The 72,089-nt window shown below is 43.1% G+C and overlaps 4 protein-coding genes across 6 annotated transcripts in view; 1 reads left to right on the top strand and 3 right to left on the bottom strand.

Annotated features, from left to right (window-relative positions):
- The window catches only part of LOC139543044 (zinc finger protein PLAGL2-like), a 48,794-nt gene extending 46,540 nt beyond the window's left edge, over positions 1-2,254 (top strand). Inside the window, exon 3 of the mRNA XM_071349156.1 lies at positions 1-2,254. This exon is cut by the window's left edge and continues 414 nt beyond it. Coding sequence (XP_071205257.1) covers positions 1-1,069 — 1,069 coding nt within the window. The 3' untranslated portion in view covers positions 1,070-2,254.
- Positions 2,255-17,821: 15,567 nt separating this feature from the next.
- LOC139543042 (transmembrane 9 superfamily member 4-like) lies at positions 17,822-35,108 on the bottom strand. The gene is made up of 17 exons (XM_071349154.1): positions 35,033-35,108; positions 32,830-32,943; positions 32,418-32,517; positions 31,981-32,137; positions 31,748-31,880; positions 28,676-28,799; positions 27,286-27,401; positions 26,753-26,935; positions 26,380-26,512; positions 26,044-26,125; positions 25,671-25,746; positions 25,472-25,555; positions 24,039-24,214; positions 23,809-23,872; positions 18,876-18,995; positions 18,473-18,562; positions 17,822-18,375 (listed from the first exon to the last, which is right to left on the bottom strand). The coding sequence occupies exons 1-17, from the start codon at positions 35,066-35,068 to the stop codon at positions 18,226-18,228; spliced, it is 1,938 nt and encodes a 645-aa protein (XP_071205255.1). The 5' UTR covers positions 35,069-35,108; the 3' UTR covers positions 17,822-18,225.
- Positions 35,109-36,394: 1,286 nt separating this feature from the next.
- On the bottom strand, positions 36,395-58,316 carry LOC139543041 (tyrosine-protein kinase HCK-like). Its single transcript, XM_071349153.1, has 13 exons — positions 58,059-58,316; positions 54,369-54,499; positions 53,048-53,087; positions 52,544-52,640; positions 52,275-52,370; positions 48,306-48,409; positions 48,066-48,215; positions 47,256-47,408; positions 39,872-40,054; positions 39,639-39,715; positions 38,019-38,172; positions 37,544-37,675; positions 36,395-37,399 (listed from the first exon to the last, which is right to left on the bottom strand). Exons 2-13 carry the CDS (start codon positions 54,486-54,488, stop codon positions 37,197-37,199), a joined length of 1,509 nt encoding a protein of 502 aa, XP_071205254.1. The 5' UTR covers positions 54,489-54,499; positions 58,059-58,316; the 3' UTR covers positions 36,395-37,196.
- A 6,941-nt stretch (positions 58,317-65,257) lies between these two features.
- The window catches only part of LOC139543040 (RBBP8 N-terminal-like protein), a 19,389-nt gene continuing 12,557 nt past the window's right edge, over positions 65,258-72,089 (bottom strand). For 2 of the 3 annotated variants that reach the window (XM_071349150.1, XM_071349151.1), the window contains exons 6-13: positions 70,917-70,992; positions 70,648-70,838; positions 70,471-70,523; positions 70,275-70,366; positions 69,342-70,158; positions 68,159-68,267; positions 67,997-68,055; positions 65,258-67,117 (exon numbers count right to left, since the gene is read on the bottom strand). In XM_071349150.1, coding sequence (XP_071205251.1) covers positions 66,938-67,117; positions 67,997-68,055; positions 68,159-68,267; positions 69,342-70,158; positions 70,275-70,366; positions 70,471-70,523; positions 70,648-70,838; positions 70,917-70,992 — 1,577 coding nt within the window. In that variant the 3' untranslated portion in view covers positions 65,258-66,937. Of the gene's footprint in view, positions 67,118-67,798; positions 67,899-67,996; positions 68,056-68,158; positions 68,268-69,341; positions 70,159-70,274; positions 70,367-70,470; positions 70,524-70,647; positions 70,839-70,916; positions 70,993-72,089 lie in introns of all 3 variants that reach the window. The other variant, XM_071349152.1, reaches the window with a different exon arrangement.

Below are 72,089 nucleotides of genomic sequence, written 5' to 3'. Positions count from 1 at the left end.
CCAGCGCTTCGGCAGGAAGGACCACCTGACGCGGCATGTGAAGAAGAGCCACTCTCAGGAGCTGCTGAAGATAAAGACGGAGCCTCCGGACATGCTAGGCATGCTGGGCTCTGGCTCCTCCCCCTGCACTGTCAAAGAGGAGCTCAGCCCCATGATGTGCAGCATGGGTTCCAACAAAGACCCCATGCTGGCCAAGCCGTTCCCCAGCGGCACCTCCTTCCCCATGGGCATGTACAACCCCCACCACCTCCAGGCCATGTCCAACCCTGGGGTGGGCCACCACCACTCTCTGATGCCTGGCTCCTTGTCCACTGCCATGGGGATGGGCTGCCACATGGAGCCCCCCCTCCACCACCCCCATCACCCGCACCACCACCACCACCACCACTACCATCACCACCACATCCAACACTCCCCCCCGCTGCCTCACCTGCAGCAGCCCCAACAGCACCAGCAGCAACAGCACGCCCAGCCGCCGCCCAAGTACCAGCTGGGATCTACCTCATACCTGCTGGACAAGCCTCTCAAAGTGGAGATGGAGAGCTTTCTCATGGATCTGCAGAGTGGGCTGCCGGGCCACCACTCAGGCGATCATCATCATGCTGCTTCCTCGCCCCCCAAGGAGGGACTAGAGCACCCCTCAGGCCTTACAGACGAGCTGTGTGGGGACCCCCTCCTGTCCAAGAGCCCTGCTGTCATCGCTGAGGCTCTGTGCGCTGCTAACATGGACTTCTCTCACCTGCTGGGCTTCCTGCCCCTCAACCTGCCCCCCAACCTGCCCCCATACAACGCCCCCATGAGCACAGCAGGGCTTGTCATGAGCTACACCTCGTCTACCCCTGCCTCCTCCTCTTCCTCCTCTTCGTCATCCTCATCCTTGCATGCTGCCGAGCCCCACACCGTTGCCACAGCTGCAGCCGCACCTCTTACCTCTTTGCAACCTCAACCTCAGGAGCAGCAGGGCTCCAGCGGGGGCCTGGGTCTAGGGCCCCTGCACACTCTCCCGCCAGTGTTTAGCTCCAGCCTCAGCACGACCACCCTGCCTCGCTTTCACCAGGCCTTCCAATGAGGGGCCACCAGGCCTGGCCCGGTCCCAGCTCCTCAGCTCACTGCCTGGGCGCCCAAGGTCCATGGGCCTGCTGGCCGCAAGGACGGTGATAAAAACACATGAACACTTAGAAGCCTTAATTGAATCACACAAAAGCTTTTGATTAGAGGAAACTGAACCCTTTATTGAAACAAAAGGGAAAAGATGAGACATTTTAAAACAAAACTTTCTTTCTATCCTTTAGTTATAACCTCTCCCACCAACCTATCTCCCTGATCCATGATCCCCTCTCCCACCAACCTATCTCCCTGATCCATGATCCCCTCTCCCTTTATTATGTAGGTAGTAGGCAGCATCAGTAGGCCTGAAGGCATGGTACTGCTACTTTATAAAGTAATAATATTAGGGGAAAAAATCAAAGATTAATTTTAGAGAAGATGTTTTGAAGTGGATGAAATATAATTTTCTTGCTTTTCCAAATGTGACTGAACATGCTAGATTATCTCACCTATGAGTGTAAAGGTCTGAACCACCTGCCCAGAAACACACCCTGTCTGTCATCATCACCGTCAGGGGGAAAATACACCCTGTCTGTCATCATCACCGTCAGGGGGAAAATACACCCTGTCTGTCATCATCACCGTCAGGGGGAAAATACACCCTGTCTGTCATCATCATCGTCAGGGGGAAAACACACCCTGTCTGTCATCATCACCGTCAGGGGGAAAACACACCCTGTCTGTCATCATCACCGTCAGGGGGAAAACACACCCTGTCTGTCATCATCACCGTCAGGGGGAAAACACACCCTGTCTGTCATCATCACCGTCAGGGGGAAAACACACCCTGTCTGTCATCATCACCGTCAGGGGGAAAACACACCCTGTCTGTCATCATCACCGTCAGGGGGAAAACACACCCTGTCTGTCATCATCACCATCAGGGGGAAAACACACCCTGTCTGTCATCATCACCGTCAGGGGGAAAACACACCCTGTCTGTCATCATCACCATCAGGGGGAAAACACACCCTGTCTGTCATCATCGCCGTCAGGGGGAAAACACACCCTGTCTGTCATCATCACCGTCGGGGAAAACACACCCTGTCTGTCATCATCACCGTCAGGGGGAAAACACACCCTGTCTGTCATCATCGCCGTCAGGGGGAAAACACACCCTGTCTGTCATCATCACCGTCAGGGGAAAGATTAATGAAGGAATGAAGTGATAATGCCCCGCCAGCATTGCCCTCCTCCAATAGGCCAACATTGCCCTCCTCCAATAGGCCAGCATTGCCCTCCTCCAATAGGCCAGCATTGCCCTCCTCCAATAGGCCAGCATTGCCCTCCTCCAATAGGCCAGCATTGCCCTCCTCCAATAGGCCAGCATTGCCCTCCTCCAATAGGCCAGCATTGCCCTCCTCCAATAGGCCAACATTGCCCTCCTCCAATAGGCCAGCATTGCCCTCCTCCAATAGGCCAACATTGCCCTCCTCCAATAGGCCAGCATTGCCCTCCTCCAATAGGCCAGCATTGCCCTCCTCCAATAGGCCAACATTGCCCTCCTCCAATAGGCCAACATTGCCCTCCTCCAATAGGCCAGCATTGCCCTCCTCCAATAGGCCAACATTGCCCTCCTCCAATAGGCCAACATTGCCCTCCTCCAATAGGCCAGCATTGCCCTCCTCCAATAGGCCAACATTGCCCTCCTCCAATAGGCCAACATTGCCCTCCTCCAATAGGCCAGTATTGCCCTCCTCCAATAGGCCAGTATTGCCCTCCTCCAATAGGCCAACATTGCCCTCCTCCAATAGGCCAACATTGCCCTCCTCCAATAGGCCAACATTGCCCTCCTCCAATAGGCCAACATTGCCCTCCTCCAATAGGCCAACATTGCCCTCCTCCAATAGGCCAGCATTGCCCTCCTCCAATAGGCCAACATTGCCCTCCTCCAATAGGCCAGTATTGCCCTCCTCCAATAGGCCAGCATTGCCCTCCTCCAATAGGCCAGTATTGCCCTCCTCCAATAGGCCAGCATTGCCCTCCTCCAATAGGCCAACATTGCCCTCCTCCAATAGGCCAGCATTGCCCTCCTCCAATAGGCCAACATTGCCCTCCTCCAATAGGCCAGCATTGCCCTCCTCCAATAGGCCAACATTGCCCTCCTCCAATAGGCCAACATTGCCCTCCTCCAATAGGCCAGCATTGCCCTCCTCCAATAGGCCAACATTGCCCTCCTCCAATAGGCCAGCATTGCCCTCCTCCAATAGGCCAATATTGCCCTCCTCCAATAGGCCAACATTGCCCTCCTCCAATAGGCCAACATTGCCCTCCTCCAATAGGCCAACATTGCCCTCCTCCAATAGGCTACAACCACACTAAAAATATCTCAGAGAAAGACTCGAACAACTGATTAATGTTATGACTCATAGAGGCAGATCAGTTGTCCAGAAAGTATAAAATAGAGTTGATTAACATTGATAACCAACGCTGCCAAACACAGCGACCAGTGGCGCCCACATATTTAATGACAAAGATATGTGAAAACATCTGAGTCGTTAGAAAACATGCCAAGTCATGCTGGTTTTATCTTGTTTTTCTAGAGAAGCATTTTTTTTTTGTTGCAGAAGGCTCTTCACCTTTCAGAATCTCTTTGGCTAACCCTCAGTGATGATGACCCTGTTTGGTTAAAAAACAAACTGTAAAAGCTGCTCTTGAAAACAGGTCATTACCAGTATTTGACTCATGATGATTTTCCTTCCTTAAACTGTCTTCCTTCCAGTATTTGTTTTAAGAAGTCTCCATGGTAACAATATGCCACACATTACTGATATGTATTTTTTGGGGGGAAGAAAACAAATATATTTTCTCTCTGTTAGAGATGCATGGTAATAACCACCCTGACATATGTGAATAGCAAACAAAGATGACAACGATGACATTGAGGAAAACGTGTGAAAGAATGTTATTGCAGTGTACAACATATCTCATCAAAAATGAATATTATAATTGCTTTTATCTCAGTAAGGTGTATTTAGGAAGACATGTTAAAACAAAGTGATGATGTTTTTTTAATGTCTGGCAGGTTTATTGTATCTGACATTTTATTGCTCAAAAAAGGATGAAGTATTAGCTTTGCTCTTTAGCTTTTCTCCACTGTATTCATTCTTCAAACTTTATCCTTACCTTTACCTTTACCTTTATCTCTATCTTTACCTTTATCCTTACCTTTATCCTTATCTTTACCTTTACCTTTATCCTTATCTTTACCTTTATCTTTACCTTTACCTTTATCTTTATCTCTACCTTTACCTTTATCCTTATCTTTATCTTTATCTTTATCCTTACCTTTACCTTTATCTTTATCCTTACCTTTACCTTTATCTTTATCCTTACCTTTACCTTTATCCTTATCTTTACCTTTATCTTTATCCTTACCTTTACCTTTATCTTTACCTTTATCTTTACCTTTACCTTTATCTCTACCTTTACCTTTATCTTTATCTTTACCTTTATCTTTATCTCTATCTTTACCTTTATCCTTACCTTTATCATTATCTTTACCTTTACCTTTATCCTTATCTTTACCTTTATCTTTACCTTTATCCTTATCTTTACCTTTATCTTTACCTTTACCTTTATCTTTATCTCTACCTTTACCTTTACCTTTATCCTTACCTTTATCTTTATCTTTATCTTTATCCTTACCTTTACCTTTATCTTTATCCTTATCTTTACCTTTATCTTTATCCTTACCTTTACCTTTATCTTTACCTTTACCTTTACCTTTATCTTTACCTTTATCTTTATCTTTACCTTTACCTTTATCCTTATCTTTACCTTTATCTTTATCCTTACCTTTACCTTTATCTTTATCCTTACCTTTACCTTTATCCTTATCTTTACCTTTATCCTTACCTTTACCTTTATCTTTACCTTTACCTTTACCTGTACCTTTATCTTTACCTTTACCTTTATCTCTACCTTTACCTTTATCTTTATCTTTATCTTTACCTTTATCTTTACCTTTATCTTTATCTTTATCTTTATCTTTATCTTTACCTTTACCTTTATCTTTATCTTTATCTTTACCTTTATCTTTACCTTTATCTTTACCTTTACCTTTACCTTTATCTTTACCTTTACCTTTACCTTTACCTTTACCTTTATCTTTACCTTTACCTTTACCTTTACCTTTACCTTTATCTTTACCTTTACCTTTATCTTTACCTTTACCTTTATCTTTACCTTTACCTTTACCTTTATCTTTACCTTTACCTTTATCTTTATCTTTATCTTTACCTTTATCTTTACCTTTATCTTTACCTTTACCTTTATCTTTACCTTTACCTTTACCTTTATCTTTACCTTTACCTTTACCTTTACCTTTACCTTTATCTTTACCTTTATCTTTACCTTTACCTTTACCTTTATCTTTACCTTTACCTTTACCTTTACCTTTATCTTTATCTACTTGAGTTAGTAGCAGAAAGTTGGATTGTGGATTTGATGTTTTATTAGGCTGTTAGTGGAATAGTAATGAATTAGCAGTCGACATAGATAACATTGATAGACTCTCCAGTTTCAATTCATTCTCTACTTTGTCAGTATGAAACCCGACCCGACCCGACCCGACCCGACCCGACCCCCCAAGTAAACGAAGCCATACGATTTTAGATGACTTTTTTTCATATTCACGAGCTTTTTGAAAACTTCAGCCCAAAGTTATAAAACTATAACAGGTGCTCTTATGTGTGTCCCGTGAGTTATGTTTGTAGGATGGACAACGTTAAAAGATAGATAGATTCTGCTTGGAGAGTACAGGGACTAAACATTACGGTATGAATATCATCCTCTTGGTTTGCAACTTGTCTCAAACCCCTTGACTTTGTCTGTTTGAGTACTGAGCCCAGTCCACAGGCATCTATTAGTGAATACGTAGTTTCAAGTATAAGTCAAGTAGACATTTTGTTTTTAAAGAAATACAAAACGTAAGGAAAATAAAACGCACGGCTGCTTTTAGCTATGGTTGCCCAGCGACTGTAGAGCACTAGAACATTTCAGTAGTTCCGATTTGAAGTGTTTCCCTTCCTCTCCTCTACTCATCCTCACTCAGCTGCTTCCTAGATTCAAGAGAAAAGAGTCTATCTAAAAAAAAAAAAAAGGACAATATCCAGAACAGACAAGTCACCAGCCTGCTCTTTGACATTCAAAGCATGGGACGCCTGACTGGGATATTTCTTAGTCGTTTTTGTTGTTGTTGTCATATGCTATATTACTTTCTGTTTGTTATAACAGGACCTCGAAACAACACAACACATCACCTCATTTTTTTTTTTTTTTTTTCTTACCAAAACCCGGAGAGAGGAAACTAAATCTTGCACAAATGCTCATTAAAATCCATGTTGTATTACTTGGATTTAAGTTCATGTTTGTTTGGCTGTTACAAATAGTGCCACTGCCAACCAATGCTTGTGAGGTAATAAGTGCAGGTATGTTCAAGTTGACACCTACCAGTCTATCCCTGGAAAATCATCCTCTAGGCTGATACATTGTCTAAACTATGAACATTTAATGATTGATCATGATACATGCGATTCTTACATTTTAAAGAGTTTGACTGTTTCTTACAGAGGAAATTGGATATAAATATTGACATGAAATGTTTAAAAAAAGAAAGGTTATGCCTAAAACATAGCCATGCTCTTTTAAAATCTATACTTGATATAAAAAGGCTATGTTCAATTCCAGACAAAATTGTAGGATTCAAATGTAGCATTTATCTTTTTATTAATTTATTGATAAAACAAATTAAAAGTAATTAGCATTGACTTTGTCCTCTCTGGGTTTCTGTGAGCTAATCTGAATTCTAGCACTTTCAACCTTTTTTAAAAAAAAAATAGTTTTTTTTTTCTTTTAACATTTCATCTTATACGTTGATATGTTTTCATTTGTATTTGATCCTGTATATGTATGTGCCATTAGTTTGATGTGTAGATTTGATCAACCTTTGTGTATTTTTCTCCAAAAGAATAACAGTATTTTTGATAAGACTTTTCACTAATACCTTCTTTCATGTGCCCCCACTCCCCCCTCAGCCCGTTGGGTAACAAGCGTTGCCTTCTCTATTGAAATTGTATCTAACCCAACAACAAATATATTCTACAACTGAGTATCTGTAACAGAGAGCATGGTGAACGGTATACATCGTTGTCCCTAGGACATCTCACTCATCATCTGGAGCAGAAGGACTACCAGATCCACCTCTTCTTCAAGGTAAAACAAGAGCAGGTCCTGTTCTCCGACAGATGTGACATAGTTCCATTTAACAGCACATTATCTGGGGAACCCAGTTTGAAAGCACTTTTTATTTAGCACCCATGTTCATAACAACTGACTGATGCGTGACTGAAAAGGGTTGTACTACTGCCTAGTAGCTAGAAAAACACTTGTTGCTTCTAGACAGATTCAGGCAGTCTTGAAATTAATATTGTACAACACTCTGTATTGACCATGCTGTGCCAAGACAGGGCTTGCTATAGAGAAGGCAAGTAAGTCTCCATCTGCCCCAGTTTACAGTAGACTTCACCTCACACATAACAGTTTACAGTAGACCTCACCCCACACATAACAGTCTACAGTAGACCTCACCCACACATAACAGTTTACAGTAGACTTCACCCCACACATAACAGTTTACAGTAGACTTCACCCCACACATAACAGTTTACAGTAGACCTCACCCCACACATAACAGTTTACAGTAGACTTCACCCCACACATAACAGTTTACAGTAGACTTCACCCCACACATAACAGTTTACAGTAGACTTCACCCCACACGTAACAGTTTACAGTAGACTTCACCCCACACGTAACAGTTTACAGTAGACCTCACCCCACACGTAACAGTTTACAGTAGAGGTGATAGAAATGCTAATAATTCATTGGTGGAAGAAAACTAAAGTACTTGTTGGAGGCAGCAGTAAATGCTACATTTTGCAGAGCTAACCTTGAAGTGGCCCTTTCAGGAGTATTTTAGCAGTACCTCAGTATCCTCAGGATGACCTAATCATGAGTCCATCCCACTCGTTTTTGGAGAGATACCTCTGCTCTACCCCTGAGAGGGCCTACCTCTGACAGTGGTGTTATGATTCAACGCATCAGGTCATTGGTTAATGAACGGCTGTGGAAGTAATGTCTGGCCTTCAGTTTTGACTGAGTGCGGAGCGGATGTTTTCGTTACAGCACCTTGTTGGTTCATTGCCTCGCCTGCACCTACCAGAGATGCACTTGTCCTCACCGTTCCTCTGTTAGTAGGTGAACAACACAGAATTTAAGGGAATTATTTGATACATTTTAAGTCAGAAAACCAATTGGATTTCATGAATGCTTTTTTTTTTTTTCTTTCTAGTGAGAAACTGGGTACTGTCTGGTGAAGACAAAATCCACATGTAGTTTTATATATTTTTTAGCTTAATGTAAGTCTTGCATTCTAAGCTTTTTGTGTATCTGTTTAGTGACATAGACATTTATTTTTTAGTACTTGCTTATTACAGCCAACTCTGGAAAAAAAGGTGAACAAAACAAAAATGGAATATTTGCATTCATCCTTACACTATTTTATATAGCATGGAGTTTATCAACTACAGGGGGAATTGTATAAAAATATTCTTCAGAGAAAAACGTAGCTTTTTTTTTTGTTTGTTACATATCTCACATGCAATCAGTTGCTGCAATGTAAAGTGACAGATTTGTCTATTGTCTGATCCAAAGAGACGACATAACAGCAAACCTTTACTTATTATACAGTACATTGTACCTTTGACTTGTCATGTGTTATGTTGAAATTATTAAAAGACAAATTCACGGTTTCATGCGTTTTTTTACTCCTTTGTCTTTTGAAAGGAGGATGGTTAGAACACAGAACAAACTCATGCTGGAAAGGAGGATGGTTAGAACACAGAACAGACTCATGCTGGAAAGGAGGATGGTTAGAACACAGAACAGACTCATGCTGGAAAGGAGGATGGTTAGAACACAGAACAGACTCATGCTGGAAAGGAGGATGGTTAGAACACAGAACAGACTCATGCTGGAAAGGAGGATGGTTAGAACACAGAACAGACTCATGCTGGAAAGGAGGATGGTTAGAACACAGAACAGACTCATGCTGGAAAGGAGGATGGTTAGAACACAGAACAGACTCATGCTGGAAAGGAGGATGGTTAGAACACAGAACAGACTCATGCTGGAAAGGAGGATGGTTAGAACACAGAACAGACTCATGCCGGAAAGGAGGATGGTTAGAACACAGAACAGACTCATGCCGGAAAGGAGGATGGTTAGAACACAGAACAGACTCATGCTGGAAAGGAGGATGGTTAGAACACAGAACAGTTGGAGGATGGTTAGAACACAGAACAGTTGGAGGATGGTTAGAACACAGAACAGACTCATGCCGGAAAGGAGGATGGTTAGAACACAGAACAGACTCATGCCGGAAAGGAGGATGGTTAGAACACAGAACAGACTCATGCTGGAAAGGAGGATGGTTAGAACACAGAACAGTTGGAGGATGGTTAGAACACAGAACAGTTGGAGGATGGTTAGAACACAGAACAGTTGGAGGATGGTTAGAACACAGAACAGTTGGAGGATGGTTAGAACACAGAACAGACTCATGCTGGAAAGGAGGATGGTTAGAACACAGAACAGACTCATGCTGGTAAGGAGGATGGTTAGGACACAGAACAGACTCATGCTGGAAAGGAGGATGGTTAGGACACAGAACAGACTCATGCTGGAAAGGAGGATGGTTAGAACACAGAACAGACTCATGCTGGAAAGGAGGATGGTTAGAACACAGAACAGACTCATGCTGGAAAGGAGGATGGTTAGAACACAGAACAGACTCATGCTGGAAAGGAGGATGGTTAGAACACAGAACAGACTCATGCTGGAAAGGAGGATGGTTAGGACACAGAACAGACTCATGCTGACAAGGAGGATGGTTAGGACACAGAACAGACTCATGCTGGAAAGGAGGATGGTTAGAACACAGAACAGACTCATGCTGGAAAGGAGGATGGTTAGAACACAGAACAGACTCATGCTGGAAAGGAGGATGGTTAGGACACAGAACAGACTCATGCTGGAAAGGAGGATGGTTAGAACACAGAACAGACTCATGCTGGAAAGGAGGATGGTTAGAACACAGAACAGACTCATGCTGGAAAGGAGGATGGTTAGAACACAGAACAGACTCATGCTGGAAAGGAGGATGGTTAGGACACAGAACAGACTCATGCTGGAAAGGAGGATGGTTAGAACACAGAACAGACTCATGCTGGAAAGGAGGATGGTTAGAACACAGAACAGACTCATGCTGGAAAGGAGGATGGTTAGGACACAGAACAGACTCATGCTGGAAAGGAGGATGGTTAGGACACAGAACAGACTCATGCTGGAAAGGAGGATGGTTAGGCCACAGAACAGACTCATGCTGGAAAGGAGGATGGTTAGGACACAGAACAGACTCATGCTGGAAAGGAGGATGGTTAGGACACAGAACAGACTCATGCTGGAAAGGAGGATGGTTAGAAAACAGAACAGACTCATGCTGGAAAGGAGGATGGTTAGGACACAGAACAGACTCATGCTGGAAAGGAGGATGGTTAGAACACAGAAAAGTTGGAAATGGACTAAACAGACTCATGCTGAAAAAGGCAGTGTACACAGAGCCTTCAGAAAGTATTCAGACCCCTGGACTTTTTCCACATGTTGTTGCGTTACAGCCTGAATTTAAAATAGACGTTATGTCACTGATCTACACATAATAACCCCATAATGTCAAAGTGGAATTATATTTTTAGAATGTTTTTTACACATGAATTCAAAATAAATCATAATGTGACTTTAAGCACATTTTTATTCCTGAACTAATTTAGGTCATAACACAGCAGTTGAATTCACTCAAGACATTTCAGATTTTCATTTTTTAAAATTCATTTGTAAAAATGCATGTGTGCAATAATAGGGTTTAACATAATGTTTGTATTTGTATTTATTATGGATCGCCATTAGCTGTTGCCAAGACAACAGCTACTCTTCCTGGGGTCCAGCAAAGTTAAGGCAGTTATACAATTTTAAAAACATTACAATACATTCATAACAGATTTCACAACACACTAAGTGTGTGCCCTCAGGCCCCTACTCCACTACCACACATCTACAACACAAAATCCGTGTGTGTGTGTGTGTGTGTGTGTGTGTGTGTGTGTGTGTGTGTGTGTGTGTGTGTGTGTGTGTGTGTGTGTGTGTGTGTGTGTGTGTGTGTGTGTGTGTGTGTGTGTGTGTGTGTGTGTGTGTGTGTGTGTGTGTGTGTGTGTGTGTGTGTGTGTGTGTGTGTGTGTGTGTGTGTGTGTGTGTGTGTGTGTGTCTATAAGGTGTATTTTTACCTGCTTTGTAAATCTGATTCTACTGCTTGCATCAGTTACCTGATGTGGAATAGAGTTCCATGTAGTCAAGGCTCTATGTTGTACTGTGTGCCTCCCATAGTCTGTTCTGGACTTGGGGACTGTGAAGAGACCTCTTGTGACATGTCTTGTGGGGTATGCTGGGTGTCCAAGCTGTGTGCTAGTCATTTAAACAGACACCTCAGCACATTCAGCACCTCACATAAATACAAGTAGTGATAAATTCAATTGCTCTTCTACTTTGAGCCAGGAGAGATTGACATGCATATTATTATTGTTAGCTCTCTGTGTACATCCAAGGGCCAGCCGTGCTGCCCTGTTCTGAGCCAATTGCAATTTGTGGCACCTTGTGGCACCTGATCAGGTGCGACAAAACTAGAGCCTGTAGGACCTGCCTTGTTGACAGTGCTGTTAATAAAGCAGTGCTTTATTATGGACAGACTTCTAGCTGCTGTTGTATCAATATGTGTTGACCAAGACAGTTTACAATCCAGGGTTACTCCAAGCAGTTTAGTCACCTCAACTTGCTAAATTTCCACATTATTTATTACAAGATTTAGTTGAGGTTTAGGGTTTAGTGAATGATTTGTCCCAAATACAATGTTTTTTTTAATTTTTTTATATTTAGGACTAACTTATTCCTTGCCACCCATTATGAAACTAACTGCGGCTCTTTGTTAAGCATTGCAGTAGTAACTGAATGACTACCTCATCTCTGTACCCCACACAGACAACTATCTGCAAGGTCCCTCAGTCGAGCATTGAATTTCAGGCCAATGGTGACTTTAAAACAGAGTTTAATGGCTGTGACAGGAGAAAACTGAGGAATACTAACATAAATGACAGAGTGAAAAGAAGGAAGCTTGTACAGCATACAAATATTCCAAGACATGTATCTTGTTTGCAACAAGGCACTAAAGTAAAACTGCAAAAAATGTGGCAAAGAAATGAACAATGTTCTGAATACAAAGCGTTATGTTTGGGGCAAATCCAAACACAACACGTCACTGAGTACTACTCTTCATATTTTCAAGTATGGTGGTGGCTGCATCATGTTATGGGTTTGCTTGTCATCGTCAAGGACTCTCTTTTTTTAGGGTAAAAGGAAACGGAATAGAGCTAAGCACAGGCAAAATCCTAGAGGAAAACCTGGTTCAGTCTGCTTTCCAACAGACACTGGGAGACAAATTCAGCTTTCAGCAGAACAATAACATACAACACATGGCCAAATATACACTGGAGTTACTTACCAAGATGACATTGAATGGGGTAGTTCGTTTTTGACTTAAATTGTCTTGAAAATCTATGGCAAGACTTGAAAATGGCTGTCTAGCAATGATCTACAACCAACTTGACAAAACTTTAAGAATTTTTTCAAGAATAATGTGCAAATATTGTACAATCCAGGTGTGCAAAGCTCTTCGAGACTTACCCAGAAAGACTCACAGCTGTAATCACTGGCAAAGGTGCTTCTGCAAGGTATTGACTCAGGAGTGTGAATACTTATGTAAATGAGATATTTCTGTATTTACATTTGCAAACATTTCTAAATACATGTTTTCAGTTTGTCATTATGAGGTATATTGAGAAAAAGTATATTTGATCAATTTTCAATTCAGGCTGTGACACAACAAAATGTGGAATAATGGGTATGAATACCTTTTGAAGGCAGTGTACATTCCTAGAGATCACTACACCACACTGCTCCACACAGATGACTTGACAGACTGGACACCGCTATGGGTCTTGTTACTAGAGTCAAGCCATTGAACACCCTAATTACAGTATGATGTCATACAGGTACTATATGCAGCTAACCTACATGTAAACTCAGCAAAAAAAAAGAAACGTCCCTTTTTCAGGACCCTGTCTTTCAAAGATAATTCGTAAAAAATCCAGATAACTTCACAGCTCTTCATTGTAAAGGGTTTAAACACTGTTTCCCATGCTTGTTCAATGAACCATAAACAATTAATGAACATGCACCTGTGGAGCAGTCGTTAAGACACTAACAGCTTACAGACGGTAGGCAATTAAGGTCACAGCTATGAAAACGTAGGACACTAAAGAGGTCTTTCTACTGACTCTGAAAAACACCAAAAGAATGATGCCCAGGGTCCCTGCTCATCTGTGTGAACGTGCCTTAGGCATGCTGCAAGGAGGCATGAGGACTGCAGATGTGGCCAGGGCAATAAATTGCAATGTCCGTACTGTGAGACGCCTAAGACAGCGCTACAGGGAGACATGACGGACAGCTGATCGTCCTCGCAGTGGCAGACAACGTGTAACAACACCTGCACAGGATCGGTACATCCGAACATCACACCTGCGGGACAGGTACAGGATGGCAACAACAAATGCCCGAGTTACACCAGGAACGCACAATCCCTACATTAGTGCTCAGACTGTCTGCAATAGGCTGAGAGAGGCTGGACTGAGGGCTTGTAGGCCTGTGTAAGGCAGGTCCTCACCAAACATCACCGGCAACAACGTCGCCTATGGGCACAAACCCACCATCGCTGGACCAGACAGGACTTGCAAAAAGTGCTCTTCACTGACGAGTTGTGGTTTTGTCTCACCAGGGGTGATGGTCGGATTCACGTTTATCATTGAAGGAATGAACGTTACACCGAGGCCTGTACTGTGGAGCGGGATCGAATTGGAGGTGAAGGGTCCGTCATGGTCTGTGTGTCACAGCATCATCAGACTGAGCTTGTTGTCATTGCAGGCAATCTCAACGCTGTGCGTTACAGGGAAGACATCCTCCTCATGCGGTACCCTTCCTGCAGGCTCATCCTGACATGACAATGCCACCATCCATACTGCTCGTTCCGTGTGTGATTTCCTGCTAGACAGGAATGTCAGTGTTCTGCCATGGCCAGCGAAGACCCCGGATCTCAGTCCCATTGAGCACGTCTGGGACCTGTTGGATCGGAGGGTGTGGGCTAGGGTCATTCCCCCCCAGAAATGTCCGGGAACTTGCAGGTGCCTTGGTGGAAGAGTGGGGTAACAGCAAGAACTGGCAAATCTGGTGCAGTCCATGAGGAGATGCACTGCAGTACTTAATGCAGCTGGTGGTCACACAACTGTTACTTTTGATTTTGACCACCACTTTGTTCAGAGACACGTTATTCCATTTCTGTTAGTCACATGTCTGTGGAACTTGTTCAGTTTATGTCTCAGTGGTTGAATCTTATGTTCATACAAATATTTACACACGTTAAGTTTGCTGAAAATAAAACGCAGTCGACAGTGAGATGTTGTTGCGGAGTTTATGTTACCTACACTAATAGGAACACTCTCTATTACATTTACAGGATACAGACTGTGCTATAGATACAAAAAATAGAAATGAAACTCCAAAATGGTTTTGATACACAATGTGTAATCTGATACCAACCCTCAAGACACACAGCATAGACAACACCACAATGGCACTTCAGCTTTACTCTGGCTTTATCTAGTGAATGTAAACACGCACAAAGTCCCAGCAGACAACCATTCATGGCATAAATGAATACATAAAAAGGAGACTTATTCAAATTCCAACGAATCAGCACTTTAATTGTTTCATACATTATATAACTGGACATTCTGTAAAGAAAACAGGAAGAAAAATACAAGTTTCTTAAAAACCATGGTTTTGGCTAAAACAATGACATGATCTTTATACATACAGTCAAGAGCTCCACACAACAGGGGAAAACCAATACGTGTTGCATTTACATACATAGTAGACAGTCATTCACACATACACAGCTCATGTCAATCAAAAGCACATCTGTAGAAAGTCTCTCCTGGAATTTTGTTTGTTGGGCCCAGGTGAAGAAGTCTGTCTGTGGATCAGGAACACTAGCAGAGGGGAGGAAAAGGCTGCTAATGTGGAGGTGAAATGTGAGAGAGATGCAGAGAGAACCTGTTCAAGGGAGAGTGGAGACAGGGGGCAGAGAGAATTCATTCAGTGGTTCACTGTATTATCATTCACCCAGAACGGAGTAATTCCCTCTCAGCACTGGTTCCCTCTCCGTTCTCTTCCAGTGCAGTTCTATCCCAACACCCTCTGCTGTGCGAGATCGCACCTCTACCAGACTGTCTGTTTCTATGCTCTTTAAATCAGCAAAAAAAACTGGTGATAATCTAGTGGGGTAGTAATGTTGACCTGAAGGTTATGTTCTTGAAAGCTCAGCTCTCAAATTTATTTAAACATTTTCCTGGACTTATAAAAGTCCATGGATCATCATTTTTGGTGCAGGACTAGGCTTAATCTGGGCCTGGGAAACTGGCACTTAGAATAACGTTTTATAGCCTTCGTTTACACAGGCAACTCAATTCGGATATTTTTCTCTCTCACGAATTTCTCTTTTGACCAACCAGATCATCTTAGATTAAAATAAAAAATTGGACTGCTGGTGTAATCAGAGCCATAGAGTAAAATATGTCCAAGATAGAAAGGTCTTTAATGTTTTTAGTCCCCAACACCCCAATGGAACATTCTATCTGTTGTGTAGGGCCAGTGTTTCAACATGCAGGATCTTCAGCATTTCAGTCTCAACCTTCAGAGGAACTGCAGCTACAAGACGGTGTGAACCCTCGGTGAGAAAGTCTAACTCTGGGTAATAGAGCCGGCGTTTACACAGGCAGGCCAATTCAGCTATTTTGCCAATAATCGGCATTTTGACCAATCAGATGAGCTCTTTTGCCAATAATCGGCATTTTGACCAATCAGATGAGCTCTTTTGCCAATAATCGGCATTTTGACCAATCAGATGAGCTCTTTTGCCAATAATCGGCATTTTGATCAATCAGATGAGCTCTTTTGCCAATAATCGGCATTTTGACCAATCAGATGAGCTCTTTTGCCAATAATCGGCATTTTGACCAATCAGATGAGCTCTTTTGCCAATAATCGGCATTTTGACCAATCAGATGAGCTCTTTTGCCAATAATCGGCATTTTGACCAATCAGATGAGCTCTTTTGCCAATAATCGGCATTTTGACCAATCAGATGAGCTCTTTTGCCAATAATTGTTGAAAACATCAGAAGCGGGCTCCGTGTGTAAAGACAGCCAGAGAGAGTAAACCCAGTGAAGGACCAGCTCATTCCTATCCACTCAATCTAAAACACATTGGCAACCTTGTACAGCACTGATTGGGCCTGTTGTTTATGGGAAACACAACAGTCCTTAATTTAGAGGATGTTTATGGGAAACACAACAGTCCTTAATTTAGAGGATGTTTATGGGAAACTGTACTCCATTTTAGAGGTTGTTTATGGGAAACAACTATACTCCATTTTAGAGGTTGTTTATGGGAAACTGTACTCCATTTTAGAGGTTGTTTATGGGAAACTGTACTCCATTTTAGAGGTTGTTTATGGGAAACTGTACTCCATTTTAGAGGTTGTTTATGGGAAACTGTACTCCATTTTAGAGGTTGTTTATGGGAAACTGTACTCCATTCAGACGCTCGTTGCCAGAACCCTGTGTTGCTAAGGCGATCCTAGTAGAGACATTGATGCTCAGGGATAACCGACACCGATAGATAACTTCTGTTAGAATAGCAGGTGCGTCTCACTGAACTAGGTGTTAAAATCAAAACAAAAGATCGTTATGAAACCAAAGATCAATCTCATCCTTCCCCCCCCCCAAAAAAACTGCATAGTTCAGTGAGACCATGTAGCTGTTTACATTGACTCGTAATGTAATGGTGTCCAACCATTTTAAAACAAGTCGTTTTACCCTAGGCTAAAGCTCATAAACTAGAAAGGTGATTTGAAGATGAGAAACACTACTTTTCCATCAACATTTACTTTTGTTCCATAACATGTAATATTTCAACCACCTTAAGCCAACTCGACTTCCCTAGCACATCAGATTAATTGATCATGGAAGTAGTATTTGCAGAGGAGAATTTCATTTTACACTTCTATACAATCGCTTACCTCAATGTGAGAGATTTTTTCTCTCCAGGAAAAAAACATTTAGATTCTGATTTTAGTTGTGGTTGAAATGGTCACATCAGGACATGGAAACCACAAGGGAAAAAAACAGAATATTGTAATATCCTTGTTCCAATGTTAGATTTCCATTTCCCAGCTAAACAAAATAATTCTTAGTGCCATTACCACCGTGTGACCTCCCAACCATCTGCAATAAAGATTATAAACTCAAATAAACTAACCTTACTAACTAACACACTGAGACAGAGAAACACACAGAGACCGACAGACACAGAAAGTCCGAAAGACAGAAAGAGCGAAAAAGAGAAACAGAGACAAAGGTCAGACTAAAACATCTTACAGAGAAACTGATTTTAAAACAAAGTGAAGTTCTGAACCAATGCACTTCATTGATTGTCCAACTCCAACAGCAGACACTAAAACATACAGAGACTTTCAATTGACATGCTTTGGCCCATGTGTCCAGGGTGAAACACAGAAAAACATGGACTGTCCCAGAGGAACTCTGTCTCTGTGGACACCAATAACGGAGGGAGAGGGGAGCGTTGAGCTAGCAGGCAGCGTCATCTTGCTGTTCTCTCCCTATGCCTGTGGGTGGCACTGTTCCACAAAACCCACCTCATGCTTCCTTCCTTCCATACACAGAAGTCAGTGTTTGCTGGACATGAAGAATACAAAAATTAAAAATTAAAAAACGGAACAAGAAAATGTGGCAAAAAAAAACAGCAGCAGAAACAAACTCAGTCGATTTTGACGGCAGCGTAGATCTTCCGTATGAACATGTATGCTGCGTAAAAGCCGATTGTCCCTGTAAGGAGCCAGAAGGACAGGACCATGAGAGCCGTGTAGCCAAAGTACAACAGGGAAGGAATAAACTCCACAATGTCCAGCTGGAAGAGAGAAACACACAACGGCAACTTGTTATCAGACAGCTACCAGCCAATCTAAGCACTCAAAACTTCATCTCAATACATCTTCGACGTTTACCTTGTTGACAAAGTAGAAAATGGCGTAAACAAGAACGTAGAAGGCTGAGCCCCCTGATACCAGGAAGGTCCTCCACCACCACCGGTAGTCCTGCAGGAGACAGACAAGACAGTTGGTAACTCTGTGACGTCACAACTAGTGGAGCGACCCACTCATCATAATACTATACCACCTGTCTTCCTTATCCAGTTCCGCTGAGAACTTAATGTCTCTGAAGTTCTCTTCTCACACACACACACACACACACACACACACACACACACACACACACACACACACACACACACACACACACACACACACACACACACACACACACACACACACACACACAATGCTTTTACTATGCAAAAGCCCCATCTATACACCCACACAGCAGCCACACAGCAGGGCCCCGTCTCACCTCCGCACAGAGCTGGAAGTAGACCATGACGATACTAATCTGGGAGCAGGACACCACCAGGATGATGAACACCAGGAAGAGGAAACCAAACAAGTAGTAGAACTGGTTCTCCCAGATGGCCTGCAGAGGGAGAACAGCTTACAGTCAGACAAACACCTCGTAGACCAGGACCACGTACAGCAGAGACAACATGGGTTAGACCAGGACCACGTACAGCAGAGACAACATGGGTTAGACCAGGACCACGTACAGCAGAGACAACATGGGTTAGACCAGGACCACGTACAGCGGATCAAACCCACGTACCATATGCAAACGTAGAAATACCATGTATAGATCTGATTTGTTATGCTTCTGCTGCGGCCCATCAATGTGGATGGCGGTGTTTCCTGTGGTCCACGATCCAACTCCTTGGTCTTTCTTGCTAAAGGGAGAGGTTGTTGTCCTGGCACCACACTGCCAAGTCTCCAACCTCCTCCCTGTAGGCCGTCTCATCGCCGTTGGTGATCAGCTCTACCACTGCAGTGTCGTCAGCAAACTTGGGAGTTGGAGTGGTGCTTGGCCACCCAGGGAGGAGGGGGCTAAACACAAACCGCTGAACGGCCCCCGTGTTGAGGGTCAGCGTGGCGGAAGTGTTGTTGCCTACTATCACCACCTGGGGTCGGCCCATGACGAAGTCCAGGATCCAGTTGTAGAGGGAGGTGTTCAGTCCCAGGGTCCTGAGCTTAGTGATGAACTTGAGAAGGCACTATGGTGTTGAACGCTGAGCTGTAGTCGATGAACAGCATTCTCACATAGGTGTTCTTTTTGTCCAGGTGGTAGAGCGCAGTGGAGGGCAATTGAGATGGCATCATCTGTTGGGTCTAGGGTGCCATAACCAGCCTCTCAAAGCACTTCATGATTACAGAGGAGTGCTACAGGGCGGTAGTCATTGTGGCAGGAAGCCTTAGAGTTCTTGGGGACAGGAATGATGATGGTCAACTTGTGGGGAATCACAGACTGGAACAAGGAGAGGTTGAAAATGACTGAAGATGCCTGCCAGCTGGTCTGAGCATGCTCTGAGAACGCACCCTGGAATACCATCCGGTCCCGTGGTCTTGAGAGTGTTCACCAGATACATTTTTTAAAATAAGAATTTAACAGACAATGACATCCAGAGGGATTTACAAGAGCAATAAGGGTGCCTTGCTCAAGGGCACAGACATATTTTTCACCTAGTTGGCTCAGAGATTCGGCAATCTTTCGGTTACTGGCCCAATGCTCTTAACCGCTAGGCTACCTACCGAGTCATGATCTGATTTGCAGAATGGGGAACGAGGGAGGCCCTTGGATGCCTGTTTATGGGTTGAGTAACAGTGGGCAAGGACTTTATAGCCCTTACAGGTGAAAGAGACGTGTTGATACAGTTCCTTCGGAAAGTATTCAGACCCCTGGACTTTTTCTACGTTTTGTTACGTTACAGCCTAATTTAAAATAGATACAATAAAAATATATCCTCAATCTACACACATATTGACAAAGAGAAAACTGGTTTTTAGAAAGTTTTGCTAAAAAATTAATAAACAAATACCTTATTTACATAACTATTCAAACCCTTTGCTATGCGACTCGAAATTGAGCTCAGGTGCATCCTGTTTCCATTAATCATCCTTGAGATGTTTGTACAACTTGATTGGAGTCCACCTGTGGTAAATTCAATTGATTGGACATGATTTGGAAAGGCACACACCTGTCTATATAAGGTCCCACAGTTGACCGTGCAAACCAAGCCATGAGGTAAAAGGAATTGTCCGTAGAGCTCCGAGACAGGATTGTGTCGAGGCACAGATCTGGGGAAGGTACCAAAACATTTCTGCAGCATTGAAGGTTACAGCGGCCTCCATCATTCTTAAATGGAATACGTTTGGAACCACCAAGATTCTTCCTGGAGCTGGCCTTCCAGCCAAATTGAGCAATTGGGGGAGAAGGGCCTTGGTCAGAGATGTGACCAAGAACCCGATGGTCACTCTGACAGAGCTCCAGAGTTCCTCTGTGGAGATGGGAGAACCTTCCAGAAGGACAACCATCTCTGCAGCACTCCACCAATCAGGCCTTTATGGTAGAGTGGCCAGACGGAAGCCACTCCTCAGTAAAAGACACGACAGCCCCTTGGAGTTTGCCAACAGGCACCTAAAGTACTCTCAGACCATGAGAAACAACATTCTCTAGTCTGATGAAACCAAGATTGAACTCTTTGGCCTGAATGCCAAGCGTCACGTTTGGAGGAAACCTGGCACTATCCCTACGGTGAAGCATGGTGGTGGCAGCATCATGCTGTGTGGATGTTTTTAAGCGGCAGGGACTGGGAGACTAGTAAAGATCGAGGGAAAGCTGAACGGAGCGAAGTACAGAGAGATCCTTGATGAAAACCAGCTCCAGAGTGCTCAGGACCTCAGACTGGGGGGGCGAAGGTTGAACCCAATCGAACATCTCTGGAGAGACGTGAAAATAGCAGTGACTCTCCCCATCCAACCTGACAGAGCTTGAGTGAATCTGCAGAGAAGAATGGGAGAAACTCCCCAAATACAGGTGTGCCAAGCTTGTAGCGTCACACCCAAGAAGACTCGAGGCTATAATCGCTGCCAAAGGTGCTTCAACAAAGTACTGAGTAAAGGGTCTGAATACTTATGTAAATGTGATTTCAGTTTTTGCTTTGTCATTATGGGGTATTGTGATGTCATTATGGGGTATTGTGATGTCATTATGGGGTATTGTGATGTCATTATGGGGTATTGTGTGTACCGTTAGATTTTCTTTCCTCAATCTATTTAATCAATTTTAGAATAAGGCTGTAATTTAACAAAATATGGAAAAAGTCAAGGGGTCTGAATACTTTCCGAATGCACTGTAGAAGTTGGGCATGAAGTGTTTTAGTGAGGTGGAATTAAAATCACTGGCACAGAGAAAAAAGCAGCCTCCGGGTGCATGGTTTCCTGCTTGTTTATAGCATTGTACAGTTTGTTAAGTGCCAGCTTGTTGTTGTTGTCCTGAGGTGTAATACATACAGCAGTCACGATAACAGATTAAAACTCTCTCAGGAGGTAGAAGGGTCGGCATTTGACCATCAGGTATTCCAAGAGGAGTGAACAATAGGTTGAGACTTCCACTGCACAAGTCCGCACACAAATCAAATCTTAAACGTCACATGCTTCACAAACAGGTGTAGACTAACAGTGCAATGCTTACTTACAGGACCTTCCCAACAATGCAGAGAGAAAGAAAATAATGAAGAGAAAAAATAATAAATAGTAAAAGCAATAATGAATACACAATGAGTCCATGTGCAGGGGAACGAGGTCATTGAGGTAGATATGTACACTACCGTTCAAAAGTTTGGGGTCACTTAGAAATGTCCTTGTTTTTGAAAGAAAAGCACATTTTTTGTCCAGTAAAATAACATCAAATTGATCCGAAATACAGTGTAGACATTGTTAATGTTGTAAATGACTTTTGTAGCTGGAAACGGCAGATTTTTAATGGTATATCTACATAGGCGTACAGAGGTCCATTATCAGCAACCATCACTCCTGTGTACCAATGGCACGTTGTGTTAGCTAATCCAAGATTATCATTTTAAAAGGCTAATTGATCATTAGAAAATGCTTTTGCAATTATGTTAGCATAGCTGAAAACTGTTGTCCTGATTAAAGAAGCAATAAAACTGGCCTTCTTTAGACTCGTTGAGTATCTGGAGCATCAGCATTTGTGGGTTCGATTACAGGCTCAAAATGGCAGAAACAAAGACCTTTCTTCTGAAACTCAGTCTATTCTTGTTCTGAGAAATGAAGGCTATTCGATGCGAGAAATTGCCAAGAAACTGAAGATGTCATACAACGCTGTGTACTACTCCCTTCACAGAACAGAGCAAACTGTCTCTAACCAGAATAGAAAGAGAAGTGGGAGGCCCCGATGCACAACTGAGCAAGAGGACATGTACATTTGAGTGTCTAGTTTGAGAAACAGACACCTCACAAGTCCTCAACTGGCAGCTTCATTAAATAGTACCCGCAAAACACCAGTCTCAACGTCAACAGAGAAGAGGTGACTCCGGGATGCTGGCCTTCTAGGCAGAGTTCCTCTGTCCAGTGTCTGTGTTCTTTTGCCCATCTAATCTTTTCTTTTTATTGGCCAGTCTGAGATATTCTTTGCAACTCTGCCTAGAAGGCCAGTCTGATAATTTTTAGGGCCTTCCTCTTACACCGCCTGGTACAGAGGTCCTGGATGGCAGGGAACTCAGCACCAGTGATGTACTGCGCTGTACGCACTACCCTCTGTAGCGCCTTGCAGACAGACGCCAAGCAGTTGCCGTACCAAGCGGTGATGCAGCCAGTCAAGATGCTCTCAATGGTGCAGCTGTAGAACACACCATTTGTTGTTTAAGAGACTTTTCCTCTGGATTTCCCGGAATCCAATCTCCTGTCTGCTCGTTGAATGGAGAATCCATCGACTTGGATACCCCCCCCCCCCCCCCGTTGTTAGGAAATCCACGATCGGAGGTCATCCATTTTATTATCAAGTGACTGAACACAGCGGTGGCCTGTTTTCCTTCGCCTTAGTCTCAATAGGACACCGCTCTCCTGCCTTTTTCCCCACCCATTTCTCCTCTTGGGTGGCCCAAATATTGGGCCAGCGGTACACAAAGAACCCAGGGCGGATGAGTCAAAGTCGAAGCCGGAATTGAGGTTAGTAACTGCTGCCGTGATGTTCAAAAGTTCTTGTCGGTCTTAAGAAATGATAGCAGATACATTTTGTTTCTACAGCTAAACGGCTTGGAGCCCATTCACCATCTTTATATAATAACATAATAAACCGGATTGATTTCTGATCGACTCTCTTGTTTGTTCACCTGGAAATTCCTATTCCAACGGGCTAATAGGAGAAGACTTCTACTCACACTGAAAATGAAGAAGAGTTCAATGAACATGGCACCAAACGGTAGAATCCCAGCCATCAGAATTCTTCGGGAAGGGAAGAGAGAAAATGTGTTAGAAAAACCCCACCGTTCATCCAAACGACTGTGTTTAATGAACTTCTACGACTGAATATGAGAGGACGTTCCACACGAGAAGAAGAGTATACATGGTATGCTACAGATCAAGTAGGCATGCTTGATGGGACACTCACCCCACAAACTTGTTCATGTACCAGCGCTGCTCGGGCACCTGGCGAGGGATCTGATTGGTGCGGACGGGGTTATCGTACGGCTGCTTGCGGAAGCCAAAGTAGTAGCCCAAGTAGACCAGCGGCATGGAGATACCGAACCACATGCAGAGCAGAGCCAGCATGGTGGTGAAGGGGACCTGAGGAGGGAAGAAGACGTCACAGGTTGATATAGTCCACACCAACAACCTGTCCTTGTTCTGAGGGCGATAGCCTGAATGTGTTGATGATATTTCAGTGAACATGTGTATTCCGGATCATTGTGTATAATTGAAAAGCATGTGGATTTGACATATTTTCTATGTCTTGTGTGAAAAACCAATGGACCTCTCTGGGTCAAATACAGTGGTCCTATACAGTGAATGTGTTGATAGACAGTGGTCCTATAGACAGTGAATGTGTTGATAGACAGTGGTCCTATAGACAGTGAATGTGTTGATAGACAGTGGTCCTATAGACAGTGAATGTGTTGCTGTACAGTGGTCCTATAGACAGTGAATGTGTTGATAGACAGTGGTCCTATAGACAGTGAATGTGTTGATAGACAGTGGTCCTATAGACAGTGAATGTGTTGATAGACAGTGGTCCTATAGACAGTGAATGTGTTGATAGACAGTGGTCCTATAGACAGTGAATGTGTTGATAGACAGTGGTCCTATAGACAGTGAATGTGTTGATAGACAGTGGTCCTATAGACAGTGAATGTGTTGCTGTACAGTGGTCCTATAGACAGTGAATGTGTTGATAGACAGTGGTCCTATAGACAGTGAATGTGTTGATAGACAGTGGTCCTATAGACAGTGAATGTGTTGATAGACAGTGGTCCTATAGACAGTGAATGTGTTGATAGACAGTGGTCCTATAGACAGTGAATGTGTTGATAGACAGTGGTCCTATAGACAGTGAATGTGTTGCTGTACAGTGGTCCTATAGACAGTGAATGTGTTGATAGACAGTGGTCCTATAGACAGTGAATGTGTTGATAGACAGTGGTCCTATAGACAGTGAATGTGTTGCTGTACAGTGGTCCTATAGACAGTGAATGTGTTGATAGACAGTGGTCCTATAGACAGTGAATGTGTTGATAGACAGTGGTCCTATAGACAGTGAATGTGTTGATAGACAGTGGTCCTATAGACAGTGAATGTGTTGATAGACAGTGGTCCTATAGACAGTGAATGTGTTGCTGTACAGTGGTCCTATAGACAGTGAATGTGTTGATAGACAGTGGTCCTATAGACAGTGAATGTGTTGCTGTACAGTGGTCCTATAGACAGTGAATGTGTTGATAGACAGTGGTCCTATAGACAGTGAATGTGTTGCTGTACAGTGGTCCTATAGACAGTGAATGTGTTGATAGACAGTAGTAGTAGTATGTAGGAGACTAGCTAGCTCACGGCTCCAGACGAGTGCTCTCCCCAGATGAAACAGTTGAGGACGAAGCAGATGCAGAAGACCACAGCCGGGTACAGAGTGGCCGTCTGCAGGCAGAGCAGAAACACGCAGTCACACGTGAATAGTAGGGCAACCGGACACTAAGTTCGATGAGAAATAACATGTCATTAGTCATTGACAGTGTTCATTTGAAATACTCACACAGAAGGCTCCCTTCTTCCACCGATGGCCTTTCAGCGTGCGATAGAGTCTGCCAGCAAAGTATCCACCGAACACACTGGAAGAGAAAACAGTCATATTGATGCCTCTCCCGGTGTTTAGACGGCACACAGAACACAGCCAGAGGCCCAATCCCGAACCCCTAGGCCCTGTTACCTTGTGGAGGATCTGGGAGGATGTGTTGGGTGTAAGCAATACGGTAAATCGCTCAACCATGCCGCATCTCTGATAGGCTAGGTGGAAGTTTCACCATATCGCTTATACCAATCAAATCCTCTCAAATCTTCACAAGTGAATAGGGGTCTATTTTGGATTGGGCCTGAGACATAAGGAGGGTGACTCTCTCTCATTTTACCCCATGAACATGAACAGGAAGCAGGAAGTGGTCATCAGGGCCCCTCTACTGGAAGGAGACAGCATCCCCAACATGGCCACGACTACAGGACAGATAAAAACACAACAGCTTCAGCCCCACGTCACAGATCAAATCAAGTTAATTTTATATAGCCCTTCGTACATCAGCTAATATCTCGAAGTGCTGTACAGAGACACACAGGCGACCACGCTCTCATCTCCAGTTGTGGTGGATGGACCATATCCAGAGATTACAATTCCTTGATGAAAACGGCAGTTGGTAGATAAGAGTGCTTTTGAAACGAGGTTCTAGAAGTCTGTTTTACAGCACACTCACAGATGACGATGAGAATCATGCAGAAGAGCTGTATGCCTGAGCCCAGCAGAGAGCTGAGGATCATGGGATACTGTGGAGGTCTGAACACGTCACCATGGACGTTCTTCCAGCCCGACTCCTCCATGGTGTCCTCCTAGCGAAGATAGGCATTGGTCAAGATATTTTAGTGACACACTACCCACATTAATTCACACAACAGGAAGTAAACACTCGTCTTCAGAGGGTGGACATAATGGCACATTTTAAATCCTAATCTCTTCAGTCTCACAATTATTTAACCGAGACTCTTCCTGCAGCTGCAGCCACACACACACAAAGTGCTGTCAAATGCCAAAGCCAAGTCATGTTTAGCAGAGTAAGTGGGGTCTCTTACTATGTCATCCTCTCTGTTGTAGTTGGCGATGTCCTTCCTCAGGGTCCTGATGATGATCATACTGAGGATCCCAGAGAGGAAGAAGACCACCACCACGGAGTTGACGATGGAGAACCAGTGGATCTGCACGTCACTCATGGTCAGGTAGGTGTCCCAGCGAGATGCCCACTTCACCTGGCTCTCCTACAGGGAGGGAGAGACAAACAGGGGGTCAAGTCAGGCCATTGATATTTCTTTAGGCAGAGTCCAATGAGACCAAGGTATCTTTGTCTAGAGAACCTTCCATTAGAAGACAAGCAATTACACAAATCAAGGCAGGAGCCTAGAAAACACAAAGAACCATTATAAATAAGCACATTCCTCAGTGAAGAGGTCCTCCACCAACAATCTAGCTAGCCAAGTCAAGTTCCATTTTATTTCAAGTGTATCCCAACGTCTCAACACTTTTACAGATAGCAATTCTAAATCTTTACTGTTGCTCAGACTCTGGGACCTAAAGATTGGACATAAAAGAGAAGGACCGTACCACTTACCTCCCAGCGGACGGAGTAGGTGAAGAGAACCTCATTGTCCTTGGAGGGGTCAATCTCCTGAGGAGCTGAGTTAGTGGCCTCAGGCAGGGTACACAGCCCCTTATCAGCCTTCAGGTCTGCAGAAGGATCCAGACAGAGACAGTTAACAAACAGGAGGGGAAGGATAGAAACACAGGTTGTATTATCTAACGCTTGTCTCTGTGTTTATTGGGCTGGAATAAACTGTTCGTACCTCAGACAGGACAGGGTGCTGTGTCACTTCACCTTGTCTCTGTGTTTATTGGGCTGGAATAAACTGTTCGTACCTCAGACAGGACAGGGTGCTGTGTCACTTCACCTTGTCTCTGTGTTTATTGGGCTGGAATAAACTGTTCGTACCTCAGACAGGACAGGGTGCTGTGTCACTTCACCTTGTCTCTGTGTTTATTGGGCTGGAATAAACCGTTCGTACCTCAGACAGGACAGGGTGCTGTGTCACTTCACCTTGTCTCTGTGTTTATTGGGCTGGAATAAACCGTTCGTACCCCAGACAGGACAGGGTGCTGTGTCACTTCACCTTGTCTCTGTGTTTATTGGGCTGGAATAAACCGTTCGTACCTCAGACAGGACAGGGTGCTGTGTCACTTCACCTTGTCTCTGTGTTTATTGGGCTGGAATAAACCGTTCGTACCTCAGACAGGACAGGGTGCTGTGTCACTTCACCTTGTCTCTGTGTTTATTGGGCTGGAATAAACCGTTCGTACCTCAGACAGGACAGGGTGCTGTGTCACTTCACCTTGTCTCTGTGTTTATTGGGCTGGAATAAACCGTTCGTACCTCAGACAGGACAGGGTGCTGTGTCACTTCACCTTGTCTCTGTGTTTATTGGGCTGGAATAAACCGTTCGTACCTCAGACAGGACAGGGTGCTGTGTCACTTCACCTTGTCTCTGTGTTTATTGGGCTGGAATAAACCGTTCGTACCTCAGACAGGACAGGGTGCTGTGTCACTTCACCTTGTCTCTGTGTTTATTGGGCTGGAATAAACCGTTCGTACCTCAGACAGGACAGGGTGCTGTGTCACTTCACCTTGTCTCTGTGTTTATTGGGCTGGAATAAACCGTTCGTACCTCAGACAGGACAGGGTGCTGTGTCACTTCACCTTGTCTCTGTGTTTATTGGGCTGGAATAAACCGTTCGTACCTCAGACAGGACAGGGTGCTGTGTCACTTCACCTTGTCTCTGTGTTTATTGGGCTGGAATAAACCGTTCGTACCTCAGACAGGACAGGGTGCTGTGTCACTTCACCTTGTCTCTGTGTTTATTGGGCTGGAATAAACCGTTCGTACCTCAGACAGGACAGGGTGCTGTGTCACTTCACCTTGACACTGTGGAAAACCAGCTCAACTTACCCTCCACCTTGACACTCTGGGGAACCACCTCAAAACGTACAACTCTGTAGTTGTGCTCTTCCCCCTCCTCCAGCTTCTCCTTGTGGTAGTAGATGATGAAGGACAGGTGGTTGTGTAGGTAGAACTATAGCAGAAACACAACATACTCTAGGACAGGTGGTTGTGTAGGTAGAACTATAGTAGAGAGACAACATACTGTAGGACAGGTGGTTGTGTAGGTAGAACTATAGTAGAAACACAACATACTGTAGGACAGGTGGTTGTGTAGGTAGAACTATAGTAGAGAGACAACATACTGTAGGACAGGTGGTTGTGTAGGTAGAACTATAGTAGAAACACAACATACTGTAGGACAGGTGGTTGTGTAGGTAGAACTATAGTAGAAACACAACATACTGTAGGACAGGTGGTTGTGTAGGTAGAACTATAGTAGAGAGACAACATACTGTAGGACAGGTGGTTGTGTAGGTAGAACTATAGTAGAAACACAACATACTGTAGGACAGGTGGTTGTGTAGGTAGAACTATAGTAGAGAGACAACATACTGTAGGACAGGTGGTTGTGTAGGTAGAACTATAGTAGAAACACAACATACTGTAGGACAGGTGGTTGTGTAGGTAGAACTATAGTAGAGAGACAACATACTGTAGGACAGGTGGTTGTGTAGGTAGAACTATAGTAGAAACACAACATACTGTAGGACAGGTGGTTGTGTAGGTAGAACTATAGTAGAAACACAACATACTGTAGGACAGGTGGTTGTGTAGGTAGAACTATAGTAGAGAGACAACATACTGTAGGACAGGTGGTTGTGTAGGTAGAACTATAGCAGAGAGACAACATAATGTAGGACAGGTAGTTGTGTAGGTAGAACTATAGTAGAGAAACAACAGAATGTAGTACAGGTAGTTGTGTAGGTAGAACTATAGCAGAGAGACAACATAATGTAGGACAGGTGGTTGTGTAGGTAGAACTATAGTAGAGAGACAACAGAATGTAGGACAGGTAGTTGTGTAGGTAGAACTATAGCAGAGAGACAACAGAATGTAGGACAGGTGGTTGGGTAGGTAGAACTATAGCAGAGAGACAACATAATGTAGGACAGGTAGTTGTGTAGGTAGAACTATAGCAGAGAGACAACAGAATGTAGGACAGGTAGTTGTGTAGGTAGAACTATAGCAGAGAGACAACAGAATGTAGGACAGGTAGTTGTGTATGTAGAACTAAAAAGACAACAGAATGAAGCACAGGTAGTTACAGTTGAAGTCGGAAGTTTACATACACTTTAGCCAAATACATTTAAACTCAGTTTCACAATTCCTGACATTTAATCCTAATAAAAATTCCCCTGTCTTAGGTCAATTGGGATCACCATTTTATTTTAAGAATGTGAAATGTCAGAATAATAGTAGAGAAAATAATTTATTTCAGCTTTTATGTCTTTCATCACATTTCCAGTGGGTCAGAAGTTTAAATACACTCAATTAGTATTTGGTAGCATTGTGTTTAAATTGTCTAACTTGGGTCAAATGTTTTGGGTAGCCTTCCACAAGCTTCCCACAATAAGTCAGGTGAATCTTGGCCCATTCCTCCTGACAGAGTTGGTGTACCTGAGTCAGGTTTGTAGGCCTACTTGCTCGCACATGCTTTTTCAGTTCTGCCCACAAATGTTCTATGGGATTGAAGTCAGGGCTTTGTGATGGCCACTCCAATACCTTGACTTTGTTGTCCTTAAGCCATTTTGCCACAACTTTGGAAGTATGCTTGGGGTCATTGTCCATTTGGAAGACCCATTTGCGACCAAGCTTTAACTTCCTGACTGATGTCTTGAGATGTTGCTTCAATATATCCACAATTTTCCTACCTCATGATGCCATCTATTTTGTGAATTGCACCAGTCCCTCATGCAGCAAAGCACCCCCACAACATGATGCTGCCACCCCCGTGCGTCATGGTTGGGATGGTGTTCTTCGTCTTGCAAGCATCCCCCTTTTTCCTCCAAACATAACGATGGTCATTATGGCCAAACAGTTCCATTTTTGTTTCATCAGACCAGAGGACATTTCTCCATAAAAATATGATATTTGTCCCCATGTGCAGTTGCAAACCGTAGTCTGGCTTTTTTATGGCGGTTTTGGAGCAGTGGCTTCTTCCTTGCTGAGCTGCCTTTCAGGTTATGTTGATACAGGACTCGTTTTACTGTGGATATAGATACTTTTGTACCTGTTTCCTCCAGCATCTTCACAAGGTCCTTTTCTGTTGTTCTGGGATTGATCTGGACTTTTCACACCACAGTACGTTCATCTCTAGGAGACAGAACGCGTCTCCTTCCTGAGCGGTATGACGGCTGCGTCGTCCCATGGTGTTTATACTTGTGTACTATTGTTTGTACAGATGAACGTGGTACCGTTAGGCGTTTGGAAATTGCTCCCAAGGATGAACCAGACTTGTGGAGGTCTACAATTTTTTTTCTGAGGTCTTGGCTGATTTCTTTTGATTTTCCCATTATGTCAAGCAAAGAGGCACTGAGTTTGAAGGTAGGCCTTGAAATACATCCACAGGTACACTTCCAATTGACTCAAATGTCAATTAGTCTATCAGAAGCTTCTAAAGCCATGACATAATTTTCTGGAATTTTCCAAGCAGTTTAAAGGCTCAGTCAACTTAGTGTATGTAAACTTCTGACCCACTGGAATTGTGATACAGTGAATTATAAGTGAAATAATCTGTCTGTAAACAATTGTTGGAAAAATTACTTCCGTCATGCACAAAGTTGATGTCCTAACCGACTTGCCAAAACTATAGTTTGTTAACAAGAAATTTGCGGAGTGGTTGAAAAACAAGTTTTAATGACTCAAACCTAAGTGTATGTAAACTTCCGACTTCAACTGTATGTAGGTAGAACTATAGTAGAGAGACTACAGAATGCAAAGGTTCATACACTAAAGACAACAAGGGCTTTTCTGTAATAGACAAGCAAAATTCAGAGTTCCCACTGCCCTAATCTCATACGGATGTGTCCATACTCTCTCTCCATGCTTTAACTAGGCCCTGGCAAGGAGCTTCTGTACCTTGCTGTTCTCAGTGAAGCCCAGTCTGTAGCCGTGTTCAAACTGAACATCCTTCACCACATCCTTCTCCTCCTCTGCCTCTTTGTTGGGGTAGAACTCCAGTCGTGTGGCCACTGGTAGGTTGTCTGCAATGCTGAGTTTATAGACAGGATTAACACGGAGTCTACAGCAGCATCTTACTTACACAGTCACCTGATTACCGGACAGAGTAATGAGGAAGGAAGGGTACTCACAGGTGAACATAGTACTCTTCCTGGATGCGCTCAGCCACCAGCTTGCTCTGCTGCACGTTGAGTTTCATCTTGGCACAAACCACCTTACACTTCCTGTCCTGGGTCATGAGTACCGAGTAGGGGGTGTTCACAATACGATCCCCGCGTAACACCTCCCCTGCACACACACACACACACACACACACACACACACACACACACACACACACACACACACACACACACACACACACACACACACACACACACTGTTAGTAGGAGTTCATGGTGTGGGTCTTTATGCGCAACAGATGATTATGAATCCCATACAAAGACAACACAAATCAATGCTTTACAACACTGTACACAAGGATACACAGTAAACCTTCCAAACAACAACAAGACACAGAGAACAACACTTCTACACGTGAGGAGAACAGAGAGAGATGCTTACTTACCCAGGTTCTCTGCTTTGTAGACCACTTTATCAGGCTGACAGAAGGGCAGGGAGTAGTATTCATAGGGAAGCTGAGTCCGGGAGCTGGTCAGCTTCACAGCCTGGGGGGTGGGGGGGTCAATGTACCCATTCAATTGAGTGACTGACTGCCTGACCTGCCAAACGCATGCCAATAGGCTACACAACCAATAGTAGTATCCACCTCAGTCTGCCTTGGAAAGCCTTGGAACTAACACGCTTTAGTCCATCTATCAAGCTTAGACAATAACACAGTTCATCATACCCAGAAAACAAAAAAAACTATGCTAACTTAGTGAAACCACAACAAGCCAAGGCAGAATAGAGTACTATATACCCGATGAAGCATAAGAGGGCTAGACCTAGGCTAAAACAGGTTTGGTTGTTTAACTTACCTTAATCTCTACAACACTGTTCTGGTGGAAGTTCATTGGAGCAACTCCAGGCACGTAAAAAGGCTGGACCCCTCCAGGCAACATGGACAACAGCAGCAGGGCCAACCACGTCTCCTTCAACACAACAAACAGTCAGTGGACTAGTTGGCCAATCTATACGGAAGACCCTTTTGATTAGAACTAAAATGTTAGCCCCTGAGCAGGAGGTCAGAAGGTGACTTTTTTGGACCTGAATACCAAAACACTCAGTAGATAGAGTTGAAATCATTTGAATTGATATTGAACAACCCTGTTGCCACATAGCTGCTTTAGACATTAAGAAATCAATGGAATGGAGATGCCTTTGGGATATGTAAAGGTGGGACTAATGTTTCAACCTGAGAGAGAGATAGGCCATGATGTTAATCAAATCCAAATTGACTAGCCTTCTGGGCACACACACAGTACAATCCATGATGTCTTGATGACTTGGACAAAACTTTGAGACTGTACTTTACATAGGACTCCATCTAACCAGTCACAAATGAAAGACTATGTCTACACATCCCAATGATTGTATAGGAACACCCCTAATGTTTGAACAGAATCTTCTGGAATACTTACTGTATGCTTAAGGGTGTTACCTTAACACAACTGCATGTCAAATATTAGTACAGAGTGAAGGATGGACATCACCCTTTCACTTACAGAGAATACAACATTTAGCAGGCCCTTCCACTAAACTAATGTCACACCAGTCAAGCCTGATTTCCCTTTCCTGTGTGGAGTGATTGTATACATAACCACTAGCCATGAATGTATGACCAAAACCATACATATTGCACTGGTCTGGGAAGGGTGAGGATGAGCATTATGTGATACACAGTGAAAAAGTAAATGTAGATGTTTTTTTAATGTAACTTTTATTTAACTAGACAAGTCAGTTAAGAACAAATTATTATTTACAATGACTGCCTACAACGGCCCGAACCGGGACGACGCTGGGCCAATTGTGGACTCCCAATCACAGCCGGTTGTGATACAGCCTGGATTCGAACTAGGGTGTCTGTATAGTGACGCCTCTTAATTTGTATTTATTTAACTAGGCAAGTCAGTTAAGAACAAATTCTTATTTACAATGACGGCCTAGGAACAGGAAATGCCTTGTCCAGGGGCAGAAAAACAGATTTTTTTTAACCTTGTCACCTCGGGGATTCGATCGGGCAACCTTTTGGTTACTCGTCCAACGCTCTAACCACTAGGCTACCTGCCGCCTAACACAGCTGCAGTGCCTTAGACCGCTGCGCCACTCGGGAGCCCGAGTTGATGATGACAACAATAACAAAACAAACTTAGAAAAACAAATGCATATCAATCTCGTCTCAAATGAATAATGAGTTATCTACCTCTGTATACGAATGAGTGCATGAAAACATCCACACTGATAATAGCTAGCAGTTATATAAACTATATGGTTGAGACATATCCACTAAGCAACAGCAGCTAGATAGTTACTCTAAGAAAGGATATACTCTTTGGTTAAGCTTATAGAATACATAAATCAACCCGGAAATGCATAGCTAGCTAGTTGCCAGCCACATACTAGTTAGCGAGCCTTAGCTAACATTAACCATCTAGCTAACGTTACCTAGTTAAACTGCCCCCTTTTTTCTGAGCTCTGGTCCTCGAACTAGCTAGCTGCCACATTAAAAACTAACTAGCAAGCTACCTATGCTTCGTATTTCCAGTACAACTTTTAGTAAGCGTATACGTAGCTAGGCAAGTTAGAGAACGATAGTTGTGTTGTTGGCAAAGCCAGCTAACGTTAGCCACGCCAAAGGGCTACTACGCTGTCACAATGAGATAGCTTAATTAATTAACTGTCTAACTGTAATTGAAATACATGTCATGTTTGATCCATATACAGAGTACGAACTAGGTAACTAGTTAGTTAGGTACATTTCATTTTTTTGGCTAAGCTGACATCTAACTAGCTAGCAGTAGCTGACAAGTGGTCTTGGCTGGCTAGCGTCGTCAACATCTCCTGCTTTGCTGCACCATTGACAAGCCAATGTAGAAAGACAGCTCATATAAATGTCGTTAAATCATGACTCTAAATTTCACGTGGTAGAGTCGTATATTAACACAACCACATGCTTCTATTTGAAGGTAGATAGCGGACAGATGTTGGAAGAATAATATATATTTTTTCCTGTCCACTTACCATCGCCGCGGCCGCCATCTTGAATACACGTGTCATTCGTGACGTCACGTGAACAAAAATTGTACCCCCATCAGCAGCAAAATGTGTTGATAGTGCTAGCTAGTCAGCTAGTGTCATCTAATGACAGCAATTTAAACTGAACAAAATATTAACGCAGCATACAACAATTTCAAATATTTTACTGAGTTACAGTTCATATAAGGAAATAAGTCAATTGAAATACATTCATTAGGCCCTAATCTATGTGTTTCACATGACTGGGAATACAGATATGCATCTGTTGGTCACAGATACCTTTATTTAAAAAAAAGTAGGGGTGTTGATCAGAAAACCAGTAAGAATCTGGTGAGACCACCATTTGCCTCATGTAGCATGACACATCTCCTTCGCATTGAGTAGATCAGGCTGTGGCCTGTGGAATGTTGTCCCACTCCTCTTCAATGACTGTGAAAAGTTGCTGGATATTGGCTGGAAGTGGAACACGCTGTCATACATGTTGATCCAGAGCATCCCAAACATGCTCAATGGGTGACATGTCTGGTGAATATGCAGGCCATGGAACAACTGGGACATGTTTAGCTTCTAGGAAATGTGTACAGATCCTTGTATTATCATGGTGGAGCATGAGGTTATGGTGGCAGATGAATAGCATGACAATTTTATTTATTTAACTAGGCAAGTCAGTCAAGAACAAATTCTTATTTACAATGTCAGCCTAGGAACAGTGGGTTAACTGCCTTGTTCAGGGGCAGAACAACAGATTTTTACCTTGTCAGCTCAGGGATTCAATCTAGCAACCTTTACGGTTACTGGCCAAATGCTCTAACCATTAGGCTACCTGCCACCTCTAACCAATTGGCTACAACGGGTCTCAGGAGCTCATCACAGTATCTCTGTGCATTCAAAATGCCATTGTTAAAATGTAATTGTGTTCGTTTTCTGTAGTTTATGCCTGCCCATACCATTATATTGGCAAAGGAGAAATGCTCACTAACAAGGATGTAAACACATTTTTTAAATTGAGAGAAATAAGCTTTTATTTCAGCTCATGAAACATGGGACCAACACTTTACATGTTGTGTTTATATATTTGTTCAGTGGACATCTGTTCAAAATGTGTTTGTATGTAGATTTTTTGGTAAAAAAATAATAATAATTAAGTCATGCTTGTTTGACTTCAAGCAGGTTGTTAAAAAAACAGATACAATCTTTTTCATATCGTCATGCATACAGTGAAAAATCTGATCAAATCTCTTTCATATCATCATTCATACATTGAAAAATCTGACAGATTTTGTCTTTACTTTTACAAAAAAATTGCAGATCATCATGTTAAATTTGACGTAGGCTAGAATGACAATATGATTTTATTCATTCCTTTTATTCAACACAACCTTTAAGTCATTGCACTTACAAGCATCTATAAGAAAATATCAAAAAGCATTTGGTTAAGAAATGCATTATTCATATGAAAACATATATCCCGTATTCAACATTCAATGTCTGTGCAGTCAATTGTTACCTCAATGCACAAATTCTTCAGCCATTTTAGACAAATGATAACAGTGGCCTACATAGAAAAAACCCACAAAAAAACATGCAAGCAACAACATCTAATTGTACTTGTGTAAAAATGTCACATCACATCACTCCCTTGTGTTGCCTACATATAGATATAGTATAGAGGATTGACAAACAAGTAGGCTACTCTCCGATAAAATAAATTAAGACCGTTACCACATAGGCAAAAATAGTTTTATAAGTGAATTATTCTAGATTATACTGTTGCACTCCAGTGCTTATTCAGTGAATTATAGTTTCAATGGTCTATGGCAGAATATATATGGCCTTTTCCAATATATGAACTGGGCATATACATAGGAAATTCATAATCAAAAAGGCTAAAATGTGGCTCGTTTTTTTTTCTTTTTTCTGGCCACCATATATTTAAATCAAGTACAATTCTGAAACCCGTCACAGTCAGACATGTCATGAATCGCTGTAATTCATTTGTTAGGTCATCATTCATAAAGCTACAGTAAATGCCATATTTCATAAGGAAACCATCTAAAAACCTGTTTTTTCTCTGTTGGTTTGTCTGTAGGCTACTCTATTCAGGTACATGAGAGGATGCTATGTATCTGTCTGGATCTTTCTGTCTGGCTCAAGGCTGCTGCTGGTACTGGCTCTCCGTTGCAGTGTAGAAATCCTCCAGGACACTCTGAAGATACTCAAAGGTTGGACGGTCCTCGGGCTTGTTCTTCCAGCACTCCAACATGACGTCATAGAGCTCCTTGGGACAGCTGTCGGTGCGCTGCATGCGGTAGCCTCTCTCCAGGGAGCGGATCACTTCTGGGTTCGTCATCCCTAGATGACAGAGCCAGCACAGAAGCGCATCATTATAGGGCGAGAGGGTGAATTTGACACTTTATTCATTTCGTTCATCATTCAATGAACATACAGTACAGTACAAGTACAGCAGAGTGCATGTTCTCATTCAGGTCCTCAGACCTGGATATGGTGTGCGTCCATAGCTGATGATCTCTGTCAGTAGGATGCCAAATGACCAGACGTCTGATTTGATGGTGAAGGAGCCGTAGTTGATTGCCTCTGGGGCCGTCCACTTGATGGGGAACTTTGCTCCTGTTAGGGAACAACAGTAGTGCTTTCTTACTGTACGTCTGCTGCACCCTGCTGTCACTGAAAAGATATTACAGCAGCTTGTCTCAACATAGTGTTTTCTATTTAAACCATGTCACTCATTCACACTTCCCTCTGACACAATGATATCTCTCCCGCTGATACAGTATCTCACAGTTCCTTGTTCCAACTCTGACTTCCCTCGTTCTCTAATTCTAATTCCAAACCACTGTACTCTACCATACTATTATTGGTTAACTCAGCTGTCATGTCACAGTCAGTTGAATCCTCTTATGTGACACAGATACATATCCCCCAAGTGGATACTGCTAGATGCTGATCTTACCCTCCCTGGCTGTGTACTCATTGTCCTCAATGATTCGGGCGAGGCCAAAGTCAGCGATCTTGCACACCAGAGCCTTGGACACCAGTATGTTGGCGGCTCGCAGGTCCCGGTGGATATAGTTCCTCTGCTCAATGTAGGCCATACCTTCTGCAATCTATGGACAAAGACATGGTTGGATGTCCGCAGACAACAGGAAAGGCGGAACACCAGAAGCAGTTGCATGGGTGCTTCTATTAATTCATGTCCCAAGTGCTCTCAATGATTTATTGTGCAATATATCTATTGTTTTCAAGTATAGTTTCTAAAGCCTCCTCTAAGGTTCTGCTACGGGATAATAAAATAATCAGTCATTAAAACTTAAAATAATGATAGCTATAGTAATAAAGATAAAGTACTTTCAATTTGCCAATGGTGTCATTTACGACCACTGATTACTCTGATACCAGACAATATTTCCCTTCCATACTGGGCCCATTTTAAACTTACAACTACCATCAGGCTTTTTTTTCTCTCTCTCTCTCTCTCTCTCTCTCTCTCTCTCTCTCTCTCTCTCTCTCTCTCTCTCTCTCTCTCTCTCTCTCTCTCTCTCTCTCTCTCTCTCTCTCTCTCTCTCTCTCTCTCTCTCTCTCTCTTTCTCTCTCTCTCTCTCTCTCTCTCTCTCTCTCTCTCACACACTCCTTCGATCGTTCTTTCTCTTTTCCATCTCTCTCACACATGTATATAGACACAAACTGACTGACGTATTCAATCCACATCGCTAAAGTTCAGCGCTATAAAGCTATTGAAATTTAAAGGCAATGTTCCGGCATTCATGGAGACTGCATTCACGGTAAAGACTGGACATATGTCAGCTCAATCTCAAATGACCTTTACATTTCTATTGCAACTAGATAAGCCTTATCTGTGTACCAATCTCAGTGGAATATTTGAACACAACTAAATCTATCATAGTGTAGATTTAAATCTGAACAGACCAATCTGTCTTCCTGTTCCCTTCTCTTTCAATGATCCTTTCTCTCTCTTTTTGTAAATCGACTCCTCATATTCCATTTCAATATCTTTCCATTTTGTTTTATTCTCACACCTCACCTCACTACATACAACAGATGGTATAAACATGCACATGCGTTCATAAGTTCTGCTTTTCTGTTCATAAGTTCCTCATTGCCTCCCGATATCTGTAGCAACAGGTGTACACATGGAAATACTGTATGATCAGGTTTCAAAACTGAAATGTTGGATTGTGTTGCGTCTAATACTGTCAAAAATAATTCCGCATCACAATATTGTAGAACAGCAAACATTGGCATGAAGAATTTGGTTAACAAACACATTCTGCCACACACCTTCTTCTGCCAAGCTAAAGACAGGATTTGAATATTGAAATGCTGCCCACAATAGGAAAAACATGTACTCTAGAACAAAGGCATGAAACAGAAGAGTATTCAAATGAGTGGCTTGATATTGTCAGTAACTGGGTATAACAAGATCAAAGCATCCTCCCTTTTCTTTGGTTCTCTTTTCCCTTCTACCACAGTAGAAGACTGGAAGAATATAAAACCATACAATTTGAAAAAAAATCCAGACTGACAGTTTAATTTTGACATAACTGAATCTCACCTGCGCTGAGAAATCAATGAGTTTGGGGAGCTGAACACGATTCCCTTCATCACTCTTCAAGAAGTCCAGCAAACTGCCTAAACACACACACACACGCGCACACACACACAAGCACAAACACACACAAACAAACACAGAAATGCACACACACAGAAAAACAGTCAGTGACAGAAATACACTGACGTGCGGTTATGTAAATGTAAACAAAATGTCAAACTGTGGTGTACACACACCCTTTTCCATGTACTCTGTGATGATGTAGATGGGTTCCTCTTTAGTTACCACGGCGTTCAGACGGACCAGCTTGTCGTGCTGCAGGGCCTTCATCAGGTTGGCCTCGTCCAGGAAGGCCTCCACCGACATGGTGCCAGGCTTCATGGTCTTCACTGCCACCTTGGTGTGCTTGTTGTATGTAGCTACAGCACAAATCACATTACCTATGTTACCTCAGTTCAATGCTCCACAAAGACAAACCACATTACCTATGTTACCTCAGTTCAATGCTCCACAAAGACAAACCACATTACCTATGTTACCTCAGTTCAATGCTCCACAAAGACAAACCACATTACCTATGTTACCTCAGTTCAATGCTCCACAAAGACAAACCACATTACCTATGTTACCTCAGTTCAATGCTCCACAAAGACAAACCACATTACCTATGTTACCTCAGTTCAATGCTCCACAAAGACAAACCACATTACCTATCTTACCTCAGTTCAATGCTCCACAAAGACAAACCACATTACCTATCTTACCTCAGTTCAATGCTCCACAAAGACAAACCACATTACCTAATGTTACCTCAGTTCAATGCTCCACAAAGACAAACCACATTACCTAATGTTACCTCAGTTCAATGCTCCACAAAGACAAACCACATTACCTAATGTTACCTCAGTTCAATGCTCCACAAAGACAAACCACATTACCTAATGTTACCTCAGTTCAATGCTCCACAAAGACAAACCACATTACCTAATGTTACCTCAGTTCAATGCTCCACAAAGACAAACCACATTACCTAATGTTACCTCAGTTCAATGCTCCACAAAGACAAACCACATTACCTAATGTTACCTCAGTTCAATGCTCCACAAAGACAAACCACATTACCTAATGTTACCTCAGTTCAATGCTCCACAAAGACAAACCACATTACCTATGTTACCTCAGTTCAATGCTCCACAAAGACAAACCACATTACCTAATGTTACCTCAGTTCAATGCTCCACAAAGACAAACCACATTACCTAATGTTACCTCAGTTCAATGCTCCACAAAGACAAACCACATTACCTAATGTTACCTCAGTTCAATGCTCCACAAAGACAAACCACATTACCTAATGTTACCTCAGTTCAATGCTCCACAAAGACAAACCACATTACCTAATGTTACCTCAGTTCAATGCTCCACAAAGACAAACCACATTACCTAATGTTACCTCAGTTCAATGCTCCACAAAGACAAACCACATTACCTAATGTTACCTCAGTTCAATGCTCCACAAAGACAAACCACATTACCTAATGTTACCTCAGTTCAATGCTCCACAAAGACAAACCACATTACCTAATGTTACCTCAGTTCAATGCTCCACAAAGACAAACCACATTACCTAATGTTACCTCAGTTCAATGCTCCACAAAGACAAACCACATTACCTAATGTTACCTCAGTTCAATGCTCCACAAAGACAAACCACATTACCTAATGTTACCTCAGTTCAATGCTCCACAAAGACAAACCACATTACCTAATGTTACCTCAGTTCAATGCTCCACAAAGACAAACCACATTACCTAATGTTACCTCAGTTCAATGCTCCACAAAGACAAATCACATTACCTATGTTACCTCAGTTCAATGCTCCACAAAGACAAACCACATTACCTAATGTTACCTCAGTTCAATGCTCCACAAAGACAAACCACATTACCTAATGTTACCTCAGTTCAATGCTCCACAAAGACAAACCACATTACCTAATGTTACCTCAGTTCAATGCTCCACAAAGACAAACCACATTACCTAATGTTACCTCAGTTCAATGCTCCACAAAGACAAACCACATTACCTAATGTTACCTCAGTTCAATGCTCCACAAAGACAAACCACATTACCTAATGTTACCTCAGTTCAATGCTCCACAAAGACAAACCACATTACCTAATGTTACCTCAGTTCAATGCTCCACAAAGACAAACCACATTACCTAATGTTACCTCAGTTCAATGCTCCACAAAGACAAACCACATTACCTAATGTTACCTCAGTTCAATGCTCCACAAAGACAAACCACATTACCTAATGTTACCTCAGTTCAATGCTCCACAAAGACAAACCACATTACCTATGTTACCTCAGTTCAATGCTCCACAAAGACAAACCACATTACCTAATGTTACCTCAGTTCAATGCTCCACAAAGACAAACCACATTACCTATGTTACCTCAGTTCAATGCTCCACAAAGACAAACCACATTACCTAATGTTACCTCAGTTCAATGCTCCACAAAGACAAACCACATTACCTAATGTTACCTCAGTTCAATGCTCCACAAAGACAAACCACATTACCTAATGTTACCTCAGTTCAATGCTCCACAAAGACAAACCACATTACCTAATGTTACCTCAGTTCAATGCTCCACAAAGACAAACCACATTACCTAATGTTACCTCAGTTCAATGCTCCACAAAGACAAACCACATTACCTAATGTTACCTCAGTTCAATGCTCCACAAAGACAAACCACATTACCTAATGTTACCTCAGTTCAATGCTCCACAAAGACAAACCACATTACCTAATGTTACCTCAGTTCAATGCTCCACAAAGACAAACCACATTACCTAATGTTACCTCAGTTCAATGCTCCACAAAGACAAACCACATTACCTAATGTTACCTCAGTTCAATGCTCCACAAAGACAAACCACATTACCTAATGTTACCTCAGTTCAATGCTCCACAAAGACAAACCACATTACCTAATGTTACCTCAGTTCAATGCTCCACAAAGACAAACCACATTACCTAATGTTACCTCAGTTCAATGCTCCACAAAGACAAACCACATTACCTAATGTTACCTCAGTTCAATGCTCCACAAAGACAAACCACATTACCTAATGTTACCTCAGTTCAATGCTCCACAAAGACAAACCACATTACCTAATGTTACCTCAGTTCAATGCTCCACAAAGACAAACCACATTACCTAATGTTACCTCAGTTCAATGCTCCACAAAGACAAACCACATTACCTAATGTTACCTCAGTTCAATGCTCCACAAAGACAAACCACATTACCTAATGTTACCTCAGTTCAATGCTCCACAAAGACAAACCACATTACCTATCTTACCTCAGTTCAATGCTCCACAAAGACAAACCACATTACCTATCTTACCTCAGTTCAATGCTCCACAAAGACAAACCACATTACCTATCTTACCTCAGTTCAATGCTCCACAAAGACAAACCACATTACCTAATGTTACCTCAGTTCAATGCTCCACAAAGACAAACCACATTACCTATGTTACCTCAGTTCAATGCTCCACAAAGACAAACCACATTACCTAATGTTACCTCAGTTCAATGCTCCACAAAGACAAACCACATTACCTATGTTACCTCAGTTCAATGCTCCACAAAGACAAACCACATTACCTAATGTTACCTCAGTTCAATGCTCCACAAAGACAAACCACATTACCTAATGTTACCTCAGTTCAATGCTCCACAAAGACAAACCACATTACCTATGTTACCTCAGTTCAATGCTCCACAAAGACAAACCACATTACCTAATGTTACCTCAGTTCAATGCTCCACAAAGACAAACCACATTACCTAATGTTACCTCAGTTCAATGCTCCACAAAGACAAACCACATTACCTAATGTTACCTCAGTTCAATGCTCCACAAAGACAAACCACATTACCTAATGTTACCTCAGTTCAATGCTCCACAAAGACAAACCACATTACCTATCTTACCTCAGTTCAATGCTCCACAAAGACAAACCACATTACCTATGTTACCTCAGTTCAATGCTCCACAAAGACAAACCACATTACCTAATGTTACCTCAGTTCAATGCTCCACAAAGACAAACCACATTACCTAATGTTACCTCAGTTCAATGCTCCACAAAGACAAACCACATTACCTAATGTTACCTCAGTTCAATGCTCCACAAAGACAAACCACATTACCTAATGTTACCTCAGTTCAATGCTCCACAAAGACAAACCACATTACCTAATGTTACCTCAGTTCAATGCTCCACAAAGACAAACCACATTACCTAATGTTACCTCAGTTCAATGCTCCACAAAGACAAACCACATTACCTAATGTTACCTCAGTTCAATGCTCCACAAAGACAAACCACATTACCTAATGTTACCTCAGTTCAATGCTCCACAAAGACAAACCACATTACCTAATGTTACCTCAGTTCAATGCTCCACAAAGACAAACCACATTACCTAATGTTACCTCAGTTCAATGCTCCACAAAGACAAACCACATTACCTAATGTTACCTCAGTTCAATGCTCCACAAAGACAAACCACATTACCTAATGTTACCTCAGTTCAATGCTCCACAAAGACAAACCACATTACCTAATGTTACCTCAGTTCAATGCTCCACAAAGACAAACCACATTACCTAATGTTACCTCAGTTCAATGCTCCACAAAGACAAACCACATTACCTAATGTTACCTCAGTTCAATGCTCCACAAAGACAAACCACATTACCTAATGTTACCTCAGTTCAATGCTCCACAAAGACAAACCACATTACCTAATGTTACCTCAGTTCAATGCTCCACAAAGACAAACCACATTACCTAATGTTACCTCAGTTCAATGCTCCACAAAGACAAACCACATTACCTATGTTACCTCAGTTCAATGCTCCACAAAGACAAACCACATTACCTAATGTTACCTCAGTTCAATGCTCCACAAAGACAAACCACATTACCTAATGTTACCTCAGTTCAATGCTCCACAAAGACAAACCACATTACCTAATGTTACCTCAGTTCAATGCTCCACAAAGACAAACCACATTACCTAATGTTACCTCAGTTCAATGCTCCACAAAGACAAACCACATTACCTAATGTTACCTCAGTTCAATGCTCCACAAAGACAAACCACATTACCTAATGTTACCTCAGTTCAATGCTCCACAAAGACAAACCACATTACCTAATGTTACCTCAGTTCAATGCTCCACAAAGACAAACCACATTACCTAATGTTACCTCAGTTCAATGCTCCACAAAGACAAACCACATTACCTAATGTTACCTCAGTTCAATGCTCCACAAAGACAAACCACATTACCTAATGTTACCTCAGTTCAATGCTCCACAAAGACAAACCACATTACCTAATGTTACCTCAGTTCAATGCTCCACAAAGACAAACCACATTACCTAATGTTACCTCAGTTCAATGCTCCACAAAGACAAACCACATTACCTAATGTTACCTCAGTTCAATGCTCCACAAAGACAAACCACATTACCTAATGTTACCTCAGTTCAATGCTCCACAAAGACAAACCACATTACCTAATGTTACCTCAGTTCAATGCTCCACAAAGACAAACCACATTACCTAATGTTACCTCAGTTCAATGCTCCACAAAGACAAACCACATTACCTAATGTTACCTCAGTTCAATGCTCCACAAAGACAAACCACATTACCTATGTTACCTCAGTTCAATGCTCCACAAAGACAAACCACATTACCTAATGTTACCTCAGTTCAATGCTCCACAAAGACAAACCACATTACCTAATGTTACCTCAGTTCAATGCTCCACAAAGACAAACCACATTACCTAATGTTACCTCAGTTCAATGCTCCACAAAGACAAACCACATTACCTAATGTTACCTCAGTTCAATGCTCCACAAAGACAAATCACATTACCTATGTTACCTCAGTTCAATGCTCCACAAAGACAAACCACATTACCTAATGTTACCTCAGTTCAATGCTCCACAAAGACAAACCACATTACCTATGTTACCTCAGTTCAATGCTCCACAAAGACAAACCACATTACCTAATGTTACCTCAGTTCAATGCTCCACAAAGACAAACCACATTACCTAATGTTACCTCAGTTCAATGCTCCACAAAGACAAATCACATTACCTATGTTACCTCAGTTCAATGCTCCACAAAGACAAATCACATTACCTATGTTACCTCAGTTCAATGCTCCACAAAGACAAACCACATTACCTAATGTTACCTCAGTTCAATGCTCCACAAAGACAAACCACATTACCTATGTTACCTCAGTTCAATGCTCCACAAAGACAAACCACATTACCTAATGTTACCTCAGTTCAATGCTCCACAAAGACAAACCACATTACCTAATGTTACCTCAGTTCAATGCTCCACAAAGACAAATCACATTACCTATGTTACCTCAGTTCAATGCTCCACAAAGACAAACCACATTACCTATGTTACCTCAGTTCAATGCTCCACAAAGACAAACCACATTACCTAATGTTACCTCAGTTCAATGCTCCACAAAGACAAACCACATTACCTATGTTACCTCAGTTCAATGCTCCACAAAGACAAACCACATTACCTAATGTTACCTCAGTTCAATGCTCCACAAAGACAAACCACATTACCTAATGTTACCTCAGTTCAATGCTCCACAAAGACAAACCACATTACCTAATGTTACCTCAGTTCAATGCTCCACAAAGACAAACCACATTACCTAATGTTACCTCAGTTCAATGCTCCACAAAGACAAACCACATTACCTAATGTTACCTCAGTTCAATGCTCCACAAAGACAAACCACATTACCTAATGTTACCTCAGTTCAATGCTCCACAAAGACAAACCACATTACCTATGTTACCTCAGTTCAATGCTCCACAAAGACAAACCACATTACCTATGTTACCTCAGTTCAATGCTCCACAAAGACAAACCACATTACCTAATGTTACCTCAGTTCAATGCTCCACAAAGACAAACCACATTACCTAATGTTACCTCAGTTCAATGCTCCACAAAGACAAACCACATTACCTAATGTTACCTCAGTTCAATGCTCCACAAAGACAAACCACATTACCTAATGTTACCTCAGTTCAATGCTCCACAAAGACAAACCACATTACCTAATGTTACCTCAGTTCAATGCTCCACAAAGACAAACCACATTACCTAATGTTACCTCAGTTCAATGCTCCACAAAGCAAGAATGTTTTCAGAATACATATAAAACTCCCAAATGGTGCAGCGGTCTCACTGCATCTCCGTGCAAGAGGTATCACTACAGTCCCTGGTTTGAATCCAGGCTGTATCACATCCGGCTGTGATTGGGAGTCCCAAAGGGCGGCGCACAATTGGCCCAGTGTTGTCCGGGACGTCATTGTAAATAAGAATTTGTTCTTAACTGACTTGCCTAGTTAAATAAAGGTTAAATAAACAACATAAAAACTCATACTGATCTCCCAGTATTGGTCCAAACATAACCTTGTCAGAATGACAGAATAGAAGCTTTAAATGACATGGAGCTCACCCATCCAGACTTCTCCGAACTGGCCAGCCCCGAGCCTCCTGTCCAGTTTGAGGGACTCCCGAGGGATCTCCCAGGCATCCTTCTCCCAGGGCTTCTGGGGTTTGGGACTGAGGCAGGGGCTGGTCAAGGCCTGGCACAGACCGTCTCCCAGCTCTGTAGTAAAAACAAACACATCCAGTATGACATCCACACACAAAGCTCTGAATCATACAGGACATGAAATACCATTAGCTGAATGTATCATTGAACTGTACATAACACACACGAATAAACCCATAGGAAGTCAGTACTGCTGGAGGCTAAATACACAATGTGTCCGTATTCAGAACAGGCAGCCAGCAGAGGGGGCTGTTATCTCCAACATCCACTATCAACTTTAGCAGCAGTTGGCACTAGTGCTTTCAAATTCAAGTCTGGACCTCAGAGCAAGTTTCACTCTTCTGCCTCTAATCGGAGACTGATTTAGACCTGGGACACCAGGTGGGTGCAAGTAATGATCATGTAGAACAGAAAACCAGCAGTACTCCGGACCTCGTAGGGCAGTGTTTATTCATCCTGGTCCTGGGGACCTCAAGGGGTGAACCTTTTGGAGTTTTTCCCTAGCATTACACGCCTGATTTAAATAATCAAAGCTTGATGATTTGTTGATTATTTGAATCAGCTGTCGGCAAAAAATCGCTAGGGCAAAAAACTAAAATGTGCACACCTTGGGGTCCCCAGGACCAGGATTGGGAAACACTGTCTCAGGTTAATAAGATTGAAATAGCCCTTCTCTAGTGTGTTGTGGAAGGCTGTGCTGTTGGCACTCACTTTTATAATGGCCGACCAGTTCCTGCAGAGTGGTGAAGGTGATGCGTGGGGAGATGTAGAAACCGCCGTTGTCCAGCGTACGGATCTTGTAATGCTTGACTGTTTCTCCTGATTGGGAATCACTGTCCCTCACGGATAGTGAGTAACTGCCTGTAGGCAGGAAGGAGACACGGCTTGCTGTAGTCTAAAAGTGCGCTTGTATAATGTGTATAATGTATAAGAGCTTTTGAACGTACTCACCCTTGGTGGTCTCACTGTCACGGATCATAAACGATCCCATTTTGTTTCCTGATGCCAGCAGCTGCCTCTCTGCATCTTTTCTGCTCACTCCTTTAAAGAACCACCTGAAGGAGGGGAAAGTTATATTAGACTGATTCCTTTGGGCAGCTCCTTTAAAGAACCACCTGAAGGAGGGGAAAGTTATATTAGACTGATTCCTTTGAGCAGCTCTACTCACAAATTACTCACACAGTACACTGGAGAACATTTTATGTGCCCCCTACCGATTGTGTTTTTTTGTTTGTTTATTTGCGTTGTTTGTAACAATTTTTTGTTTATTTATAATTATTATAATTTTTTTAAATTTTACCCTCTTTTTCTCCCCAATTTCATGGTATCCAATTGTTAGTAGTTACTATCTTGTCTTATCTCTACAACTCCCGTAAGGTCTCGGGAGAGACGAAGGTCGAGAGCCATGCGTCCTCCGAAACACAACCCAACCAAGCCGCACTGCTTCTTAACACAGAGCGCATCCAACTCGGAAGCCAGCCGCACCAATGTGTCGGAGAAAACACTGTGTACCTAGTCAGCATGCACTACGCCCAGCCCACCACAAGAGTCGCTAGTGCGCGATGAGACAAGGATATCCCTACCGGCCAAACACTCCCTAACCACTCTAGGCCAATTGTGCGTCGCCCCATGGACCTCCCGGTGACGGCCAGCTGCGACAGAGCCTGGGCTCGAAGAGTCTCTGGTGGCACATCTAGCACTGCGATGCAGTGCCTTAGATGACTGCGCCACTCGGGAGGCCCTGTAACTTATTTTTTTACTTATTTTTTACATAATGTTGCCGCTACCGTCTCTTATGACCGAAAATAACTTCTGGACATCAGGACTGCGATTACTCTCCACGGACTAGCAGCATTTTCTTTTCCTTTAGCGAGTCAGACGAGGACAACCCGAACGATATACTGCTTTCTCAGGAACAGGCCCAGATCCCCGTGATTTGCGTGAAGAGGAGGTGGAGAAAAAGGGGCCAGAGGGCGGGCTGCCTTCTGAGAATTCGTTTGCGATCGAATAAACCTCCACTTCCTTCCATTCTGCTAGCAAACTTGCAGTCTTTGGATAATAAAATAGATGACCTACACGGAAGATTAAACTACCAACGGGACATTCAAAACTGTAATATCTTATGCTTCACGGAGACGTGGCTGAACGACGACACTATCAACATACAGCTGGCTGGTTATACGCTGCAACGGCAAGATAGAGCAGTGGCGTCTGGTAAGACAAGGGGCGGCGGACTATGTATTTTTGTAAATAACAGCTGGTGCATGATATCTAAGGAAGTCTTGAGCTATTGCTCGCCTGAGGTAGAATATCTCATGATAAACTGTAGACCACACTACCTACCTAGAGAGTTTTCATCTGTATTTTTCGTAGCTCTTTACATACCACCACAGTCAGAGGCTGGCACTAAGACAGCATTGAATGAGCTGTATTCCGCCAAAAGCAAACAAGAAAACGCTCACCCAGAGGCGGCACTCCTAGTAACCGGGGACTTTAATGCAGGGAAACTTAAATCTGTTTTACCAAATTTCTATCAGCATGTTAAATGTGCAACCAGAGGAAAAAAAACTCTAGACCACCTTTACTCCACACACAGAGACGCATACAAAGCTCTCCCTCGCCCTCCATTTGGCAAATCTGACCATAATTTTATCCTCCCGATTCCTGCTTACAAGCCAAAATTAAAGCAGGAAGCACCAGTGACTAGATCAATAAAAAAGTGGTCAGATGAAGCAGATGCTAAGCTACAGGACTGTTTTGCTAGCACAGGAATATGTTCCGGGATTCCTCTGATGGCATTGAGGAGTACACCACATCAGTCATTGGCTTCATCAATAAGTGCATCGATGACATCGTCTCCACAGTGACCGTATGTACATATCCCAACCAGAAGCCATGGATAACAGGAAACATCCGCACTAAAGGAGCTGGACTCTAACCCGGAAGCTTATAAGAAATCCCGCTATGCCCTCCGACGAACCATCAAACAGGCAAAGCGTCAATACAGGACTAAGATCAAATCGTACTACACCGGCTCTGACGCTCGTCGGATGTGGCAGGGCTTACAAACCATTACAGAATACAAAGGGAAGCACAGCCGAGAGCTGCCCAGTGACACAAGCCTACCAGACAAGCTAAACTACTTCTATGCTCGCTTCGAGGCAAACAACACTGAAACATGCATGAGAGCACCAGCTGTTCTGGAAGACTGCGTGATCACGCTCTCCGCAGCTGATGTGAGTAAGACCTTTAAACAGGTCAACATTCACAAGGACACAGGGCCAGACGGATAACCAGGACGTGTACTGCGAGCATGCGCTGACCAACTGGCAAGTGTCTTCACTGACATTTTCAACCTCTCCCTGTCCGAGTCTGTAATACCAACATTTTTTAAGCAGACCACCATAGTGCCTGTGCCCATGAACACTAAGGTAACCTGCCTAAATGACTACCGACAAGTAGCACTCACGTCTGTAGCCATGAAGTGCTTCGAAAGGCTGGTCATGGCTCACATCAACACCATTATCCCAGAAACCGCCCCAACAGATCCACAGATGATGCAATCTCTATTGCACACCTTTTCCCACCTGGACAAAAGGAACACTTATGTGAGAATGTTATTCATTGACTACAGCTCAGAGTTCAACACAATAGTGCCCTTAAAGCTCATCAATAAGCTAAGGACCCTGGGACTAAACACCTCCCTGTGCAACTGGATCCTGGACTTCCTGACGTGCCGCCCCAGTTGGTAAGGGTAGGTAACAACACATCCGCCACACCGATCCTCAACACAGGGGCCCCTCAGGGGTGCGTGCTCAGTACCCTCTTGTACTCCCTGTTCACTCATGACTGCACGGCCAGGCATGACTCCAACACCATCATTAAGTTTGCCGATGAGACAACAGTGGTAGGCCTGATCACCGACAACGATGAGACAGCCTATAGGGAGGAGGTCAGAGACCTGGTCGTGTGGTGCCAGGACAACAATCTCTCCCTCAACGTGATCAAGATAAAGGAGATGATTGTGGACTACAGGAAATAGAGGACCGAGCACGCCCCCATTCTCATCGATGGAGCTGCAGTGGAGCAGGTTGAGAGCTTCAAGTTCCTTGGTGTCCACATCACCAACAAACTAACATGGTCCAAGCACACCAAGACAGTTGTGAAGAGGGCACGACAAAACCTATTCCCCCTCAGGAGACTGAAAAGTTTTGGCATGGGTCCTCAGATCCTCAAAAAGTTCTACAGCTGCACCATCGAGAGCATCCTGACTGGTTGCATCACTGCCTGGTATGGCAACTGCTCGGCCTCCAACCGCAAGGCACTACAGAGGGTAGTGTGAACGGCCCAGTACATCACTGGGGCCAAGCTTCCTGCCGTTCAGGACCTCTATACCAGGCGGTGTCAGAGGAAGGCCCTAAAAATTGTCAAAGACTCCAGCCACCCTAGTCATAGAATGTTCTCTCTGCTACTACACGGCAAGCAGTACCGGAGCGCCAAGTCTAGGTCCAAGATGCTTCTAAACAGCTTCTACCCCCAAGCCATAAGACTCCTGAACACCTTGTCAAATGGCTACCCAGACTATTTGCGTTACCCCCCCCCCCCTCTTTTACACCGCTACTACTCTCTGTTGTTATCATCATCTGCATAGTCACTTTAATAGCTCTACCTACATGTACATATTATCTCAACTAACTGGTGCCACCGCACATTGACTCTGTATATATAGTCTCGCTATTGTTATTTTACTGCTGCTCTTTACTTTTATTTCTTATTCTTATCCGTGTTTTTTTTTTAAAACTGCAGTGTTGGTTAAGGGGCTCGTAAGTAAGCATTTCACTGTAAGGTCTACACCTGCTGTATTCGGCGCCTTGTGACTAATAAAGTTTGATTTGATTTGCTTGACTTGAACATACTTACTCTTCGGTTTCAAGGCTGTCTATGGCTACATAGTTACTGGGGATGAAGCCTTCCTGGCCTGTGCTGATTGACTGGGCTCTCCACCATTCTCCAGACCTACAGAAAGAGAGAGACGGACAGAGAGAGAGAGAGAGACGGACAGACAGACAGACAGACAGACAGACACCGATTGTGAGAGGTGGGGGAATAGGTATTATAGGTATTGTATACAGTGCTCTGTATGGGGTATGAATGCGTCATGTTTATGTAGAATTGTCAGAGACACTCACTCCTGTAAGATTTTAAGCTTGTCTCCCTTCTTGAAGCCCAGGTCTCCATCATTTATACCCTCATAGTCATACAGAGCAATAGCAATGCTCTCAGGACCTGGAGGGGGAGGGGCAGAGAATGTAAGCGTGTGTGTGTGCGCGCGTGTGTGTGTATCAAAATAAATCAAATGCATGCACACATATGACAAAGAGAGACTTTGTGTTTGTGGGTGAATTCACGTGCAATTCTTACATATTTAAAAACAACAATAGGGCTTTGCCTAGGTCACTTCCTGTCTGGCTGCTTTATTGGTATAGCAGTGGAGAGATCATCTGTGGTGAAACTCTGAGTCGGGGCTATCTCAACCTACACACTCTCTCCCCTCTTTCACTTTCATATGTGGCCTCAGCCATAGTCTATAACTACATGACAACGAACCGTTTTCCAGTTGACGCTGAGCACTGTGATAGTTCCTACATCACAAATTCAAGTGAGCAACTGTAACTTTTCTGTGTCATACTCACCATCAGAGGGGACTGAAGGGCCAGAGGAGATGGTTCTATTCTGTGAAAGACAGAAAGAGATTGAAGTCGAGGAGAACCATAGGAAATGTAGTATAGAAGCTGGGAGAAAGTGAACACAAACAGAGAAGAAAATGACTGGTCAAATGACAGATGAAGTAAAAGTGAGATAGACGGATAGAAAATAGGAATGTAGAAACAGAAAGAGAGGAGAGACACCTTCCCCCGAAAATATTCAAATCATTTTTTTTTTTTAAACAACATCCTTGCCTTTGTTGCACTAATGCTCACACTTGTCTTTTCTCTTTTCTCACTAGCACTGACTTTTCTGGAGAGCTGCTTTATTGAGGAAAACATTTCCTTACTATGACTGTGATATGTGGTTGTCCTCACCTAGCTATGGACGCATTAACTGTAAGTCACTCTGGATGAGAGCGACTGCAAAATGACTGAAATGTACATGCAAATTCAATGTCTGTTCAAACAATGATCACAAAATGAATTTCTGCATTCGTTGGATGTTACTTCCCCTTCCTCATTCAGAATGTCAGCGCTTACAGTCGCTTTACTGTAAACACACAGGAAGTATTGACCACCCCAGAGACACTCAAGGAAACCGACTTACAGATCAGTCACTTACTGTGCATTTGGCAACAGAGGAGAGTCTAGCAGTTATGTAAAGCAACAACTAGTTAGAACATTACCTATTTGGGTAATGTACCTCAAATATCAATACTCTGTGCATAGTCATATTGTAGGGAGCCTAACACGTTACTTTTCACTATGTTGTCTCAGTGACAATGACAAATATAACTCATTAGAATTTCCCTTTCAATGACCATATCCCCTACTGATCTTTTTTCGATTTCTCATCACCACCATCACCATCCTCATCGTCATCATCACCATCATCACCACCATGACCATCACCACCATCATCATCATCACCACCACCATCATCATCATCACCATCACCACCATCATCATCACCACAACCATCATCATCACCACCATCATCATCACCACCATCATTATCACCATCACCATCACCATCATCACCGTCATCACCACCATTATCATCATCACCATCATCGCCATATCACCATCATCATCACCACCATCATTATCATCATCATCACCATCATCACCATCATCATCATCATCATCATCATCATCATCATCATCACCATCATCATCATCATCATCATCATCATCATCATCACCATCATCATCATCATCACCACCATATCATCACCATCATCACCATCACCATCATCACCATCATCATCATCATCACCATCATCACGCCCAGGTTTTCACTCACAGCCTTGGTCCCAGTGGTGGGGTCTTTGACATAGTGGGCTGGCTGAGTCCGGCTCAGAGTGTCATCATTCACTCCTTTGCTGCTGGGATCCTGCTGCTCCTTGGACCCCACGCAGCCCATGGTGGAAGAACCTAAAAATGTGTTATTTAAAAAAATATCAGTCAGAATACAATGTAATTTACTGTAAGCTACTGTTTGGGTTTACTTTCATTACATCTTAAGAGCAACGGTTTCCCACACAGGTCTACATGTTACACAGCTTTTTGGAAGCAAACAATTCTAGAAGTCTTCCTAATCACCAGAGCGACACCAAACTAGCGACACCCAGCCACGCCTTTGGGACAGCAGAGGTGGCATGAAGAACTCTTTGTTTTTCAAATAAAACAACAACTTAGTAGCGTTGTAGGTGGAGTCATATGATCTGTGGGTGGAGTCAATATGGTCTGTGTAAAATATTTAAAAAAGGGACATTCGAGAGAGGGGGAATTCTTCTGATTGAACAGAGCTTTGTCTGTGTGACAGAGACAGGACTGTCATTTTCTGGTTCATCTGTGTTAACATAAACAGAGGAACTGGACTATTCAAAGAGTGAGAGTAGGAGAGAGATAGAGAGACCTTTAAGTTACAGTGGGATTAGACCTTCACCACAGCCTGAGTGTAACCGGTGTGAAAAGGCTAGCTACTGTAGTTAGTGGTGGGCGCTGTAGCGTTTCAATCCGTGACGTCAATCGCTCCAAGACCTTGAAGTAGCTTGTGGCTTTCGTGGAGCGATAGGTAATGATGCTAAGTGTGAGGCAGTTACTGATGTGTTTAGAGGGTTGCTGGTTCGATCCCAGGTTGGGGCAAAGAGAGGGATGGAAACAACACCGTTATATTAGCATGGATGAGTCAGTGTATGTCGTTGACACCTTATAGGATAAATCTGGCATGAATTACTGTGACTAAGGCAAACTACTAACACCACTGTTCATAGAACACTTTCAAAATTCTACTTTTAAAACTGAGAGAAGGAAGTGATGTTTATCAGAGAGAGACAGAGACAGAGAGAGAGAGAGCGAGCGAGCGAGAGAGACAAAGCATCTGAGAGCTATTACTGTAACCTAACAGAAGAAAATGTGACTGAAGTCATCATAGAGGTTAGCTTCTCGTAGAGAGCTGATCTAGGATCATATTTCCCCGTGTCCATATAATCATATTCATTATGATCTAAAAGGGAAAACTGACCCTAGGTCAGTACTCTGAGACACTCTGTGAATATGGGCCCTGAACACATTTTACTGCACTCAGTCTTTTAGGATGTGGAGGAGTGCTGCTGGATTACAGCCATATATCTCATGACATAGTCATGGAGAATGTTTCACTTTAAACAGTTACGCAAAGCTACCAATTGGCTAATTCAGGCGCCTCTCTCCCTTGGTAACTATTCCTCAGGGCATTGGCTGTAAATGAGCATGTGTTCTTAGTCAACTTAACTGGTCAAAAAAAAAATCTATCTGCAGACAACCACTTGGTCAAAAATAATGGTGTAAATATTCACTTCCCTTTTCCATTTCAATGGTGTTCCTCTTCGCTTGATCTGTCAGCTTTTACAGGAAGATCAGTTCAAGTTTAACTTCCAGAAGACCTGTTTATGCTTACACAGTTTTCATTTCCACAGTTCACAGGCAGATAATGCACACCCCAAAAAACTGATTAGTGAAGATGCTGGAGGCAAAATGAAAACTGATTTCCTATACTCAAAAATGTTTCACTTATATAGTACACTCAAACACCACCACCACAATTTTATTTTATTTTAAATAAAACACAAGAATTCTTTATGGTTATTGTGAATGGAAAAGGTTCAGTTTATCATTATGTCAGTTCTCCCAAATTACAGGTAGCCTATAGGAAGCCACACCCCTGAATCTCAGGAGAAGACATTTCTTCTTGCCTGTCAATGCTGCATCATGATAAAGTGTCATCCCGCCATGTAGTCCAAAGATTCTCATCTGTTTACAAACCTCCTCAGACTCATATCGATCACTTCATCCTCCATTAATCTAATAAAGCCATGACACACATGGCATGCACTTCCTGTACAGAGGAAGCTAACTGGAGGTGAAGCCCAGACCATACACGCTTATCCTTGTCCTCTCCATCCATCTCTCTTGCAGTCTCTTGAACAAATCAACCCCTAATACCCCCTTCAACCATCCTCCTCAGGTCTCTGGGAGTGTCTGTCTGTCTGCCTGTCTGTCTCCAACACACCCATATTGCCCACAGATGTAAATCTAGTGAGCTGTGGAAGCCCTGCGTCATGTGTGCCTCTGGCCCTAACTGCTATCATGGCATCTGACGCAGGGCAGGGCGGCGGGCGGCTGAAACTGGGACTGGACACCATGTGAAAAGGAAAAACTGCACTGCTAAACCTCCCCTGCCCACCCCGCACGCACACACACTGCAATGCCATGTCCCCAAGCACCACACACACTACAATGCCATGTCCCCAAGCACCATACACACAGGACCCTTTGCATTGGGAGGATTTGTCTCTGCAATTAGGAGAGTGGCAGTATGGCATGAGGTTCTCTGATAGGCTTCTCCAACATTAAGTATTGACTTCCTGTTTCCTGAAGTAGAAACTAGAGAAACACTGATAAAACTATAGGAACTATTGTCAGCGTAAATGTGAGGAAATGTGAGGCTTTCCAGCACAAGTTGATGCAATCATAATGTGCTATGAAGCAAATTGGGTCTTAAATATTGAGTAGATTGACTCATCAGATATCCATGCCAGATTAGCATTGATAAAAAATAGTAGGTTAATCAATTATTATGGTGTTTACTTAAAAAAAAAAAAAAATGCACCATTACTACACTCTTAGAAAAAATATCCTGAAGGAGTTATTCCGCTGTCCCCATAGGAGAACGCTTTGAGGAACCCTTTTTGGTTCCAAGTAAAACCGTTTTGTTTCCAGGTAGAACCTTTTTTGAGTTCCATGTAGAACCCTTTACACAAAGGGTTCTACATGGAAACAAAAAGAGTTCTACCTGGAACCAAAAAGGGTTCTCCTATGGGGGACAGCCGAATAACCCCTTTTCAAACCCATTTTTTTCTAAGATTGTGTTTTCCCTCAATAAATAGATTACAAGCCATGAATAGGTAGGTGTTGCACCTGTGAATACACAATGTGAATATCGTATGCGGTGTTGAATCAGTAGGATAAGCAGTAACTTTTGGTTCCTCTTTACATTAGCCTAGGCAAAAAGAAGCGAGAGACAGAGGGCTCAGCAAACTGGAAAAGAAATAGGCTACGTCTCAACATTTCGGAGCTAAAATGGACAGACAGTAAAGACATACATATATATTTGTAAAATTAAGAAACAGTTAAAATACATTTCACCTTTACCACCATTTATGTGAACATTATATTTCTGTAGTTTCTCAACTATCATCAGTGTAGGGATTACATACATAAACCAATAGCAAACACCGTAATATAGTCTACATAATAACACGGTCATAAATCCCTTTAATGCGCAATTTTCATAATACCACTGAATGACCCAGATGGGAACCGTTTAAGGAAACATCCATCTGTTCGTCCTCTTATTTTATTCTTTAAGAAATGCATATTGTTTATGAATATCAGTGAGTTATACATATTCACCTTCGTGGTCTAGAAGAAAAAAATGAGAGGGAATTACCTTGTTCCAACCAGCTGTATAATCCTTGGCCGCTATATGGCTATCTGGTCTTCTAATCCTGAATTATTTGTTTTCTTTAGAAAAGCACTTTATTTTTATTTTTATTTTATGTCCGCTCCTCCATCCCGACTCGTGATAACAATTCCGATAGAAAGTCCTGTTTTAGTTGTATACGAGGAAGTTAGTGCGTCGGCTCGCATCTAACTGTACATGAGGAACTTTCTCTCTGACTGTGTCACTGGCACTGTCACATCAATGAAGACACGGATATCTTTGAGGGCAGATGTTTTTTGTTTTTTTTGTACTCTTCCGGAAAGTAGCGGAGTAAGTAAGTCTCGAGATGGTCTGAATATGGACCGTTAAAAATACACATAAGAAACAAAAAATACACGCTATCTTTCTTGAAAATAAATTCAATTTAAAATATACTGTAGCCTATAGCTTATCTCTGTCTATGAAACTATTTTTGTGCTTTGAATTGGAAAAGTTGTCTTGATTATTAAAGTGACTCTACATTTCTACAGCTTGTTTTGTTACCTGCTGTAAGAAATTGCACATAACTGCTGTATCAATTCTCAATAACCTTAATCTTTCTAAATAAAAAAATGGGATATATATGCTGAAATGAGATCCCGAATGACATGTGGACAGCGTTTTATTAGCCTTTAGCCCTAACAGCATGCTCAACGAGTCTCACAGACAACATCCCACAGTCACCGAGGCCATGGATGGAGCAGGGTGGTGTGGGCGTATCGGGCTAGGTCAGGACATTCAACAACAAAAAATCATCCGGCTCTTGAACTAATCCTTAATCAAATGTCAGGATTAAAGACCAATGTCCTCTGAGCCACAGCTTGAAAAAGAGAGGGAAAAGGAGGGTCTTAGATGGGGCAAGGCTCTGGCCTCAGAAATGTATGAGTGAATGCCCATACTCATCTGATCATCTCCATCAACACTTCCTGCAATCTCAATGCTATCAGATCTGCTTCAACTCTCTGATCACCCACCATCCCTTCCACTCCCTTTAATGTACAGATTTGTTGTTCTTTATACTTTATACAATAAAACAGCTTTATACAGCTTTTAGCTGACGTATACAAAATACAACTAAACCTTAACCAAATGTTGGGATTGCTAGGGGTCTGGACAGGTTTTTCTGCTTGAGTAAGTCTTGTCAATGTTTAAACGATATCCCTTTCTAACCTGACAAAGATCTACACTACTAACTGTTCTCGCTTCACTTTTAATCTCATCTATCTTTCAATCAAATCAAATCAAATGTTATTTGTCACATGCGCCGAATACAACAGGTGCAGACCTTACTGTGAAATGCTTACTTACAAGCCCTTAAACAACAATGCAGTTCAAGAAATAGAGTTAAGAAAATATTTACTAAATAAACTAAGGTAAAAAATCGAATAAAAGTAACACAACAAAATAACAATAACAAGGCTATATACAGGGGGTACCGGTACCCAATCAATGTGCGGGGGTACAGGTTAGTCGAAGTAATTTGTACATATAGGTAGGGGTAAAGTGACAATGCATAGATAACAACGAGTAGCAGCAGAGTAAAAACAAGAGGGGGGGTGGGGCATTAGATTAATCGTTCAGGTGGCCATTTGATTAATTGTTCAGCAGTCTTATGGCCTGGGGGTAGAAGCTGTTAAGGAGTCTTTGAACCCAGACTTGGCGCTCCGGTACCGCTTGCTGTGCGGTAGCAGAGAGAACAGTCTATGACTTGGGAAAGTGGAGTCTTTGACAATTTGGGCCTTCCTCTGACACCGCCTAGTAAATAGGTCCTGGATGGCAGGAAGCTTGTCCCCAGTGATGTACTGGGCTGTACACACAACCCTCTGTAGTGCCTTACTGTCGGATGCCAAGCAGTTGCCATACCAGGCGGTGATGCAACCGGTCAGGATGCTCTCTATGGTGCAGCTGTTTAACTTTTTGAGGATCTGGGGACCCATGCCAAATCATTTTAGGGCCAAGACAGCCCTCTTCACCACTGTCTTGGTGTGTTTGGACCATGATAGTGTGTAGGTCATGTGGATACCAAGGAACTTGAAACTCTCGACCCGTTCCACTACAGCCCTGTCTATGTGAATGTGGGTGTGTTCGTCCCTCCTTTTCCTGTAGTCCACAATCAGCTCCTTTGTCTTGCTCACTGCCAGGTCTCTGATCTCGTTCAGCCACGACTTGGTGAAATATAAAATATTATAGTTCTTAATCTCCAGTTGGTAGGATAGTATCGGACGGAGATCATCCAGTCTATTCTCTAGTGATTGCACGTTGGCCAATAGTACGGATGGTAGAGGCGGGTTACCCACTCGCCGACGAATTCTCACAAGGCACCCCGATCTCCACCCCCTGTATTTCCGTCTTTTCTTCACGCAAATGATGGGGATTTGGGCCTGGTATCGGACAGACAATATATCCTTCGCTTCGGAATTCTTAAGGACAAAATCTTCGCCCAGTTCGACGTAAGTAATCGCTGTTCTGATGTCCAGAAGCTCTTTTCGGTCATAAGAGACGGTAGCAGCAACATTATGTACAAAATAAGTTACAAACAATGCGAAAAACACTCTCTCTCTTTCTCTCTCCTATAGCTTTCTCTCGTTGATCTTCTTCATCTCCCTCTTCTTGAATCTTTATAGTCTCAGTATAACACATCTACTTACAGACATTCCTGCTAGGATGAGGATGGTAACAGAGAGATTTAAAACGGGTCAGTATTGTCCACGTGACAGTAACACAATGACTCTTTTCTTCCAATACAGAAGCTGCTAGCCAGCGTGGGCCCTCCATATGTAAACTAGACTGGAGAACGAGGAACTTCACCTGTGTGATACAGATATACCTTTAATAATTACTCATGCAATTATGTGTGTGGCTGCCTGTATACAAATCAAGTAACGCCAAAGGTGAACTTTGGGATCACAGAGGAGGGAACGTGGGCTGGTTGAGAAACACCAGGGGTAATCTTGGATGTCTAGGATCTCTGATCTCCTTGTTTATGGGGTATAGAAAGCCCTTCCGTTGTATATCTATAATTCTACAGTAGCAGTCAAAAGTTTGGACACACCTACTCATTCAAAGGTTTTTCTTTATTTTTACTATTTTCTACATTGTGGAATAACAGTGAAGACATCAAAACTATGAAATAACACATATGGAATCATGTAGTAACCAAAAAAAGTGTTAAACAAATCAAAATATATTTTATATTTTGGATTCTTCAAAGTAGCCTTTGCCTTGATGACAGTTTTGCACACATTCTCTCAACCAGCTTCACGAGGAAGTCACCTGGAATGTATTTCAATTAACAGGTGTGCCTTGTTAAAAGTTAATTTGTGGAATTTCTTTCCTTCTTAATGCATTTGAGCCAATCAGTTGTGTTGTGACAAGATATGGGTGGTGTACAGAAGATAGGGGTGGAAATCTATCCTTAGGTCTGATGAGTCCAAATGTGAGATTTTTGATTCTAACCGCCGTGTCTATGTGAGACGCAAAGTAGGTGAACGGATGATCTCTGCATGTGTGGTTCTTACCGTGAAGCATGGAGGAGGAGGTGTGATGGTGTGGGGATGCTTTGCTGGTGACTTATTCAGATCTCAAGTCACACTTAACCAGCATGGCTACCACAGCATTCTGCAGCGATATGCCATCCCATCTGGTTTGTGCTTAGTGGGAGTATCATTTGTTTTTCAACAGGACAATGACCCAACACACACCTCCAGGCTGTGTAGTGGCTATATGACCAAGAAGGAGAATGATGGAGTGCTGCATCAGATGACCTGGCCTCCACAATCACCTGACCTCAACCCAATTGAGATGGTTTGGGATGAGTTGGAACGCAGAGTGAAGGAAAGCAACCAACAAGTGCTCAGCATATGTGGAAACTCCTTCAAGACTGTAGGAAAAGCATTCCAGTTGAAGCTGGTTGAGAGAATGCCAAGAGTGTGCAAAGGTGTCATCAAGGCAACGGGTTGCTACTTTGAAGAATCTAAAATATATTTCGATTTGTTTAACACTTTTTTGGATACTACATAATTCCATATGTGTTATTTCATAGTTTTGATGTCTGCACTAACGAAGAAAATAGTAAAAAATAAAGAAAAACCCTTGAATGAGTAGGTGTGTCCAAAACTTTGATTGGTACTGTATGTATAGTACTGTCTATGGTACTTCATGTGTGTTACTGTGAATCTAGTCCAAAATGTTTGAAAATCTGAAATATTCCCATCATATAAAATTATTAACATATATACAGTGCCTTCGGAAAGTATTCAGACCCCTTGACTTTTTCAACATTGTGTTTTGTTACAGACTTATTCTAAAATGGATTACACTTTTTTTTTTTAATCCTCAGCAATCTACACACAATACCCCATAATGACAAAGCGAAAACAGGTTTAAAGACATTTTTGCAAATGTATAAAAAAAACTAAACACAGAAATACCTTATTTACAAAAGTTTTCAGACGCTTTGCTATGAGACTCGAAATTGAGCTCAGGTGCGTCCTGTTTCCATTGATCGTCCTTGAGATGTTTCTACAACTTGATTGGAGTCCACCTGTGGTAAATTCAATTGATTGAACATGATTTGGAAAGGCCCACACCTGTCTATATAAGGTCTCACAGTTAACAGTGGATGTCAGAGCAAAAACCAAGCTATGAGGTTGAAGGAATTGTCCGTAGAGCTCCGAGACAGGATTGTGTCGAGGCACAGATCTGGGGAAGGGTACCAAAGAATGTCTGCAGCATTGAAGATCCCCAAGAACACAGAGGCCTCCACCATTCTTAAATGGAAGAAGTTTGGAACCACCAAGACTCTTTGTAGAGCTGGCCGCCCGGCCAAACTGAGCAATTGGGGGAGAAGGGTCTTGGTCAGGGAAGTGACCAAGAACCGGATGGTCACTCTGATAGAACTCCAGAGTTCCTCTGTGGAGATGGGAGAACCTTCCAGAAGGACAACCATCTCTGCAGCACTCCACCAATCAGGCCTTTATGGTAGAGTGGCCAGACGGAAGCCACTCCTCAGTAAAAGGCACATGACAGCCCTCTTGGAGTTTGCCAAAAGGCACCTAAAGACTCTCAGGCCATGAGAAACAAGATTCTCTAGTCTGATGAAACAAATATTTAACTCTTTGGCCTGTATGCCAAGCGTCACGTCTGGAGGAAACCTGGCACCATCCCTACGGTGATGCATGGTGGCAGTATTATGCTGTGGGGATGTTGTTCAGCTGGCAGGGAGACTGGTAGACTAGTCAGGATCGAGGAAAAGATGAATGGAACAAAGTACAGAGAGATCCTTGATGAAAACCTGCTCCAGAGCGCTCAGGACCTCCGACAGAGGCGAAGGTTCACCTTCCAACAGGACAACGAACCTAAGCACACAAATCAAACCAAATCAAATTTTGTTGGTCACATACACATGGTTAGCAGATGTTAATGCGAGTGTAGCGAAATGCTCGTGCTTCTAGTTCCCACCGTGCAGTAATATCTAGCAAGTAATCTAACAATTTCACAACAACTACCTTATACACACAAGTGTAAAGGAATGAATAAGAATATGTACATGTAAATATATGGATGAGCGATGGCCGAACGGCATAGGCAAGATGCAGTAGATGGTATAGAGTACAGTATATACATATGAGATGAGTAATGTAGGGTGTGTAAACATTATATAAAGTGACATTGTTTAAAGTGACTAGTGATACATTTATTACATTCAACTTTTAATTATTCAAGTGGCTAGAGATTTGAGTCAGTATGTTGGCAGCAGCCACTCAATGTTAGTGATGGCTATTTAACAGTCTGATGGCCTTGAGATAGAAGCTGATTTTCAGTCTCTCTGTCCCAGCTTTGATGCACCTGTACTGACCTCGCCTTCTGGATGATAGCAGGGGGAACAGCCAAGACAATGCAGGAGTGGCTTCGGGACAAGTCTCTGAATGTCCTTGAGTGGCCCAGCCAGAGCCCGGACTTGAACCGGATCGAACATCTCTGGAGAGACGTGAAAATAGCTGTGCAGCAACACTCCCCGTCCAACCTGACAGAGCTTGAGAGGATCTGCAGAGAAGAATGGGAGAAACTCCCCAAATACAGGCGTGCCAAGCTTGTAGCGTCACACCCAAGAAGACTTGAGGCTGTAATCGCTGCCAAAGGTGCTTCAACAAAGTATTGAGTCAAGGCTCTGAATACTTATGTAAATGTGATATTACCGTTTCTTTTTTTTCCTTTTTTTTAAGTGAGCAAAAATGTCTAATAATCTGTTTTTGCTTTGTCATTATGGTGTACTGTGATGTCATTATGGGGTATTGTGATGTCATTATGAGGTATTGTGATGTCATTATGGGTTATTGTGATGTCATTATAGGGTATTGTGATGTCATTATGGGGTATTGTGATGTCATTATGGGGTATTGTGTGTAATCAGGGAACAAAACGATTCAATCAATTTTAGAATAAAGCTGTAACGTAATAAAATGTGGAAAAGGTCAAGGGGTCTGATTACTTTTCGAAGGCAGTGTATTGATTTCAAAAGAACTTCAGTGATAGATGATGGAATAGTAATAATTCTCACAGAGTTCCATCTGTGCGTTCACTATGGTTTTGACTTCCTGTGACTGGGTGATCACAGCATAATCGGAGGTGTTTCCACACGACAACATGGTCACCTTGCATAGCATCCTAAACCAAAGATATGTTTCCAGGCAGTTTTTATCATTAAAATAATCATGTCTTATTTATCCTCACATTGGTAGCATATACTGTAAGTTCAAACTGCATGAGAACAAACTGTCAATGCAACAATAATAGTCTGTTTTTCAATATTTATTTCATAAGTGTTTAACACACAAGTGTTTAAACGGTTGAAGTTTCTTAACCTTCATTATAAAAAGAAAAGTTAACCACACCTTCGCATAAGCATAAAATATTTTCAAAGTCATAAATTGAATACATCAGATTTTTACACAGAGTGAAACACGGTAGAGAATAGCAGTCTGAAACACTCCGCTGCACTAACACGTTGTCCACTGACCATGAATACAATCGACTTGGATAACATTAGTGAAACAGCAGAGATCAATGAGAGAGTTAATAATGGCCTCAAAGCTATCAGTGTTGTTCCCCTTTTCACCCCTCCTCCCCCCTCCACCCCCCCTCCACCCCCCCTCCTCCCCCCATCCTCCCCCCTCCTCCCCCCTTCCTCTAACCCCTTACATTACACCACCACATTAACACACAATGTGCAGCAGCTGCAAGTGGAAAGTTAAGACTTGCAACATATGTTTTCTGAAAACCAAAAAGAAGAAGAAGAACATTTTTTTGGGTTATATTTGTTTTTTGGGCGGGCTCATTTGGGTGAGTGGGGGGGGGGGGGGGGGGGTTGTAACAAAAATAGCCAGATGGAAGAGACATTTATGAGTATGTTAGATGAGCCTGTGAGAAAGAAGTCTAGATGGGGGTTAAAGAGACTGAGAGAGAGAGATAAAGAGAGAGGGAGAGAGAGAGAGAGAGAGAGAGAGAGAGAACGTTTGTATATTTTCTACCTCACTTGCTTTGGCAATGTTAACATATGTTTCCCATGCCAATAAAGCCCCTTGAATTGAATTGAATTGAGAGAGAGTGCGGGAGAGACAGAGAGAGAGAGAGAGAGAGAGAGAGGGAGGGAGAGAGGGAGGGAGAGGGAGAGGGAGAGGGAGAGAGAGAGAGAGAGAGAGAGAGACAGACAGACAGACAGACAGACAGACAGACAGACAGACAGACAGACAGACAGACAGACAGACAGACAGACAGACAGACAGACAGACAGAGAGAGAGACAGACAGACAGACAGACAGACAGACAGACAGAGAGAGAGAGAGAGAGAGACAGAGACAGAGACAGAGACAGAGACAGAGAGAGAGAGAGACAGACAGACAGAGAGAGAGAGAGAGAGAGAGAGAGAGAGAGAGAGAGAGAGAGAGAGAGAGAGAGAGAGAGAGAGAGAGAGAGAGAGAGGGGAGAGAGAGAGAGAGGGGGGAGAGAGAGAGAGAGAATGAGACAGAGCTGCAATTCCTGACAAAATGTCAGAGAGAGAAATAAAGTAGGAACAGCAGCAGTATTACTCCCCTGTGTGACCAACAGCAGCAGTATTACTCCCCTGTGTGGCCAACAGCAGCAGTATTACTCCCCTGTGTGACCAACAGCAGCAGTATTACTCCCCTGTGTGGCCAACAGCAGCAGTATTACTCCCCTGTGTGGCCAACAGCAGCAGTATTACTCCCCTGTGTGACCAACAGCAGCAGTATTACTCCCCTGTGTGGCCAACAGCAGCAGTATTACTCCCCTGTGTGGCCAACAGCAGCAGTATTACTCCCCTGTGTGGCCAACAGCAGCAGTATTACTCCCCCGTGTGACCAACAGCAGCAGTATTACTCCCCTGTGTGGCCAACAGCAGCAGTATTACTCCCCTGTGTGGCCAACAGCAGCAGTATTACTCCCCTGTGTGGCCAACAGCAGCAGTATTACTCCCCTGTGTGACCAACAGCAGCAGTATTACTCCCCTGTGTGACCAACAGCAGCAGTATTACTCCCCTGTGTGGCCAACAGCAGCAGTATTACTCCCCTGTGTGACCAACAGCAGCAGTATTACTCCCCTGTGTGGCCAACAGCAGCAGTATTACTCCCCTGTGTGACCAACAGCAGCAGTATTACTCCCCTGTGTGACCAACAGCAGCAGTATTACTCCCCTGTGTGACCAACAGCAGCAGGAAGTCAGTGTGAAAGACATTCTTTATCAGTTGGAGGAAGATTCAATATTTATCACAATGCTATTATCTAGTTAGTCACTATCAAGGTTATTCCATTGAAATGAATCAAGCCCACTAGCTAGAACCATGAGGACAACAGTCAGATGGATGTCGTTCTGTCCAAGTGTTTGGCACTGGCTGCCCCTCTGTTCCAGTCCCCGTGAGGGCGTCATCTCCGTTGCAGTCAGGGTGGAACACAGCTGAGAGAGGTCCTTCTGGGGACCACAATGCCTTGTTCCTCTTTCTTACATCGAACTTAACATGGATGAGGCAAGAGGCACAACAACAAAAAAGGGGTTTAGCTGTTAATGGGTTTTCTTGTTTTTGTACCCTCATCCTCTCTCTCGCTCTCTCTCTCTTTTCTGAAGTGAGGGACATTTCCTGTGAAAGTGACACAATCTATTGACACTTATGCCAACTCACAGCTCTCTGCCCGTGCCCCAACAAGACGGGTAGCCTTTTCTCATCAGAGGTCTTGAAAACCTTTAATGATGGTTTTAAAATTTGTCGAAATGAAACTCTAATTGCTTTATATTTTTGACATTTTGTCAGGAATTGCAGCTCTGTCTCATTCTCTCTCTCTCTCCATATTTCTCTCTCTCTCTCTCTCTCTCTCTCTCTCTCTCTCTCTCTCTCTCTCTCTCTCTCTCTCTCTCTCTCTCTCTCTCTCTCTCTCTCTCTCTCTCTCTCTCTCTCTCTCTCTCTCCATATTTCTCTCTCTCCCTCTCTCTCTCCCTCACTGTCTCTCTCTCTCTCTCTCTCTCTCTCTCTCTCTCTCTCTCTCTCTCTCTCTCTCTCTCTCTCTCTCTCTCTCTCTCTCTCTCTCTCTCTCTCTCTCTCTCTCTCTCTCTCTCTCTCTCTCTCTCTCTCTCTCTCTCTCTCTCTCTCTCTCTCTCTCTATGTCTCCTGTCCCTCCCTCCCTCTATCCATCCTTACCCTCTGTGTCTGTGTCCAGCCCAGTCCTCTTGGATCTCTGGCTGCTCTCTGACTCAGACAGACTGCCTTCCACTTCCTGGTGGTCTGATCTGCTCCCTGACTGTAAATGTCAAACAATGACATGACACTAACTGTAAAATGACCTCAGATCAGTTACATTTTATACGCCGTGCACATATAGGAAGAGTAGATGCTTGCCTTGCCGTTGGAGAAAAGTTGCTTCTGCAATCCAGAATTCAGAGCCTCAAGGAGCACCACTGTAATTACAGAGAAACATCAATGAACATACTAACACAGGTATGGACACAGCTGTACATGCCCTTGTACAAGAACACGTAGCCTTGTCGAGCTGTCCTGTACCTGGGCGCAATGAGATGGTCAGAACAGGGACTTTCCTGTCCTCAGAGTCCTTTCCTGTCTTTTGATCTACTTTCCCCTCAGCTTCCTCCTTCTCTGGCTGCTCTTCCTCCTGTGGATGGGGTTAGACATATCACATGACTAAATCACGTGTGTGTGTGTGTGTGTGTGTGTGTGTGTGTGTGTGTGTGTGTGTGTGTGTGTGTGTGTGATGGTGTGTGTGTGTGTGTGTGTGTGTGTGTGTGTGTGTGTGTGTGTGTGTGTGTGTGTGTGTGTGTGTGTGTGATGGTGTGTGTGTGTGTGTGTGTGTGTGTGTGTGTGTGTGTGTGTGTGTGTGTGTGTGTGTGTGTGTGTGTGTGTGTGTGTGTGTGTGTGTGTGTGTGATGGTGTGTGGTATGTACAGAGTCATGGAGTTTCGTGATCTGATGCTCCTTATCCTACGGTAACAGAGCGGCCGATGACAGATGACAGTGAGTGGTATGTGTATTTCACATGCTATTTGATATAAACTACTGTTCAAAAGTTTGGGGTCACTTAGAAATGTTCTTGTTTTTGAAAGAAAAACATTTTTTTTGTCCATTAAAAAACATAAAAGTGATCAGAAATACAGTGTAGACATTGTTAATGTTGTAAATGACTATTGTAGCTGGAAATGGCTGATTTTTAATGGAATATCTACATAGGTGTACAGAGGCTCATTATCAGCAACCATCACTCCTGTGTTCCAATGGCACGTTGTGTTAGCTAATCCAAGTTTATAATTTTAAAAGGCTAATTGATCATTAGAAAACCCTTTTGCAATTATGTTTGTACAGCTGAAAACTGTTGCCCTGATTAAAGAAGCAATAAAACTGGCCTTCTTTAGACTAGTTGAGTATCAGGAGCATCAGCATTTGTGGGTTCGATTACAGGCTCAAAATGGCCAGAAACAAAGAACTTTCTTTATTGATTCTTTAATCAGAACCGCAGTTTTCTTCAATCAGAACCGCAGTTTTCAGCTGCTCATCTCTTAACGTGCCATTGGAACACAAGAATGATGGTTGCTGATAATGGGCCTCTGTATGAAAATCATGTGTTTTATGTTATTTCAATGGACAAAAATGTGTGCTTTTCTTTCAAAAACAAGGACATTTCTAAATGACCCCAAACTTTTGAACGGTAGTGTATGTCGGATCAAGTAGAGCACCTTAAGGTTGTGGTTGTTGGGGCTTTGCCTCTGTTGGCTGGTGGGACGTGTAGAAGAGGAGGATGAAGGAAGAGCAGGTGTGGAGGAAGAGGAGGATGAGGAAGAGGGGGGACAGGCCTGGCTCTGTGGCGAGGAGTCTGTCCTGGTGGTCCTGTTAGATGTCTCCCCTTCTATGTACATGTCCTGTAGCGTGGGGCTGGCCTTGCTGTCTTGTGGTGACTTAATGCTTTTGGATCTCCCAGGATCAGACAGGTCCAGAGGAGAGTCAGCCTCTTTCAGATTCTCCCCAAACACCATCTCTGTCTGCACCACCGCCTCCCTCCACGAGTGTGGCGCCACCCGCCTGTCACGCTCCTGTACCCATGCTGTTGGTCTCTCCCCGTGCTCAGTGGACAGACTCCTGGTCAGGCTGGCCTGGGGAGGGTGGCTGGGCTTGAGCCAGGCCTTCCCAAGGCTGCTGTTCTGCTGGACGTAGGTCTGTAGATTGGGGAAGCGTGGTAGGTTAGGGTTATGTTTGGATTGGGACACCAAGCCGTCGTCCACAGAGGTGGCCACGGTGACCCAGTCGGAGTGCTCCGGCAGGGGCCAGGGGAGGGAGAGACGGGCACTTTTGATGGGGCGCGGCCAGTAAGGGACCGGAGCATGAACCAGGTGACGACTGTGCTTCTCATCTCCAGGTAGAGAGGAAGAGGTGGAGAAGGAGGATGAGAAGGAGGATGAAGAGGGGAGAGGCCTGTCTTTCTGGACAAGTAGGGGGTGTGGAATGGTGGGAGCGACAGGGGAGCGCTGCTGACCAACCATCTCCACGCTATGGTCTCTAAGAGAGGGATGTTGGAAGAGGAGAAAGAGGGGGAAGAGGAGAAAGAGAGGAACATTTTGAATGCTAATGTTTTTCTCTTTTCTCTATTTGCTGTTATTGCCTCACTTGCTTACCTCTTCTGCCCAGTGTTGCCTCTGGCTGTAATGTGCTCTGGCCTCAATGCTTGTGGGATGGGAGTGGACATGGATAGGGGCTTATGGGATTCCTTTGTGAGATAAAAAGAGAGAGGGTGGCTGAAAGAGGACAAGGACATATATTCCTAGATATTTTTAGTTAACGATTTGTTGTAGACAAACAAAATATGCTTACATAGGATTGTTTCCCATTCAATCCCCTCACATCTCTGCGTTCAGGTAGTGTCTCTGTTTTGTCGAAAAGACAAGAAGAACATACATCCTGATGATTATACTGGTGATGATGATGAGTCATCATTAAATGACTGTAAATCCTTTAGGTTCATAACGAAAGTGTTTCCTTTACTCTCACCGTCAACTCTAAAAGAGAGACTGTGGTCTGTCTCAGTCTTCACTATGGACAGCCCTGCAGTGGCGCCCTCTGGTGGCTGGTTAATAGACCTGATGGCTGTGAGGCGGTGTGGCGTAGCAGAAGGTGAAAGGTCAGCCGACTGTCTGACCTCTGGAGTTGCATCTTGGGAGGAGGAATGTCCACTCTGACCTCTGAAACGACAAGCATGTTACGCTCCCGAACACTCAAGACAGAAACACAGACTCACGTGTGAAACATACAGAACTTACTCTAGTACCGCTTTCAGATGCCTGCCCTCTTCTCGCAGCCTTTGGTTCTCCTTTTTCATCGTGTTCATCTCTCCAGCTACAAAATACAAAATACTGAAACTAGTCCCCAGGCCATGGCTAATGTTAAAATACTGAAACTAGTCCCCAGGCCATGGCTAATGTTAAAATACTGAAACTAGTCCCCAGGCCATGGCTAATGTTAAAATACTGAAACTAGTCCCCAGGCCATGGCTAATGTTAAAATACTGAAACTAGTCCCCAGGCCATGGCTAATGTTAAAATACTGAAACTAGTCCCCAGGCCATGGCTAATGTTAAAATACTGCACTGTAGCTACAAAACAGGGGGCCTAGTTGGATCTTTACACAATGCTAGAGAAACATGTGGAGAAGGGAAGCTCAGAGTGCAAATGACAGGGGGCAAATGGAACATGAGTCCTCCTAAATGCAGTGTCGGGGGGGGGGGGGGGGGGGGGTGTTCTCTAATTAGTGCAACAACAAAACAAGTTGTGTTATTGTCACACACCGGATAGTTGCAGTTTTTACAGGGTCAGCCATAGTAGTACGGCATTGTTGGAGAGAACGAGGGTTAAAGTGCCTTGCTCAAGGACAGACTTTTCACCTTGTCTGCTCAGGTATTTGAACCAGTTACCAGCCCAACGTCCTAACCACCAGGCTACCTGTCACCCACTCTCCTATTTGTTTAAAATGCAATTTGTACAGTGGTAAAGATGAAAATAAAAGCTTATTTCCGAATTAAACGAAAATCCCCACATCTGTGTCATGGTTTAAACAATTGTTTTTCCACATATGGCAGCACTTATCATCAGCCTAACACCTGACAGTCTCTTTTCAGGTCTACCAACTTTTCTTTCTACAAAAAAAAAAGGTTATTTCGTCAGAAAGACTCATCAATTAATTCAGGCTACAAGAATGTAGACCCAATGATAATTGCCAACTGTCATTACACGTTGGGGAATTGTGTAACGTTTGTCTCTTTCCGTTCATCAAGTGGTGTTAGTCCACAGTGCTTTGCTTGGATACTGGAGTTATTTTGGAGTGGATGAACATGTGCAGGTAGTCTCCTTTTTTGAAGTGATTTGGTTGACATCATGAGTGGTTTTTGATCATGCCAAATTGAAAGGTCATTTAATTTTTTTTTTTTTTTTAAATGA

This window comes from Salvelinus alpinus, chromosome 17 (assembly GCF_045679555.1).
Source record: "Salvelinus alpinus chromosome 17, SLU_Salpinus.1, whole genome shotgun sequence".
Lineage (NCBI taxonomy): Eukaryota > Metazoa > Chordata > Actinopteri > Salmoniformes > Salmonidae > Salvelinus > Salvelinus alpinus.
Note: the sequence above shows the minus strand (reverse complement) of the source record. Positions and strands in the feature narration are given on the sequence as shown.

Bases quoted from the DNA above. Each gene is read 5' to 3' on its own strand.
- LOC139543041 (XM_071349153.1), bottom strand. From the start codon at position 54,488: ATGGGCTGCGTGGGGTCCAAGGAGCAGCAGGATCCCAGCAGCAAAGGA. The intron at 37,676-38,018 runs GTAAGATCAGCA...GTTCCCTAACAG, and splicing joins TGAGTACACAGCCAGGGAGG to GAGCAAAGTTCCCCATCAAG. The intron at 37,400-37,543 runs GTCTGAGGACCT...TCTGTCATCTAG, and splicing joins TGGACGCACACCATATCCAG to GGATGACGAACCCAGAAGTG.
- LOC139543042 (XM_071349154.1), bottom strand. From the start codon at position 35,068: ATGACACGTGTATTCAAGATGGCGGCCGCGGCGATG. The intron at 26,126-26,379 runs GTGAGTGTGCTG...TCTGTCCTGTAG, and splicing joins CATGATTCTCATCGTCATCT to TCGTGGCCATGTTGGGGATG. The intron at 23,873-24,038 runs GTGAGTGTCCCA...CCCTTCCCGAAG, and splicing joins TACATGAACAAGTTTGTGGG to AATTCTGATGGCTGGGATTC.